The sequence below is a fragment of the Lepisma saccharinum genome, chromosome 13, assembly GCF_977018435.1.
Source record: "Lepisma saccharinum chromosome 13, izLepSacc3.1, whole genome shotgun sequence".
In the NCBI taxonomy this organism is placed as follows: domain Eukaryota; kingdom Metazoa; phylum Arthropoda; class Insecta; order Zygentoma; family Lepismatidae; genus Lepisma; species Lepisma saccharinum.
In genome coordinates, this window is record NC_139241.1 from 75,914,329 (window position 1) to 75,986,417 (window position 72,089).

The 72,089-nt window shown below is 38.6% G+C and overlaps 2 protein-coding genes and 2 long non-coding RNA genes across 5 annotated transcripts; all 4 read right to left on the reverse strand.

The window, feature by feature from the left end:
• Positions 1 to 13,620: 13,620 nt before the first annotated feature.
• LOC145997055 (uncharacterized) lies at positions 13,621 to 19,667 on the reverse strand. 2 transcript variants are annotated; one of them, XM_083133678.1, is made up of 3 exons: positions 19,628 to 19,667; positions 17,265 to 17,502; positions 13,621 to 13,858 (listed from the first exon to the last, which is right to left on the reverse strand). In XM_083133678.1, exons 1-3 carry the CDS (start codon positions 19,637 to 19,639, stop codon positions 13,749 to 13,751), a joined length of 360 nt encoding a protein of 119 aa, XP_082989804.1. In that variant the 5' UTR covers positions 19,640 to 19,667; the 3' UTR covers positions 13,621 to 13,748. The 2 variants fall into 2 exon arrangements, with proteins under 2 accessions (XP_082989804.1, XP_082989803.1); XM_083133677.1 differs by having other exon boundaries at positions 17,244 to 17,502.
• Positions 19,668 to 46,436: 26,769 nt separating this feature from the next.
• On the reverse strand, positions 46,437 to 50,560 carry LOC145997432 (uncharacterized). The gene is made up of 3 exons (XR_014442895.1): positions 50,421 to 50,560; positions 49,119 to 49,263; positions 46,437 to 48,522 (listed from the first exon to the last, which is right to left on the reverse strand). It is a non-coding gene; the product is annotated as an uncharacterized LOC145997432 (long non-coding RNA).
• Positions 50,561 to 54,941: 4,381 nt separating this feature from the next.
• On the reverse strand, positions 54,942 to 57,901 carry LOC145997056 (uncharacterized). The gene is made up of 3 exons (XR_014442858.1): positions 57,795 to 57,901; positions 56,354 to 56,489; positions 54,942 to 55,047 (listed from the first exon to the last, which is right to left on the reverse strand). It is a non-coding gene; the product is annotated as an uncharacterized LOC145997056 (long non-coding RNA).
• Positions 57,902 to 63,051: 5,150 nt separating this feature from the next.
• Positions 63,052 to 69,526, reverse strand: LOC145996826 (uncharacterized). The gene is made up of 3 exons (XM_083133358.1): positions 69,482 to 69,526; positions 64,715 to 65,258; positions 63,052 to 63,268 (listed from the first exon to the last, which is right to left on the reverse strand). The coding sequence occupies exons 1-3, from the start codon at positions 69,491 to 69,493 to the stop codon at positions 63,171 to 63,173; spliced, it is 654 nt and encodes a 217-aa protein (XP_082989484.1). The 5' UTR covers positions 69,494 to 69,526; the 3' UTR covers positions 63,052 to 63,170.
• Positions 69,527 to 72,089: the final 2,563 nt, after the last annotated feature.

Genomic DNA, 72,089 nt, shown 5'->3' on the forward strand with positions numbered 1-72,089 from the left:
ACCGTTCTCCCACAAGAACACAAGAAGAGAGCAAAATCCTAGGAGATCAACATACATATCGATATAACGGATATCGACTGAAATGAGCTATCTATGGTTACATGATAGAATCACTATCGAAGAGAATCTACTTTCTTTCAGAAATCTCTCACTACTACTAAGAAAAATCACAGCATCAATCAACAACATATCGAAATAAAATCATCGTTTCTTTCAAAACAAAAACAATTGGAACAAAAAAAACTTGCTCCGTAATAGCCTCAAATACTATCACCCGTTCTTGGATTCAAGTTGCCCCAAAGGAGAACAGTATAACTTTCATACATAGGGCACCAGGCATTTAATACATAAACTTAGAAATTACGAAAACCTAATATCAAGATATCCTAAATTTCTAAAGTTATAAAAGAAAAATAATAGTTTTATTATTTCCCACCTCATCCCACCATATATATGAGTGTGTATGCAAGAAGACTACAAAAGGAGCCATTTTAAATTTAAATGCAGTAATACAATACGTGTATAAATAGCACCAAACGTTCTAAAAAAAATATTTTCTAAACTTGTACCTGATCACTTAAGAAGGAAAATAATTAAAGTGCGTATCTTCGATTTGAAGCACATGCATTAATTTTAAATTTTCATTGAAAAACTTAGTATTCTTGTACGGTATGTATTCATGGATACATTTAGCTTCTTATCTCGTATTCAATGGCAGTCATCTGGTTGTTGCTGAAGGTAGTGAAAACTTTTTCTTTTGGACTATAACTATTATTTTGTTTCACATATATAAGCAACCACACAATTTTGTTCCTCTAGAGCCCTATAAATGTTAAACAGTGCACAAAACCTGCCCAAGAAATTTGATTTCAATGTCCTCCATGAAATTCCTAATACACAATAGATATAAGTTATTTATATGTACACTTTGCTGCCTACATTTGTAAATATAAACAGTGTCTAAGTTTTAATAGAGTATAATCTTATATTACGTAATTGTTTAAATATGCTATGGTACTATAAATAATGAGTCCTACATATCTTGTTAAGGATTTAAGCTGATTCTCAAGAATTCGACTGGATTTGTAGTTTTTCGAGGGTTCGTAGCTTCGAGAGGAGGCATCAAGGAGAAAAACGTTTCCAAGATAAGCTCTGAAACTTTGTCGGCGGCTTACGGCGACACACGATGATAGAATTGTTATATAACGATTCAATCAACGAATAATTTATATTCAGTATTTAGTAATATTTAAATTATTACTACATAATGTAATTTAAAAATATATACATGCAATTTTATGTAGAAATGTTCCATTTATCCATCCTCAAACCCACCCTTCATCAATGAAACAAGACATCTAAGGAGTTATTCTGACTATGGAATTAGTGAACCGTTCTGCCTGCATAAATGTTCCCCAGAAGAATCACACAGGAAGAGAGCAAAACCCTAAGTGATCACTGTATATATCGATATCAATTGTATCGATTGTGTACATATTATGCGTATGTAAAAAGATTCTATCCAGAGAATCGGTTGTACATAAACGTCTGTCGTACAGATCCAAAGAAACTACTCGTCTCAATTGTCTACCGCATAAGTTCTGAACGATTGAACCCATCTGAGATATCTTTCGCATAGATGCTCTTTAATAGATACCTACCTCATAGATTCCGAGTATATGCTCCATATCAGATAGCTACCTCATATATCTACCGCACAGTTTCGGAGCAAATATCTTCGACATAGATTGGAAGAATTTTCGCTCTTTCAAGAATCTATCGCATTGATCCGGAGAATCAAATCTCTATCATTAATATATCATCTAGAGCTAGTATCTCTACTGTCATTCAAAAATCAACCATATAAGTATGGAATATCTACTCAATCAATAATCTCTCATATTGACACTATCAAAAAAGTATAGTATCAGTAACATATCAAAATTATTTTTTTGTATTTTTCAAAACAAAAAAAACAACCCCCAAAAAAACATGCTCAGTAACAGCCTTATCAACTGTCACCCGTTCCTGGTGTTCAAGTTGCCCCAAAGGGGAAGAGTATAACCTTAATATGGGGCATCAGGGATCTAATACACAAGCTTACAGTTTACTAAAACCTACTATCAAAATGTCCGTTATAAAAATATAATAATTCGTATTACTTCCCTCCTCATCCCACCAAATATATTAGTGCATAAACACTACAAAAGGCGCCATTTCTATATTTTAAATGCAGAGTTACAAATTGTACAAAAACATCTAAAAGGAATACATTTAGGAATATCTTACCAAGTCTAGCGAGAGCTTCTAAACTTGTACATGTCCATTATAGGGCAAAATAATTCAAGTGCATATCTTCGGTTCGAAACACGTGGCTTAATTTTAATTGAAAATTAATATATATATATTGTTCTACTGTATGTATTCCCGAATTCATTACACCTCTTTTCTCACATTCAATGATGCACATCTGATTCTTGCTGAAGCAAGTGAATAGAGCAGAAAACGTTCCCAAGGAATTTGATTTCAATATCCTTCTTTATATTTCCAGTACATAATCCATATAAGTATATAATGTACACGTAGCCATCCTATATTGTATAAATCTATGCATTAACAGAGTAAAATATCTTTTCTATGTTTCAACATTGAACAAATATATATTACACTACACTTTAGGATTTAGACCATAAGAGTAATGAAATACATACCTGATTGAGGGTTTAAGCTGATTCTCAAGAGTTCGACTGGATGTCTAGCGTCTCTGGTTGGCTGTTCCATAATCCAATGGTGAGAGCGGATCATACAGGTTTCCAATGACGTATATCGCTTTCACAACGGTGAAGTCATCTCCTGTTCTCCTGGCGGTGCTATACGCTCTTGATTAGCTCGCTAGCTAAATTATGTTCTGTGAATATTGTCACTCATTTAAGCTCACTTCAGTAAAACAAACTTAGTAAGTATTGATATAGCTGGACGCTAATTTGTTCGTACTTTTTTATATGCGTGGTTGAAACGCTGTGTGCATTTGTCTCAGAAATGTTCTTATATGAACAAATATTATCATAGTAACTTTCTAGTACTGTTGTCAACAATTGTTGCTCTGTTGCAACACATTAACATTGTTGTTTTTACATCCAAGTAAGCTCTAAATAGAAATTTCCAACAATTAAAAACGAATTCCTTGAAAGAAATGTACAAGACATAATATATGCAACATACATCTTCCATAAATGAATTCAAAATGTAGAAAAGATGTATGCAACCTAGATGCTCTAATATATATGAACATATATTGCAAAATAAATCTTTTAAATACCTTGTCCCAATTGTGAATGGAGATAACACATTGATGCAAAATTTTAGAGAGGGTCATACTGGTTCATTCATTCATTCATTCCTTGTTTTCTGGCCAGGGGCAGGTCTTCCCTTTCAACTTCCATGCTGTTCGATCTTTAGCCCTTCGCTTTGTAGCAGCGTAGGAGCCATATGTTTTGATGTCGTCAATCATTTGGATTTTTCTTCTCCCCGGATTTTCTTTCCCTTGACCATTCCTTCAACAGCATCCCATAGCATCCATTTCTCACTTTTCCTGTCCATTTCACCCATTCCATTCGTCTCCATAATCGCATTTCTAGAGCTTCCAGTCGTTTTATCCCACTTGTTCTCCGTGTCCATGTTTTAGCTTAATATAGAGCTACAATCCATACAAAGCATTTCATTAGTCTTTTCCTCAGTTCAATGTTCACAGATCGACAGAAAATATTTTTTCTTTTTATTGAAGGCATCCTTCGCCATTGCTATTTTTACTTTTTTTGGGCTAAAGTCAATGGTTTGTGGGGCTAACGTCAATGGTTTGTGGGGCTAACGTCAATGGTTTGTGGGGCTAACGTCAATGGTTTGCGAGGTATTAGCATAATTTCAAATCCGGGCACGAAAGTAGGTATTTTCCGGTGAACGAGGTTGCAGCACTACATAAATGGACCAAACAGTCACACAACGCGCCCTGAACCAGTAAGCTATCGCCCGCCATAATGTGTTACAGAATCGAAATAACAAGTATTATTAAGTACTCGATATGTCGACTGAACTGAAAAAAATGTTCCTTTCGAAAGTTCCCTTCCTCGCTCATTATTTCTTGACTACATTTCATAACATTACTTATGATGCATCCAAGATATCGATTCTCTTACCTCTGATACTCACATTTGCCTTCATCTGTTTTCTTCCGAAAACCTTCGCTTTCGTCTCTTTGCATTTATTTTCATCCCGTACTGTAATTCCATAATGAAGTCTGTAGGTGGATGTAAGGAGCGACCGCCCTTCCGTTACGGCGCCGAAAGACCACCTCACTTCGACTTCATCCAGGCAACCTCAATCTTGCAGGCCAACGAGGCTGTGGAGCCTGGACTTCCGACATCAGTGGAGCTGATGTTTTCTTCTGTTTTGTCCATGTGTGTACTGACTGTCTCTTTACAGCCTCAGATGTTAATAGGAAATTGTATTTTAGTCCTATAGTATGGTTTTAGCTTGTGTACAGCAAGAAATGAATGAATTGATTTGAAGATTTGAATAATGAAGTTTTTAAAGAGAATTATTTTTTCCTTGTTGGCAGTGTAGGAAAGTTATTTATCTTCATGACATCCACTCACTAAGAGGTTTTGTCTGTTGTAGGGTAGCACGCTGTATGTGTATATACATGACAAACCCATCACTGATCGATGTTTGATAACTCTTGAATTGTTAATCTATAATTTTCTCTTAATTTATGTGCAATTTTATTCAAAAATTTTCGATTTTCCCATCCGCAAACCCACCCTTCAATAAAACATGGCATCTGACAATGTAACCTGACTACATAATCGATAATTTATTTTTGCCTGCTCAACCGTTCTCCCACAAGAACACACGAAGAGAACAAAACCCTAGGAGATAAACATACATATCGATATAACGGATATCGACTGAAATGGGCCATCTATGGTTACATGATAGAATCACTATCGAAGAGAATCTACTTTCTTTCAGAAATCTCTCACTACTACTATGAAAAATCACAGCATCAATCAACAACATATCGAAAAAAAATCATCGTTTCTTTCAAAACACGAAAACAATTACAACAAAAAAACTTGCTCCGTAACAGCCTCAAATACTATTACCCGTTCTTGCATTCAAGTTGCCCCAATGGAGAACAGTATATCTTTCATACAGAGGGCACCAGGCATTTAATACATACTTAGAAGTTTCGAAAACCTATCCTAAATTTCTAAAGTTATAAAAAAAAATAATAGTTTTATTATTTCCCTCCTCATCCCACCATATATATGAGTGTTTATGCAAGAAGACTACAAAAGGCGCCATTTTAAATTTAAATGCAGTGATACAAGTCGTGTATAAATAGCACCAAAAGGTCTAAAAATAGAAACAGAAGGGTTTCTAAACTTGTACCTGACCACTTTAGAAGGAAAAGAATTAAAGTGTGTATCTTCGATTTGAAGCACGTGCATTAACTTTAAATTTTCATTTAAGATTTGTTAATATTCTTCTGCGGTATGTATTCATGGATACATTAAGCTTCTTATCTCGTATTCAATGCAAGTCATCTAGTTGTTGCTGAAGGTAGTGAAAGCTTTTCTTGTGGGACTATAACCATTATTTTGTTTCACATAATAGCCTATATAAGCAACCACAGAATTTTGTTCCTCTAGAGCTCTATGAATGCTAAACAGTGTACAAAACCTGCCCAAGGAATTTGATTTCACTGTCCTCCTCGATATTCCTAATATATAACACATACACTTTGCTGCCTACATTTGTAAATATAAACAGTCTATGTATTAATAGAGTATAATCTTATGTTACATCATAGTTTAAATATGGTATTGTACTCAAAATAATGAGTCTCACATACCTTGTTAAGGATTTAAGCTGATTCTCAAGAGTTCGACTGGATTTCTAGCGTTTCTGGTTGTTTCACAGTTCCAAGTGTGGGAGCGAGTCATGCCTGCCCAAGATCTCCAATCACATAGCTCGTTTTCCGATGCTGACGTTATCTCAAGCCCTCGCCTATTGCTTCCACTCCAGGTGGTGCTAAACACGTTTGTAAGCTCGCTAGCTAAATTATATTCTGTGAATATTGTCGCATTCTAAGCTCAGTTTATCGTAACTAAACTACTTACCACTTGTGTTGATGGTAAACCAATCTGTCCTTGGGTTTTGACTTGCGTGGAAGAAGCTATCACCAGTTTGTCCGGTATTGTGAAATGTAAATGCTTATATATTAGCTTCCACCAACAAATACTATATTAGTAACCTTTGAGCATTGTTGTCAATTGTTGTTATGCTGTATTGTAAACAAACCTTTGAATATAATCAATATTAGGTTCTAGCAACACGTTATCCTAGTAACGTTTCCGCATTGTTGTCAATAGTGTAATATGATTAGCATTGTTGTTACTAGATCCAAGAGAAGTATGTCTAGAAATTTCCAACAATTAAAGAACCAACCCATAGAACTCTAGCTGTGACATGTGTACAAAAACAAAAGAAGGCCTATATGCTCAACACAGGCATTTCAGCTGCAAATGCAAGAAGTCCAGTCAAGTCATCTTTAATAGTTCCTGTGTTATTAAAGTTCAAAGAGTGTAAACATTATTTAGGGACACTCTGTATGTAACCTAGAGGATCTCGTAGTAAATACAGAGTAAACTGAATCTGTAAATACGTTGATTCAATTGGAGATAACACGATTGATGATAATGTTAGGGAGTAATTCTGTGTAACAAGGAATATTATACTAATATACAAGGTGAGTCAGGAGTCCCTGACCGCCCCTTATAAAATAAAGTTTTCATAAATCTGACTTCACCACTGAATTCCTGGTGAAATTCTAGCCCAAAACCATACTCCACATGTCCCCCTTCCCATTTAAAGAAATTAATTTGTTTCCAAGATGGCGGACTTTCTCATGACATGCACCAAAAAGTTCCCCCTAGACCTAACATATTACTACCATGACCAAGTGCTTCAATCTATACTCCCTTTCATTTTATAAGGAGTGGTCAGGGATGTGACACCCTAAAAGTTGAAAAGAAAAATTAATGAACGAACTAAAAATTGAAAAGATAAGGACTATTTCAACAACATTCCTCCACCATTCTGTTCTATCCTAAATACACTCTGTTTACTTGTTAATTTTCATTTGTTTCATGTCCTTTAACGTAACTCTGATGAATAAGCAATTTCTTCGGCACAAATGTAAGTCTTGTATTACTCGTAAAGTATAATTTGCTTTGCAGTTATTGATTTTAAAGGTAATTATATGTTAATTTGTAATCTGTCTATTTTATGAAAGAAATTCATTTTTAAGTTTATTGATGTTTGTATGCTTGTTGGTAGTCTCTTAATGTTATTTGTAGATTTTATTGAAAGTGACGAGGCAAACCACCTGCAAACTGAGGTTTGCAAAGCATATTATTTAAGTTGTTTAATAATAATAATAATAACAAATATAATAATAATAATAATAATAATAATAATGTCTATATTGAGAGGGCGTGTTTCGGCCTTGCGGGCCGTTCTTACAACAAACCCTTAAAAAACTAACTAACTAACTCTGTAGCCCTCTTAAACCTAAGGTTCATGGCTGCAGCAACACAGGCCTTCCATCTTTCCCTATCTTGAGCAAGATCTATATACTAAGAAAAAAAACATGTTACATGTTGACAATGGAGTAAGTTCACTTCCCATAAATTTACTGATAATGGGAAGTTCTTATTTGATTACATGCATTAATAAAACTAACTTATTTGCTCGTTGACTATTGTGAGGACCTGGATTGAATGAGTAATGTTGAATTGGTGTTTCATGTCCACCTTATGCACAGTAAAGACAAATTGGAAAAACAGATTTACTTCGCTTGTAATCTTTACATTTTTAAAAATTATTGCTTTCCTTCATTCTCCGTAAACTCCTATTTTGCCTCAGTAACAAATTCTGATGCTCATATTTTGAAATAATTATCTTGTTTCTATTGCTCGACAGTTACCTTTGACTAATTTTCTACATGTCTCTCTATGTACGAACCGAAACAACTAATCTTTGAGACTGAAAAAAGTATATGTATATTCTTGTCTTTGTTTATTTTGCATAACTCCATATTTCTTCGAATCTTCCATGTGCTCAACTTTGATGTGTCATTCATCACTCATCCTCATCGGAAATAGCCAAAACTGGCAGAAAACCAAATAAAATGAACCAAAGAAATCAATTGCATTTGATCGCAGATACGTATTAAAAAATTATTTTCATATACCTTTATGAATGATATAAGTGCACATGCATATGTAGTAACAGGTTTTATAATTGAGTTACTAAGGATCAGTTTTGCACTTTTGGATGTAAATTTGCATTTCAAAACATCTACAGGGTGTACCTTAGTTTCCACAACTTACTTTTGAAGTTGTTTTCCCACCTTTCCTCGTATTGTTGATTTTCTGTACTTCCAATTGGCTTGCTGGACGTGTTACTCGCTACGTTTTACAACACATATGTGGTTGGTTTTATGTCATTTTTCACAAAATATGTGTGTTCCTGGCAACACTGGTATCCTCCCTTTTTACGACACGTCACAGATGCGATGAGTAGTTGTGGGTTGCAGGCGTGCAGGCGGCCAAACGGGCTTCTTGAATGTTTATAGCGCCGAAATAACACAATAACAACAAAAATGTTACTGAGAATAGTTTTTGGTTTTGATGCCCTCTGGACGTTTATCTTGTCCATGGGCATTTTTTTATATTATATGATATGTGTGTGTGTGTGTCTGTGTTTGTGTGTATATACATGTATTTTAAAATCCTTACATTATTATATATCTATAATTAGACAGAAAATGAAGCATCAGTGATTACCATGAATCTGGCAAGGTTGCATCTGTACTGAAGCTAAAAATTAACTTTTTCCAAGGGCTCGTAGCGTCGAAACGGGGCGTCAACGAGCGAAACGTCCCGAAGGAAGGTTGTTCGTCTTCATGCCCTCTACGCGCTGTGATTATTGTCGGTGTTGTATGTTTGATAATTCTTCAATTTTTTATGAATAATTTATTTAAAACTTTATGTGCAATTTTATATTTAAAAAAATCGATTCAACCATCCTCAAACCCACCCAGCTTCAATATAATATGGCATCTGACAAACTAACCTAACCGTTCCCAACAAGAATCACACAGGAAGGAAGCAAAATCCGAGGAGGTCATAATAAATGTCTATATAAAGGATATCGACTACAAAAAGTCTATCTACGGCTATATGAAAGGATCGTTATGAACGATAATAAAAGAATAGCATCAATCAATCATCTTTCACAACACGAAAAGAAGAAAACAAAAATTGCTCCGTAACAGCCCCGATATACTGTTACCCGTTCCTGGTGTTCCCACTAAAAGTACAAAAAACCATGGTATATGCCCCTGTGCGTACCAGCCCATGAAGGGCATTGGCGTACCAACCGACTGCCGGTCTCCCTCCCACGCTTCCCTTCATCACCTCTACATGTAGATCTGCAACCAGGATTGGAATAGTCGGGGGGTCAGCCCCAGCCGTTGTAAGTTTACGCGAACACATTACGCCCACCCGGGATCGAACCCATGCCTTCCCGCAGCCGCCGTCCAAAGCAAGGTGCCTTAGACCGCACAGCCACGGAGGAAGGTCCTGGTATATACACAAGCTTAGAATTTACGACAACTTAATCAGAACATCCGAACTTTTTAATGATCACTTCAGCTTATGATCAATCATCCCACCTCATCCCACCACGTAATTTAATCATTTATGTTTCCCTCCTCGCCCACCGTGTACACTCACCGACAATAAAAAATGGACATCCATAAATATTGGATTCCCTGCAATGCGTGTTGCCCAGTTCTACTGCGATCGGCCGACTTCAGTAGCAAATTTTTAATAGGATGTTCAGCTTTCGCCGTAGAGTTAGGCAACACACAACACATTATTATTGCTGATGACTGTACATTAGTCTGTATTTAAGAAGACTAAAAAAAATATGCCATTGTTATAATTTAAAATGCAGTGTTACAAATCGTGTATAAATTGCACAAGAACATTAAAAAATCTAAGTATAAAAGTACTTACCAAATATCAGGTACATATCTACGGTGGGAGTACAGGGTGCTGAAGCCCCCACGGAAATTCTACAAATATCTGATAGTGTAGTGGTAATTTTACTCCATTAGCAGGATAATGTGCAAGTTATAATATGCTGAGAAATTCGTCTTCAGGATTTCCAACTCCCAACTTTTTTGTCCTTGGGTGGTGGCTGCTGCTGCTGCTAAACTTACTTACTTTGCTTGATTTAGCTCGGGGAACCAATTTCTCCTTGCGTTCTAACTTGCAGGGTGGAAACTCTGAGTGCTACTGACTCATTGTAAATTCTTAATGCTTATATATTCGCTTCTACCAACAATTATTATCCTGGTAACTTTCCTTCATTGTTGTCAACAATTGTTGCTCTGGTGTAATATACACAAATCTTTGAATCTAAACAATACTACCAACAAATATTATCCTAGTAACTTTCAAGCAGAGTTGGCAACAGTTGTTGATATGATATAATATGCTCACACCTTTGAATTAAATAACACTGGTCTACATATGAAAAAAAGATTTCTGCTGACTTAGATATTTTAACTGATTCTATATAATTTGAGGTCGCTGATTCCAAATATGTGGTCAGAAAAAGTGTATCACGTCACAATTTTTCACAAATCACATTTGAAAATTTTCACAATATTATAATACTGGCCTAAACTCCAACAATTTTCCATATAGATATCTGCACATAATGAAATTATAGGACTATACATAAGGTGGCGGAGCTGATAACAGGTATTAAGTTGCATTGTTTGACAAGTCACATTTCAAAATTTCCAGAAAATTATATCCGGCTACATTCCAACAGCACTTGCAAAGAGAATGCGACGTAGTTAGATGTCCATGCAGAGTATCACGTCACGTTGTTTAACAAACGTACGTTTCTATTTTCTCAATAGGGAGTTCTTAATGGACAAAAAGTTTAGGTAATTCCGGCAAATTGATCAATTTGTTTCACGAGCACATACAGTCAACACCTGATGCCTGTACTTATGCTAAACTTAACATACACCACAGAATAGCACAACATGCATACCTACTTAGGCAAAATTTTTCGTTTCTTTGATTTTCTGGAGTACGTGGCCTCAGGAACGTCACGCTGCAAGCACCAGCAATAGTCGGCCATAATGTTTTGGTTCCATCTCCTCTGATATCGGTGCTGCATGGTTTTTATGTCTTGGTGGAAGCGTTCGCCCTGTTCTTCACTTACGGCACCAAGATTGGACGGAAATACATCTAAGTGGCTGTGCAGCAAGTGAAGCTTGACACTTATATTTACTCCTTTTGAAACGTCACCAACAAATTTTCAACTAGAACCTCGTAGTTGTGCGCCCTGAAGTTTCCAAGAAAGTTTGTATTGTCATCAGAAAAGGCACACCATGCATCTTTCTCTGTGCGGTTCATTGTTTGTAAGAATTCTTCATCTTTCATTAGCATCCTTATCTGAGGACCATCAAAAATACCTGTTTTTACTTTCTCAGGCGTCAATGCAGGAAATTTTGAGCAAATGTATTTAAAGCAAGCCCCATTCTTATCCACAACTTTTACATACTGCTTCATTAATTCCAATTTAATGTGCAGTGGAGGAAGTAACACTTCCTTAGGATCAACAAGCGGCTTGTTCAGGATGTTTTTCGCCCCGACTTCAAAGCTTTTCCTGGCAGGCCACAGTCTTCGTACCTAATGTTCGTTCCTTGCTCGACTGTCCCATAAATACAAAAAGCATGGATATTTCGTAAAACCTGCTTGTTGACCAAGTAACATTGAAATGACCTTGAGATCTCGGCACACAAGTCAACTGTCATTTGCATACTTTTTTTTCTTTGGAAGCAGTTCTTTCATTGTTTCGTAGCTTTTCTTCAAATGTACGGAGTGGCCAACAGGAATGGATGCTAACTTATTGCCATTATGCATCAACACACACTTCAAACTCCTCTTGCTATATAAAAAAAAGCCTCCATTCTTCTGCATTATACGTACATCCCATAGCTTCAATTAGTCCCTTCACATCTGTACAATAGACATATTCTTCGTCACTTTGAAAATATCTTAATAGATGCCTATCTCTGTCCAGATACATGAAAGTTGTTCCAGACGCTAACATATTTATTTCCGTCTTTTCTACACAGGTCCTGCATACTTTATGAGGTGCCCAGGATTTATCTTGGTCACCCAATTTAATTCCGAAATATGCACTATATGCTTTCCTTACAAAGTTAGTAATATTTGTTCTTTGTTTTGAGGTTAACAATGTTCGAATAACTGATTTAAATAATAATCATTATAATATTCCATGTGCTGCCATCTTCTGACCTCTTTACGGACTACGTTGTTTCATTGCTCTAAATATACATCCCTAATATTAGATAACTTTCTATTTTCCTCCGAAACCTGACGTGATAGGAAAAAACGGATTTCGGTTTTGGATTTACCACCCTCGAAGTACTAAAGAACAACCATCAGCCTCCAGTCAGCAAAATGGACGTAGACCAGTGTAATCATAGGTGTTGCTAGATCGAAGAAATCCATGGGTAAATGTCTGTTATATCGGAGACACATTTCTTCATTTTTACAGAAGAAACTATTTACGGAAATGAGTTTCTGTAGCATTTTGAAAGTTCGTGGAGGTATTTTCTCACCGTAGAATGCTGCACAACTAGAAATAAGCACTTTTGATATAATAAACTTGCATTTTGTGCAAAGCGACATTATGCCGTTGTTTCCATTATGTACTGCAGATGGCGTGAGCGTCGAAAGTCACGCGGTCAAAACCTGCCTTTTTTTTACGAGATTTTTTTCAAACTATGCTTACCTAACCTAACCTAATCTTGCCGGAAATGGTTCGTGGGGCTATCGTGAATGGTTTTTGGGGCTATCCGTCAATGGTTCGTGGGGCTATCATGAATGGTTTTTTTGGGGCTATCGTGAATGGTTTTTGGGGCTATCCGTCAATGGTTTGTGATGACATAATGAACACGAAAGTAGGTATTTTTCGGTTAAGAAGGTTGAAACACTGCATACCCACTCCAAATCGACAAAACACAAGCACGACGCGCGATGATCCACAGCTGTGCACTCCATATTGTATGTTCCGCAATGGAAGAAAGGAACCAAAAGAATTACTCGTAATGTGAAAAATCGATGTTATTTTCGTGTAAAAAGCATAATGGCACCTTGAACTATGTTCCGCAATACATAATTGATAAGTACGAACCATCCGAAACACAAAATATCCGATTTTAATGTGTCTCCGATATAACAGACATTTACCAATCCATGAGTAGTACTTTCCAACAATTTAAGAACAAATCCATAAACCTAGGACTTGTAATAAATGCACAAAGAAACAAAGTAATTAAAATGTACAACTGATGTAGGTAACGTAAAGGATTTGGTAGTAAATGACGAACCACAAAATTTTAGGGAAATTACAAACGAAACTAATTTATACTGCTACTAAGAATCGCTTTATTCATAAAAAAAAACACTGTAAAAAATTTGGAAATGACCAAGATGACGGAAAATGTTTGGAAATGCAAACAAGAGTTGTCGAAGTTTCTCTATTAATCACTGGAAACGAGTCTATCCATAATATCCGTAAGGGTTCCCATAGCCATAGGCGCTGTTAGCACCGTATCCGCCATAGCCGCTGTTAGCACCGTATCCGCCATATCCGCCATGGTATGGATAACCTGTAAATTGAGAATTAAATCAAATTTAAACTTTACATAAATATACCATTATGAAAATGTACAGCAAGACATCAGAATTAATGGTACTAACATGTAGAAAAAATGCTTTAGAGGGGAATTTTGATTATGCATTATAGCAACAAATTAAAATTAAAATTTACAAGATGAAATCAAAATTGAACTTTATAAGAAGAAATCAGAATTAAAGTTTATAAGAAGAAATCAGAATTAAATTTTATAAGAAATAATCAGAATTAAATTTTATAAGAAGAAATCAGAGTTAAACTTTATAAGAAGAAATCAGAATTAAACTTTATCAGAAGAAATCAGAATTAAATTTTATAAGAAGTAATCAGAATTAAATTTTGTAAGAAGTAATCAGAATTAAATTTTATAAGAAGAAATCAGAATTAAATTTTATAAGAAGTAATCAGAATTAAATTTTATAAAAAGAAATCAGAATTAAAGTTGATAAGAAAAAATCAGAATTAAATTTTATAATAAGTAATGAGAATTAAATTTTATAAGAAGAAATCAGAATTAAAGTTTATAAGAAGAAATCAGAATTACATTTTATAAGAAGTAATCACAATTAAATTTTATAAGAAGAAATCAGAATTAAACTTTATAAGAAGAAATCAGAATTAAACTTTATAAGAAGAAATCAGAATTAAACTTTATAAGAAGAAATCAAAATTAAACTTTATAAGAAGAATTCAGAATTAAACTTTATGAGAAGAAATCAGAATTAAACTTTATGAGAAGAAATCAGAATTAAATTTTATAAGGAGTTATCAGAATTAAACTTTCTTAGGAGAAATCAGAACTAACACTCATAACTAGAAATCAAAATTAACCTTTAGAGAAGAAAAAAATGGAACTCCTTAACAACATTCTCAATAATCCTGTGTAGAAAGAAATCTGTACAAAAATTATACCAAGAAATAAGAATTAAACTTTATATCTATTCCTGTTTAGGTTATTATACGACGCTTTTCTACCTTTTATGTTAATCGCGACAATGAAGATGAATGATGGCCTGATTAAATGGAAGATGGAACAGACACAATGGCATCTATGTCCTTTAGCTTCGTAAAGTTTAGGTCAAAAAATCTAATTTAACATTATAACAAGAATCCATAATTATACTTTACGTTAATAAATCAGAATTATATATATCAAGAAATAAGCAGGAAGCCAGAGTTGAAATTTGTTTCTAATCGGTGTATCCTCAACTTTACTGATGCAAACAAATCTTGTAAGCTAACTTTTGGAACATCCCTCGTATATCGTTCTTTTCCTACGCTTATTGAAGATTTATTTTGCGCGTCAAAGGAGGGGCTGCTATGTAAATACTGAAACTCAAGTGGAGTATAGAGACTATGATAGTTAGAGCACATTGTCTAATTATAGCATTCGTTAATTGTTGGGAAGTGATTACGGTATGGTTACAAAGCGTGTAGCATAACGGACGACCTTGCAAAGCATCTTTAATTCAAGCTACCAAGAACTTGTATTATTAGCGACTTTAATGGATTTAAAGACGCTGATATTATCTGCACACATAACCCTGATATAAAAACAAAAGAAGTTTGAAACAAAGAGACATTTAACGTCACAATATATACAAATACAGACAAATATATACAGGGACTCCAGACTAACGTATACAAGAAACCCCTGTTCGATTCCCTTGGCGGCTAGGTTGTAGTAGGTATATTCTTATGTTAAACTAAGTTTTATTTAAGCTGACTTAATGCTCAGATAGGCGAATCTTGACCGGACCTACAGTTTAAAGTGTTATCCGGACAGAAGAGGAGTTCAGTGAGAGACTGCCGGAAATTAGAATTAAACTTTTCATCAGGAAATTAGAACTGAACTTTTTATCAAGAAATCGGAATTAAATTTTTTAGCAAGAAATCAGAATTAAACTTTATGTCAATAAATCAGAATTAAACTTTTTGTCAAGAAATCAGAACTAAACTTTTTGTAAAGAAATCAGAATTAAACTTTTTAGCAAGAAATCAGAATTAAACTTTTTAGCAAGAAATCAGAATTAAACTTTTTATCAATAAATCAGAATTAAACTTTTTATCAAGAAGCCAGAATTGAACTTTTTATCAAGAAATCAGAATTAAACTTTTTATCAAGAAGTCAGAATTGAACTTTTTATCAAGAAATCAGAATTAAACTTTTTAGCAAGAAATCAGAATTAAACTTTTTGCCAAGAAATCAGAATTAACCTTTTTAGCAAGAAATCAGAATTAAACTTTTTATCAAGAAATCAGAACTAAACTTTGTACAAAGAAATCAGAATTAGTAAACTTCTTGTCAAGAAATCAGAATTAAACTTTTTTACAAGAAATGAGAATTAAACTTTTTTTTATCAAGAAATCAGAATCAAACCTTTTTTTTTATCAAGAACTAAAGATCAACCTTTTTATCAAGAAATCAGGATTGTACTTTTTATCAAACTGCTCTAGCCCACCGCGAAATAGTACGTCCAAACCCCAAGAAATAGAGAATGAAAGATGAAAAGGAATTTGAAGATACAGGAAGAGCGAGAGATGAACCGAAAACTGGAGAAACCGAAGGAGAATGAGAGATGATGGGAGAGGAAGGACGACAAAGGGGAAGAAGAAACAAAGAACGCGGTAAGAAAAAGAGAGAGAACAGAATAATGATAAAATGAAGGAGAGAAAGAGAATAGCGAAAGGAAGAGAGATAGAAGGATAGATAGATAGAAAAAGAGATAGAAAGCAGAAGAGGAAAAGTAGGACAGACAGAGAAAATGGATAGAGAGAGAGAGAGAGTTGGATGAAGAGAGAAATAAGAAAATAGAGAATTATAAAACCATGATAACTACCAGAACGAAACTGGGTGCACTCCGTCGTCGCATCGTGAATACCACAACACACAAATAAGCAGGTCCAGGAATTTTAAATAAATTCCATTCCGGTCCAGGAGAGAAAATCAGCAAGCGTAAAAGGGTTCTGGACCGTAAAGTACCTTTTTATCCGTAAAGTATTTCAATTCGGTCCAGGAACAATTTTTCCAGATCAATTCAAATACTGTCCAGGAACTTAAACTTTTTTCCGGCTCAATTTAAATTCGGTCCGGAAACATTTTTTTCCCGAATCAATTTAAATACGGTCCAGGAACGTTTTCTCATTATACGCCAATTGGACCGAATTTAAATTGTGCGAGAAAGAAGCTTCTGGTCCTTCAGTGGAACCCAATACAACCCATTACAATTTTTTTCGGTCCTGGACCTTCATCAACCCTGCAAATAAGTCAAAGGGCCCGGGTTCGAATCTTGTATAAGCCACGGCTGTGCCACATGTCTAAAAACTTGCAAAAACTGGAAGTGTGTGTTCATCTTTACCGTAACGATCTGCAGTGTTACCTCCATAGCTTCCGCTTCCATAGTTGTTCTGAGGATACCCCTGATAGCCTTGGTATCCGTGGTATCCAGAATACCCGTGGTATCCAGGATAGCTGCCATAGCCGTAGCCAGGGTATCCATACCCTCTGTTGTAATAAGCTCCAGGAGAGGAATAGCCCAGGCCTGTCTGGGCAGCTGGTTCCAAAGTTTCTTCTTTAGCTGCGAGTGTAGCAGTGGCTACAACCAACAGAAGAAATAACTGAAAGTAGAGAATTTTTTGGTTGAGTCTAAAACTTATTCCCTAGCATTTATTAACCAGAAAGTTTATAAAAATTAAACACATTGACGCAACGCTTAGCTTAAGCGGGACTATACCGCAATTTAAGCAAGAAAGGATCGAAGAGGACTCAAACCCATATCTCTAACATATCGTACCATTACTTAGTTTCGGGATCTCCAAATCCCGGGATTCCCGGATATTAGGGATTATGTGCATTACTAATTACGGGTTCTAAGGGGTGATCCTTTCCGAAGACATCCAAACATCAACCTGTTTTCCACGTAGCACATCCTACACTACATATTGCAGACTAACGAAGCTCTGGCGTCTGGCCTCTGTGAAGTTTGTGTTCTGTAGTCCATGTTTATGATTTGTCCCTTCATTCATCTAATTATATCCTCATCTTCGCGATTAGCCAGAAGTGGGCAAGAGCGACGTAAAAAATCAAATCAACCAACCTAACCAATATGTGCCTCTACTGGGTGTCGAACCCAGGCCATCTTGATTACAAAGCGATGATGTTGTTAGTGATAGTTAAGAACAGAACCGGCCCTAATGTCCTCAATTTTAGTTAAGTCGCTTGCGTGTAGGGCGAAAATATGTGCTGATGTGGTCCTACTATAATACTAAATAAATCAATTTAGATCGATACAAGATCGAGATACAACGACGTCGACTTGTAATCTAGGGGTCACAGATTCGATACCTGGTTAAGGCACATAGATCGTCGGATCCCACTTTAAACTGCAGGTCTCGAATAGCCCATTGATTGCTCGATTTGCTCTATTTTACTTCGCTTTTTGAGCCACTTTTGGCTAATTTGCGAAGATGGGGATGAGTGATATGATAACATTGATGAAAGCACACTCGCAAATATCCATGCCCAGGCCGGGATTCGAACCCGGGACCCCAATCTGTGCATAAACTGGACTGGAAACAACTCCACGAAAATGTAGATACTGTTAAGTTTCTTCTTGTGTCGTCGTCGCCTTGTAATCAAAGAGTCCCGGGTTCCATACCCGGTGGAGGCCTATAGTGGTTGGGATCCCACTTCAAACTGTATGTCTAGTCCCGATTTGCTTATCTGTACATAAAGTGGACTTCAAGAAACAACAACTTGAAATTATCTTGAAATCTAGGGGAGACCGTGGTTAGTTACCCATAGGGGCAAGTTGACAAAGTCCATTTTATTCCCACCAGTCAAGAGTTGGCAACGTTGCAGGTTACTGTGCATATGTGTCATCTCTAGAACCAACTCACAACTAAGAAGTTGAGTGTCTTGTTCACAAAGTTTCTAGTGCATGACAAATAACATCAATTCTTACTTGCGATGTAAATTTTCTCAACTCTATATTCTTTCTCATGAGTTTTCAAAGTAAGCAAGCACATAGTTTATGGTCAGGCTATCCAGAAGACTATGGTCAATTGTACCGATACTACATTCGAATACTTTGTTAAACTGCAATGTTTAGCAGCGGCATGAGCAGAAAGTCCAATATGGCGATCGGGGTGAGTTGGCAATACTGTAGGCCTTCAATTAATTGTTTCATCAGAAACATCTTAGCATATACACACATTGTTTGTAATAATATATATTAGATTAGGATTATAGGACAGTATATTACATTTATATTTGTGATCTAACAATAAAAATAAACACTGGGTAAAAAATTCAGTAAACACTTTTGTAAACTTTTTTTTTTAGAGTTTGGAACATTTATGTCTCATGTTATACTGTTCATTTGAAAACATTTTTGTAATCTGTAATTTTTAAGTCAGTATATTGTTTAAAATAAGATATTCCAAACCATGCATGGGGTAGAATTACGCATATTGTCAACTGACCCCGCACGTATAGTCAACTCACCCCATATACTGGGTGAATTGACAATACTGACACGCTTCGGAAAAACAAGCAATAACTTCACAAGTTTTAGCATTATGGTGTAATAAGCAGAATTCTGAGTAGTCAAGGAAACTACAGGTACTGCTCGTAGCATTTCATCAATAGTAAACATGCTCAACTCACCCTACAGCAAGATTCATGCACATCATGTGACACTCGAGAAAATTCAAAAACATTACGAGCTAAAGTTTGTCTTACCTTCAGAGACATGTCGGCAGTTGCAATTTTCAGAGTACAATTCTGACAAAAGACTGTCTCGTACACACTCTGCCCCAGCCTTATATAGCGACAAGGAGTTGCATTGTTCATTGCAACAGGTTAACCAGAGCATTTCGTAAAAAAGAAGCAGACTGGGCGTCGAAGATTCACGAATTTTCTCAAGGACTCCAACCCGTATGCGGATGACCTGAAGATACAGGTAATTGTTTTATGGCGGGTTTTGGCTTTTGACGAGATGAAATATTTAGGAGTCACTGCCCACGCACGGAAGATGCTAATGGTGTCATGTTACATGCGATGCAATCGTGGTTCTCTTGTTAAAAGTTGGAAGCTTTTTTTGAGAGCAGAATGGTTGGATTGGTCCACGTGAACTAAATTAAATAAGCAACGCTTGTGTTCTCGTCGGACAGAATCCGTTACTGGTGAACAGTTCCTGTTTTGGTGGGTCTCTGTTACTGTAAGAGTTCATGACGTTTTAAGGGAGGCATGGGTGCCCACAGGGGGGTGGGGGGATTATGGCGCAGACTGCGGCATCGAGATTATTTTTGGGGGAATATTCCCACTTCAAATAATGTAAAATTCAACATTTATATATTTTTCCAATATATATGTAAAACATTTACACCTTAAATGCACCATATTTAATCCATTAGATGAGGAATATAAAGTATTTATGGGAATCCAAGGGAATTGTAAGGGGTAATATGTATTATTGGGGGGGATATCAGTGTTAAGTATTAGATTATTGCGGGTATTCTAGTTAGGGGGGGATTGAGCATTACATTCATTATCCAATTCTTGTGTATTACCACAGATATGTTAACTATCGTCTTAGACTGTTGCGTGTGGGGCTGAAAATTATTTGTTTTGGAGGAGACAATATCCACTCTTTAATAAATAGTTAAACTAAAATTCTCATGGAAAATTTGGTGGAAGGATTGAGTATTAATTTGATGGGGGAGATATGAAGCTCTTGATAAAGTGTTAAATGTTAAATTGTCAAGGGATTTCTGTAGTTGGGGGAGAGAGTTCGAATATTATATTTTGGGGACACTATTATACACTACATATTATAGCGATATGATATCGACACGTTTCTGGAGTGAACGTGCGAAAAGAGAACCTGGAAAATAGTAAACATTACGGGATCCTAAGAAAGTATTGACACCTCGCTAAATTAATATTCTTGAAAGCTTGCAAAGAAATGGATGGAAAAAATATTCTTGCTCGCAATGATGCAGTATGAAGATGAGTGTTTGGCGTTTTACTGAGGTGAGTGTGAAGTTATATACTGTAGCTGCATTACAAGACATGGACCATATTCTCGATATTTATTAATAACATCACTTTTTTAAAAAATATAACGCTTAGTGTTGGTATACTGCTTAATTCAGGTGCATCATTTGGGTGATGTACTTCTATTAGCAATATTATGGTATTATTTATTTTCTGTGTGTTGACTTTCAGTTATTTCGAAAATTAAAAAAAATGTGGTATGTTTAACGTGGTACTATATTCAAATAAACATAAATTGTTACAAGAGCAATTGCAGCTTTCCTGACGACGTGATTCGGACACGTAATTAAATACTTTATTGGGATTATGACATGATTTGGGGGGGATGAGCCATTGGCCTTGGGGGGCGATAGGCATCCCTGAAAGGAGGTGTCCTAGGGGGTGGAGCGTAGAGTGCCCCCCCTTGGCCCCGTCCTGGAATATAGAAAAATTGTCTATTTGTATCTATATTAGGTTTTTTTTCGTATATTTTTTCTACAGCCGAGATAGCTTGGAGTGAGCAACTTTGAACATCTCTTATAATACAGGTTAGTACTTGTTATTCAATATAAATATAATTGTCTACATGCTAAAAGTATGTGCGTAAATAATAGAGACGTTACGGGACGAAAATGCCGGCATCTGCGCCATGTCACACGCTATCTCGGCCCAGAGCCCCCTCTTGCCACCCCGTGCGCACGCCTATGATTGCTGTAAATGATACTCGGAAAACAGTATTATTTGTAATAAAATATAGGTACAATCTCACCATTCGAATTCCACTAACTTTTTCCAGATATCTCTCCCCCCCCCCATTCCCCTTCAGTGTGCTCAGACGTGCTTTGAAGAAACGAACAAGCGTGTCGAAAGAGAAGTTCTTGACTCCCGAGTCATTAGAGTCAAGAACGATGACTTTGTGTCTCGTGACGAACTCTCCCACCTTCCAACAGGACATTGGTTCCTCATCAATAAAACAACCTGCACTACAGCTTGATCCCAATAGCCCTGACATTTGTTTATTTTTACAACCCCACGTTCACTCACTTCGCGTCCCCCTGGCGGCAAAAACTGAAAGTTGTAAAATTCTATGCTTCCGTTTCTCATGCTCGCCAGATCCGGCTTCGAGACAGTGTTGCCAATAATGAAACTAAAGTTCTACCAACAGATGGCGCTGTTTTTTCTGATTAATTTAATACTAGGAGAACCAGGGATGAAAATAAAATTGAGGGAGAAATGAACAACAGATAATTTGCACAATACTTTTTTTACTTTAACGAAATTAAACATAGTTATTTGCGTATGAAAAACTATAAGATATAGATGATAAACAATACACCTTTGTATATAATGTAATACGTTTATAATATACTAAAATGAAGAAACATAACAACAGACACGATATTCTTTTTTTAATGTATGGAGCTGTTATTACGTGAAATTACGAAGAGTTGGTTTTGCTTGAAGAAAAGAGTAAGCAGAATAAATGAATGTTGTATAAACGTGTTATGTAGTGCGAAAAGAAGACTTTAGCACAAGATTTTTACATTGTACAGATAAATATAGCGCGTGTTAAGAAGAGAAATGCAGATACTAAAATTCCTTAAAATTAGAATACCTTTGTACAGTAAGGGTAGAACTTTTTATACTTTTGAGTGGCACCTTGTGTATGATATGGAGTGTAATGTTCATATTTTCTTGTGTTTGGAGGGGGGTGCTGTAATAATTGTAACTCAACGTTATAATCAGATAGGCAAATCGGGAGAGGACCTATAGTTTAACGTAAGATTAGAATCAATGTGAAATGTGCCTTCACCGGGTATTGAACCCGTGACCCCTTGTTTACAAACCGTGTTGTAACGGACTAGAACAATCAAGGCTCAAAGTTAACTTAAAATGGAATTTTGACAGTTTCAAGCAATTTATTATAAATAATGCTGGCAGAGGATCTCTTGCCCCCAAAACATCACGTTTTCCTCCTTATTTACAAATTATTGATAAATGGCTTAGCCATTCTTCCACTTTTGACTAAACGCGAAAATGAGGATGAGTGATATGATAATATTTATGACGTGGCACTCACAAAGAACATCCATTCTCAGGCCGGGATTCGAACTCGGGACCCCTAACGTCGTAGCGCGCTGTGCTAACCACTCCACCACGGAGGCAGGCATATATTTACATTTCCCAACACTTTATTCGTCCAGAAAATTGGCCCAAAATTTCGTGAAAAATGTAAGTACCCAAGATTGGAGAGAAGTCGCGCAGTTGGCAACGCTGCTTAGCGAAGGGGGAGTTGCTCCCGTACGAGAAGAGGGGGGAAGCAGTATTTGCGCATTAACGAAAGACGAAACTGTCTAAGATCGTGGAGTCTGTGTCTCAGAATTTGTTTAACACGTTTTATTGAACTGCCAAGAGTACGCATGCTTCGTGATCTAACAATGCCTGTTCAGAGACTGATAACACTGGTCTACATATGAAAAAAATATTTCTGCTGACTTAGATATTTTAACTGATTCTATATAATTTGAGGTCGCTGATTCCAAATATGTAGTCAGAAAATGTGTATCACGTCACAATTTTTCACAAATCACATTTGAAAATTTTCACAATATTATAATACTGGGCTAAACTCCAACAATTTTTCATATAGATATCTGCACATAATGAAATTTCTTTTTCTGTTGACTTAGATATTTTAACTGATTCTATATAATTTGATGTCGCTGATTCCAAATATGTAGTCAGAAAATGTGTATCACGTCACAATTTTTCACAAATCACATTTGAAAATTTTCACAATATTATAATACTGGGCTAAACTCCAACAATTTTCCATATAGATATCTGCACATAATGAAATTTCTTTTTCTGCTGACTTACATATTATAACTGATTCTATATAATTTGAGGTCGCTGATTCCAAATATGTAGTCAGAAAAAGTGTATCACGTCACAATTTTTCACAAATCACATTTGAAAATTTTCACAATATTATAATACTGGGCTAAACTCCAACAATTTTCCATATAGATATCTGCACATAATGAAATTTCTTTTTCTGCTGACTTACATATTATAACTGATTCTATATAATTTGAGGTCGCTGATTCCAAATATGTAGTCAGAAAAAGTGTATCACGTCACAATTTTTCACAAATCACATTTGAAAATTTTCACAATATTATAATACTGGGCTAAACTCCAACAATTTTCCATATAGATATCTGCACATAATGAAATTATAGGACTATACATAAGGTGGCGGAGCTGATAACAGGTATTAAGTTGCATTGTTTGACAAGTCACATTTCAAAATTTTCAGAAAATTATATCCGGCTACATTCCAACAGCACTTGCAAAGAGAATGCGACGTAGTCAGATGTTCAATCAGAGTATCACGTCACGTTGTTTAACACACATACGTTTCTATTTTCTCAATAGGGAGTTCTTAATGAACAAAAAGTTTAGGTAATTCCGGCAAATTGATCAATTTGTTTCACGAGCACATACAGTCAGCACCTGATGCCTGTACTTATGCTAAACTTAACATACACCACAGAATAGCACAACATGCATACCTAACTTTTGAAACGTCACCAACAAATTTTCAACTAGAACCTCGTAGTTGTGCGCCCTGAAGTTTCCAAGAAAGTTTGTATTGACATCAGAAAATGCACAGCATACATCTTTCTTTGTGTGGTTAATTGTTTGTAAGAATTCTTCATCTTCCATTAGCATCCTTATCTGAGGACCATCAAAATACCTGCTTTTACTTTCTCATGCGTCAATGCAGGACATTTTGAGCAAATGTATTTAAAGCAAGCCCCATTCTTATCCAGAGCTTTTACATACTGCTTCATTAATTCCAACTTAATGTGCAGTGGAGCAAGTAACACTTCCTTAGGATCAACAAGCGGCTTGTTCTGGATGTTTTTCGCCCCGACTTCAAAGCTTTTCCTGGCAGGCCACAGTCTTCGTACCCGATGTTCGTTCCTTGCTCGACTGTCCCATAAATACAAAAAGCATGGATATTTCGTGAAACCTGCTTGTTGACCAAGTAACATTGAAATGACCTTGAGATCTTCACACACAAGCCAACTGTCATTTGCATACTTTTTTCTTTCGAAGCAGTTCTTTCATTGTTTCGTAGCTTTCCTTCAAATGTACGGAGTGGCCAACAGGAATGGATGCTAACTTATTGCCATTATGTATCAACACACACTTCAAACTCCTCTTGCTATCAATAAAAAGCCTCCATTCTTCTGCATTATACGTACATCCCATAGCTTCAATTAGTCCCTTCACATCTGTACAATACACATATTCTTCGTCCCTTTGAAAATATCTTAATACATGCCTATCTCTGTCCAGATACATGAAGGTTGTTCCAGACGCTAACATATTTCTTTCCTTCTTTTCTACACAGGTCCTGCATACTTTATGAGGTGCCCAGGATTTATCTTGGTCACCCAATTTAATCCCGAAATATGCACTATACGCTTTCCTTACTAAGTTAGTAATATTTGTCCTTTGTTTTGAGGTTAACAATGTTCGAATAACTGATTTAAATAATAATCACTATAATGTTCCATGTGCTGCCATCTTGTGACCTCTTTACGGACTACGTTGTTTCATTGCTCTAAATATACATCCCTAATATTAGATAATTTTCTATTTTCCTCCGAAACCTGACGTGATAGAAAAAAACGGATTTCGGTTTTGGATTTACCACCCTCGAATTACTAAAGAACAACCATCAGACTCCAGTCAGCAAAATGGACGTAGACCAGTGTAACCTTTCGTTTTCTGAATTGCACGTGTACACGGTTCCGTTTTCTGTTTATTATGACTAGAGAAAGAGGTTTAGGTTCAAAATTATGGCCGGAAAAGGGGAGAAAAGGTTCTGAAATTTTTTCTGAAAAATGCAAAAAAAAAAAGGTGTTGATAAAATGCCCTTATTCAATAGTAGATAGTAAATGTACCTTTGACTGCAATTCTGATTTCTTGACCAAACGACCGCCAAAACCTCAAAAACTCACTTTCTCTCCACGTTCCGCGCCTCATTTATTGCGCTGACGATGTTTCACGGCGCAAAAAAGCCGTGATGAGTGAAAGATGAGCTCTCATCCTCTCATCCTCTTATCCTCTCATCCTCTCATCCTCTCATCCTTGAAGGACCAAATGTTTGTAGATCGTGACCTTTGTAAACCTCTTTCTCGGGAACGATGTGGCACACACATACACACGCGCGCGCGTGTATCATTTTCACTCCACGTTCCGCGCCTCATTTATTGCGCTGACGATGTTTCACGGGCGCAGAAAAGCCGTGATGAGTGAAAGATGAACTCTCATCCTCTCACCCTTGAAGGATGAATGCACCTTATTGTAATTTTCCAAATCCCGGTCAAATGTTTGTATATCGTGACCTTTGTAAACCTCTCTCTCAGGAACGATGTGCCACACACACACACACACACACACACACACACACATACACACGCGCGCGCGTGTATTGTGACGCAAACAAACAAACAAAATAATAATTGTTGTTTTTTAGGATACCTGGCCCCTATAACCTCGCCAGGGTGCGTGGTGCCCAGCCAAAAAAGTAAAAGTTTTCTAATGGCTGCGGTTATCTACAACCGCACCTCTGTAGAGTTTCACGTGTTTTTTTTTTTCTCAAACCTCCATGAAACTCTACAGAGGACCTCCGTAATGCATGCAACGTGTACTAACGACTCTAGTGTTATTTGATGTTGTGATATTTTTGGATATAGAGTTTTATTGTGAGATATAGATAAAAATAATTATGTTTATTATAATATTTTCTTGGTGAAGATGGAGAATATGTGTGTGTTACAAATAAAGTTGCATGCTTTTTTTTTCTAGTGTGTGTATGTGTTTTTGATGTTTCGACAGCATCTGAAACGATAAAAAAAGAAAGAATTTTATTGTTAATTTTCACGTGTAAAAACAACAACAAATTTTGTGCAAATTCTGATTGTCTCGTGCTATAGTGCAAAAAAATATATTGTAACTGATAACTAATAAAATTGACATTTGTAACTGATCTGAACTAGTGAAATTCGTATTGTGCCATTGTAACTGATTGTGCTAGTACAAAAATTTCTTATTGTGCAAGAAAAGATGTTAAAAACTTGTTAAAACTGCTCTGTGACCCTCTCGTTCTTCACGTCGTAGGCGAAGGACTTCTCTGCAATCAGGATGACACTGCATAGGGTATCCTCGGGCAAGGCATCGTGGAACTCGCAGACGACCTTGATGTTGGTTCGATCGTTGACCACAACCTTCTTTCTCTTAGATGTGTTGATGACGGTCATAGGTCTCCGTGCTTTGAATTCGCTGGGCGTGTAGTACATGTCCACGCTTCCCTCGGTCACGCGTTTGTAAGCCGAGAACGCTTCGTAAAGTTTGAGGTAATCGTTTTTTGTCATGTCGAGGTTGTAATTCTCGCGCGGGAACACTTCGTTGCGTCCATTCTTGAGATAAATGTTCTTGATCTTGCAGTCGTCGAACTTGCTGGAATCTTTTTCCTGATTCTTGTCCCTCCCGGTCTGAAAGAGCACTACGACGAAATCTGGCATATCGAACTGTATGTTGTTGAACTGCGTCGTCACGTCGAATTCCATGTGACTTCCCGATGCCACCTTCTGTACGCACTGGTAACCGTGAAAGTGAATCGGCACCTGCGGACTTTTCAAGATCTCCGCTTTGTACTTGAGGGCGTAATTCGTTTCGTATTCCACCACCGGCATTCTCAATTCCATGCTCCGGATGACGCATTTTGCTGCTTCGGGTAAAGTGTTGGCTATCGGCGTGGTGCCGTCCGGACCCAAAGTAGCGTATCGCATCAGTGCGTTGTTGTCGTTGGCCGCTCTTCGAAACGTGATCCTCAGTCCTCCCTTCCACATGATCTCCTTGTAGTCCGAGAAGAAACCAGGCAGTAGACGCATGGGAAAGAGCACCGTGTGACTTCTCGTCGATATTTTGGTCCCGGCTTCGAATCCCCCGGCCTGGTAGTACGCTGCGTCTGTTTTGGATAATTTCAACGTTCCCACTGCCGTCGACGTGATGCCTGGATAATCTATTCTGTCGATGACGGTGTTGTGTTTCCTCACCTCCACCTGCGAGAACAGGTGAGGCACGAAGTTGTCCACGAGTATCAAGTTTGCTGCTGCGGGAAACGCGTCTCCGCTTTCCTTCTTCACCACGTCGAATTGAAGGTAGAGGTCCGCTCTGTGAGGATGAATGAACCCGTCGCCTACGTCCACGTCGTATTCGATCTCCCTGTTCGCTTCGTTCAGATTGGCGAACGTGCGACGGTTGGGAGGGAAAGATTGCAATTCGTAACTTTCGATTTGCTCCATTTTACATGTATGGTTATTTATTATATGTTGATCTCCACGATGGCCGTCGTAGTGGCACCTGCGAAATCCACCACCTCTCCTTTCTCGTTCGTCACCACCAACTCTATGTCGTCTATGCGGTTGCGACATACTGGAAAATAGATCGGCGAAGAGGGCGTGTACATGATCGGTTCCATGAACTCGGAACTTGGTTTGAAAGTGGCTATGATTCCCGTCTGCTTGTGACTTCCTAACAATCCGTCCGAAGATTTCGTGATCATACCTTCGGCCACGTTGCAGTGTATGTTCAGAGTCTCTATAGCCAAGAATTTAGGAATGTTGGTTGCTACGTGCTTGATGCCAGCTTCGAGTTTGGTGTCGTTCTCGAAACCTAAAAGTTCTCCCATGGTGCCCAGGTCCACGGTCTCCGTCGCGGATAGGATTTCCACTCTGTGAGTGACCGAATTTTGAGAAAGGTACGTGCCTTTGGGTAACTGAGCTTGCAAAGTGGAAAGATTGTATTGGCCTGGCGTGACGACGATGTGTTCGCTTCCGACGCTAATTTTGTTGTTGTGATGCGTAACATTAGGTATGAGGTACATGCTGTAGAATGCACGCAGAGCCACGGATTTAGGATAGACGATGTCGTCGTGCAGCGTGAGTTTCAAGATCGATGATTCGCTCGTGTGATGGAACACGCCCATCCTAGTGATGCTGTTTGAGGTTCCACAATGCTTTCTGGAAATCCTCGATCGTAGGGTTATTTATTTTAGAGAGAAACGCGAGCACGGAGAGGCAGAGATGACCACAGTTCACGTCTCCGAAATTTTGAATGCGTTCGTCGTTGTAGTATATAGAGGTTTTGCTCGTTTTCAGATAATGAATTAAATTTGTAGGCGGAACACCTCCGAAAGAATCGAAAACGAATGCTTTATCATCATTTTTGTGGTAACATATCCAATGCGTGCCTGGATTTTCTTGACCGTCCAAGTTGACTACTCCGCATTCTCTTCTTTTAACGCTTGAAGGTAACGAGTCGGACATGAAAACTCCTCTGAAGTGTTTGATTTGTAACGGTCCGATCAGAGATTCAATGTCTCGGTTGGTAAGTGCTGTTGTTTCTTTTTTTTAAACTTTTTCATCATGCCCTTGCCCCCTTTCTTCTCCATGGCCAGGTTGTGACGTTTCTGTTCTTCCAATTCCGCTTTGTTCTTCTTCGAGTCGATGACGGTTTTCGCGATGGCGGCACTTCCGCCGGCCAAACTTCCAACGGCCCCAAATGCTGCTAGGATGGCCGGGATGCTGAATATGAAACCTCCGATCTTTTGCTGTTTCCGCGAACGCTGCAATCTTTTCAATTGAGGTGTGCTGAGCAGCAATTTCATTCCGTGTCCTTTGCTCAAGCAAGAACGTTTCTTCTCGCGTTGTGTCTTGGTAAGTAACCCATCGAGGGCACCTAGATTTTTAAGATTGGAGTATGGTATCTGGTACACGACACCCTTGGGTTTCATGTTGATGCTCTATGTGTTATTTTTTCACGGTATGTTATTTATATATAAATGTTCTGAGATTTTTTTTCAATAGATGTTATTTTATATATACTCCGCGTAGCCCCGTTACACAAATTCTATTACATGCTTTGTTTTCTTACCAAGAAGTTCCTTTGTCCTCTTGTACACGATTCGAGTTTTGTTCTCGATTAAGATAGCTAGCTTCTCGTCGGATAACATGATAGCATATCGATCTGGTAAAAATAGACTGTATTGTCCGTTGAGCAACAGACACACCTTGGGACCATACTGGGTAGAAACGATTGAACCGGAAGTTATCGTGTAAGGTTTGTCGACTTCCAATTCCTGAATTTTTACATACTCGACTGACAAATTTAGCATTTGTTTTAATGCTTGGAGGTCACTTATTTTTTCAGTTGTCATATCGAAGAAGAGAAATTTTCAGTGTGTGTGTTAGAGAAATTTAATTTTTTTTCACGATGTGTGTTATTTATATATACCGAAGATTATTTTTTTTTTCACGATGTGTGTTATTTATATATATTTTTTTTCACGATTTGTATCGAAGATTTTTTTAACAGAGGAAGAAAGTTCGTGCTTCGGAGAACGCGATGATGTGCGTGATGATTTCTTCAGTTTCCTGTTTGGACTTACGCCAATCATCAGTATATCGTCTTCTTCCCTGCCTCGCCTCGTGCAATTCATCTAACCTATCGTTTAATTTTTCCCCTGCAGCCAAAAGCAGAATGTTGAGATCACCGCACCTCAGGCCGCTGATCTCCCGAAGATGGTCCTTGAGAACTATTTCGCATCCCATGCGAAATGCCGGCGTCGTTCTAGCTATGATCACAAGTTTATTAACATCTCCGTTAACTACCTTTTTTGAATATTTTAGATAGTAGTTCGTGCGGCAAATCAGTTATGCAAGCCATGTTGTTTTTTTTACTGTATGTTATTTATATACCCCACCCCAATTTTTGTTTTGTGTTCATGGCGATGGTGGTACCCAGTGCGGCGACCCGTTCACCCAACGATGCGTCTCTGCTCACGAACCTTTCGAAAGCCGCATGTTCCAATTTCTTGTCTGCTTCGTGACGTGCATCCAGATCCGTCTGCGTGGTGTTGTAGGCAATGTCGTGATCTTTGCATGCCGCGTCCAACGGATTCACACCCTTGTCTCCTCTCTCCAATCTTTTCTCGAGTTTGGTACCCGGTCCGCAGTACTGGTAGCCAGGTAAATGCATCTCAAAAGGTAACTTGTTGATGATGTCGTTCACGAGTCCCTTTCCTTCGGCAACGTTCCAAAATTTCGGAGGCAGCGTGTTGATGATTTTGATCAGGTAACCTATGCCCTTGTCGTCGTTCACGATGAAGTTGGAAAGTTTCGTGCTGATCATGTCCACGATGCCAACCTTCTCGTTGTAGAAATTACGGTTGCCTGCATTCTCTTCGCCGGCTATCACCAACAATCGGTCCACGAGCTTCCTCACGTCGTCCACCCAAACGAATTCTTTGGGTAACGTGTTGTAGCGTTTGACGCCGCTGCCTGTTTTGACCTGGTTCCAAATCGGTTTGATGAGATTCCTGTACTTCTCGCCGCTGCTCGATTTCACCCTATTCTGCGAGGCGTCGTTGTTCTGGTACAAGGCATCCGTCATGATCAGAATTTCCTTGTAACTTTGGTAATCTTCGTCGGTGTAATCTTTCGGCTGCTTTTTGGCGACGAGTTCCCACAGTCCCACCGTACCCGGATACCTGTTCCAACTATCCTTGTCGCCTAAATTGACTTTAATGTCGTTGCCTTCGAAGGTCACCTTCGATTTCCCAATCTTCCACACCACACCACCGCCTTCGTTGGTTTCCATGCTAGGATACAATCCGAACACTTCATCCTTGTCGAATTTCCCCGTACTCAGGTAGTCTCGTGCCAAAGGCCCCAACTCGATTTTATCCGAAGATGTGCTACCAATGGCTCGACGTCGTGCCGGTGCATCCTTCAGTTCGAACGGCGTCGAAGGAATGCTCGAAATGGGCGTGGGTACGGCGTAACTTTTAGCTGCGAGCGGTACGAGTTCGTTGATCAAATTTTTATTTTGTTCCGTGACACTTTTAATTTCTTTACCTAGACCGCTGATGGCATCGGTCACAGGTTGATCCTGACGTTTCTTCTCTTCGTAGAATCCACGATTCTCGGATTTCCAACCTTTGAAGCGTTTCGCGAGGTAATCGCGAAGCTTGAGATTTTCGTCTTCGATTTTTCGTTTCGTCATGACGTTATTTATACACGTCGTTTCTCACAACGTTGCAACGTTTAGAAAGTCGTTGATTTTGTTTCTGTATTTTCCGTCGTTGGGTTTCCTCGTCATGTCGATCGTCGCGAATCCGAAATCGTCACCGTTCCAGCAAGTAGAGCAGCAGCCTTCCGAAAATTGATTGTAGTTCATGTCTCCGCCTACGTAGTCATCGTACGCGTGCTTGAGGTTGGTGTGATCTTGACGAAACAAACATATGAAATTAGCGTTGTCGCGCACTAACTGTTTTGGAATTTTGGAAAACGTTTGAGCTAGGTAAAAACAATCCATTCCTTTGTGACGACCTTGCGTGAAAAAGTTGCGAATTTCATTTTGATTTTCCAGGATGGCGTCGTCGAACACAACAACTGAATTTTCACGACAATCGTCGAGTGGTTTTATTTCCGAGGCGAACGTTGCAATGTCCAGACCATCGTACAGTTTCATCAGTTGCTGGTATTTGGTTTGCTCCAAACTTTTCGAGAACACGTACAGGTGCCTGTTCTTCCAATCTAACCAATTCGGTGCGAGGAGAAAATTGTCCACGAGCAGTGTCGTTTTCCCACACCCCGAAGGACCTACGATCAGACAGCGGATGCTGTCGGGAAGCAACTCTCCGTTCTTTTTTTTTCTTGTTTGACTTTCCGGATCCGGTAGACGCTTCACCACGTTCCACGTACTCACAAGATCACTTCGTCCGCGTCGATCCAACTCTTTTCCGGAAGTCCCAGCCATTTGACAAACAGTTTGTCACCTTTCCTACGCAATACTTTCTCGATGAGGTACGTGTCGGGGTGTTTCGTTTTAGAGAGTTCCTCTTCGTAAAATCTTCCTTTCAAAATCTCGCCGCTACTATCTTTTATTATATACGTGTGTCGGTTTCCGGGTAAAACTCGAACCACCGTAAAAAGTTCCGTGCTCCAATTTTTTGTGAATCCCTTCTCGAAGGTGCGTTTGAATTTGCTGATCCTCACCCGGTCTCCAATTTTGTATTTAGTTTTTTTTGTCGTGGGTGTGTACTTTGGACAGTAAACTGTAGAAATTAAACGCTGCTCGTCAGATTTCGTAACGTCAGCTGGCTTCATGCCTATCGTTCTGTGTACCGTATCATTATAGGTGTCGACGAGTTCCGGCAGGATGTCGACCCATTTGTAATTTCCCCGAAGCGTGAATCGTTTCCACATGTGTGTTTTCAAGGTTCGATTGAATCTTTCCACGATGCTGGCTTTGATGTGACTGAAGGTCGAATAATGTTGAATCTTGTGTTTTTGAATAAACTTTTGGAATACGGCGTTGTAAAATTCCTTCCCCTTGTCTGTTTGCAGAAACCGTGGTCGTCTGCCGCCGCTTTCGCGAAAAATTAATTTGAATGCTTCCGTGACGCATGTTCCCGTTTTGGCTTTCAAAGGTAGAGCCCATGCGAATTTCGAAAACGTGTCTATGACGGTGAGAAGGTACTTGTTGCCCTTGTTCAATTTATGTACGTTTTTCAAATTGCCGCTACTCATCTCCACGAGGTCACTTTGCCAGAGGTCGTCGATGCCCTTGGTTACCACAGCCAAACGTTCGTAGTTACGGCGTGCAGGTTTATGCAATTCTTCGACGATGGCTTGCCTAGACATTTTTTTTAGAGATTACGTTTCAAGAGAAGCACAAGCGTGATGGGATTCAAAGAGGGTGGCACTTCGCTCGTGTTTTGAATGATCAGCTTATCGCCGGCACTCACGTCGAAAACGGTAAGATCTTCGTCTTCGTGTATTTCATATATGTTGCGCGTTTCGTTCCAACGTGCCAGAGGAATGTTTCCTGCTTTCTGGACACCACGATTCGATATCAAGGTCATGGTGGGAACGCTAGCTTTTCTACCGTGAGACCAGTACGAAAATTCGTTTATCTGAATCGTGCCATCGAGGAGAAACTTGTAGTACGGATGATAAGGATGCAACATGTACAGTTTGTTACCTTCGACGAACGTGGAGATTCTCTGTTGATTGGGTACGCTGTTGATTTCGATGGCTTGCAGAGAATGCAGTTTAGCGAATTTAGTGTCGACGCCGAGCAGATTACTGTGAACTTGTCCGAGTTTATTTTCGATGGGCAGCAAATGCTCGACTATGGTATCTGTTACGGCAGAAAACGACGGTTTGATTTTCACTTCCACGTTCAACTGCTTGTAGTTTTCGTTGAGTTCTTGCAACTTGGCACCGAAAGAAGTCAGTGTCGATTCCTGCGTGGATTCCAGCACTCCGACGTGATCTCTGATGTTGACGACGATGTTCTGAAGGTTCTCGACTTGATTCAATTTCGAGCTCTTCTCGGTAAGATCGTTCACGATGATTCGCATCTCTGTAAACTGCGTGTGAAGATCGGCGACGCTCTGCGAAGTGGGCAGCGTCGACACCCGCGAACTGATTTCGTCTCGAATCTGTTCCACGTTCGCCGTTTCCGTTTCCAGTCGTTTCAGCATTCGAGATATGTTCCTTTTCAAAGCGTGCAATTCTTTGGAGGTGGGGAGATTGGCCACCCTACTCTCGAGATCGCTCAATGAACTTTTGATGTCGCTCGATTCGGATAGTGCCGTCACCGCCGTTTTCAATTTTTCCAAATCTTCGCTCGAAGGCACGCTCGTCCGTAACGATTCCAAGTCACCCTGTATGTTGTCCAGTACGTGATGAAAATGAGCAAGATTGGATTCGACGTTTAAATTTTCTAAATATTCGATTTTATGCTGAACCGTGCTCAACGTGTCTTGAATGCTCGTCAACGCTCTCGCTTCAGCGTGAATATTTTTAATTTCTTCGTTGATCAATTCCAAGGACCCCTGAAGCGTAGCGATGGTGGTTTGAATGTGTTCGAAATCTTGATAGGCCTCCAATTGAATTTTTATGTTCGCGACGCTTTTACCGATGACCTGCAGTTCGTCCGACGATGGTAGGTTCGTCATGGTATCTTCCAAAGTCTGTAACTTGGATTTAATTTCTTCCAACGTGCTGGTGAATTCTTCTTGTAATTTGGAAACGACGAGATGCAAGCGTTCTACATCAATATCGTTCACCACGGTTTGAAGTTCGGAGAAATTCTTTTCGATTGCGGAAGTTCGTTCTTCGATTTCGAGTTTCAATTTTTCCAAATCTTCATTTTTCGATTGAAATTGCTGTAATTTGGCCAAATCATTTTGAAGCGAATCCACGCTCAACTGTATATTTTGAACGTTGTCGTAAGAAGGTACGTCGACATAATTTTTTATCAGCGTCTTCAGTTCGGAATCGATTTTCAGAATGGGGTCGAGACATTGCGTTTGGAGCGTAGCGATTTCCGACTCTAAACTTTTGTTTAAGGTTTCCTGCAAAGCGATCAAATCGGTCCTCAACTTCTTAACTCGAATGTCCAACATGAGAATCTCTTCTGCGTGGTCTACACGCTTGGTGTTGCCGAAAATGTCGTTAGGCATTTTTTGGTTAACGGTTATTTATAATAGGATAGACGATTCGTAATTCTACGAAGAGAGGAATAAGTTTGTCGTAATCTCCGAGGAGTTCCATGTAAAGATAATCTCCTGCAGACACATCGTACGTAATGTTAGAAAGCATCTTGTCGTGTTTAATTCGAAAAATGTTCTTGCCGGTAGAAATTTTGATTTCGCCTGCGTTTTCCGGATTCACGGTGATTTGAAGTTTTCCGTCGATCGGAATTTCGTAGAAATGTAAATTGTTATTAAAAACATAAAACATCTTGCCCACATCGTCATTCAGTTTCGTCCAAATGCTGTTGAGGTGAATGATCAACAGACCGTTGAGTTTAGGTAACACGGAAGGTAAGAGGTTATTGGAATTTGGTGGTGCACTTTCCATGTTGATCTGTTTCCGGAAACCAAAGAGATTCATTGTCCTTGTTAGTTATTTAAATTTTCTATATGCTGTGCCCCTTTGTAGATCGAATAAAGAGAAGAGAAGATTTTATCTGCGGCGATGCAATTCAAAGACTCGAACATGAAATTATGTCATTAGATCAGGATGAAGAAGAAAAAAAGTAAGAGTTGAATTTAATAAGCCTCGTTTAGAGCGAGCTTAACGACATAATAACAACTTCCAACTTTTCATCGCCCGAGGGCCCCTCTTTTCCTCCGTATGTTTTTGAAGAATGGCAAAAACACAGCGGACTTCATGGCTATGGGGTTACGGTTAACACACGTCACATTTATCGCTTCTATTGCAGTGGCCCCACTCTCTCGTGTGGATTTGACAATCGAGAACACGTAACTTGTTGTCTCTGGCATCCAATGCGACCTTGGTTACGCGCGTCGTGTACAATTCGTGTAATTTATTCGCAATGCGATGATCGGTGCTGAGTTGTCTTTTACCTTGAAACAGGCATTCTTTGTAGTCTTTCATGCTAAATTTGCTGGTACTTATTTTTCCTACCCCTTTCGCTTTCTTGATCTCTTTTTCTTCTGCAATCTTGACGCAGTACATTTTGGCACGAAGCCCCGCAAATTCGCTGATGTAATTACCAGCCGCTTCATCTTTGAACTTTCCTATGGTTATTTTATTTTCTGTCGAATGCAAGCGATGGCCTGATGGTAAGTTGCTAAAATCAAAAAGATGCTTCATCGAACTCAGATCATGTTCGAGGCTTGGTGTTTGGATTAGAAAAATGAAGCTATCCGTGTCAATGTAACATATTTGGATGTTATCTCCATAAAAGGGTTGAAACTGATCGTAGTACGATTGGTACATGTGCAATTTTGATAGTTCAAGGACGGTGGCACCTATGGCAATCGGCTTGTTGAGCATCACTTGCTTCTTGTTCTTCTCGACGAATACTAGATTCTCGTCGAAAATGGTGAAGTTTTTGAAATAGGGGGACGCGACAATTTTCTCAAATTTCTTTTCGTCCGTGACCAACGTTGCGTCGATGTAATTACGCACGTTCTCCATCGTCTTGCCGTAGATGGCGTTATTGAATAGTTTGTACAGATCCTTGTCTGCAGGCGATGTCGATTGCGCTCTGCGTTGCGTGTTCTCGGCTATGTAGGGTTCGAGCCACCTACTCTGTCGGAACTTCAATCCTCTATGTACTTTCTTCAGCTGCAAGCCGTGACTCACATAGAATTGGAGGAGTCGGTAGTGCAGAACGTAATTCCGCTTGTTCTCCATGCTTAGTATGAGTTTTGGCTCCGATCCTCCAGGTGGCTTCTCTTTGGAGGGGGCCAGGGCCAATCCATGATGTTTCTTGTGAAGTGTTTCGGGATAATCGAGATCCACTTCCAAGAAACAGCCCCATTCGTTATCTTCGCTCCAGTTGAGAAAATCCTCGCAGGAGAGTTCCTCTTCGGTCATCCACGCGTAGTCGCTGATGGGAAGACACTGGGACATGGAGTGGCCATACAGGTTGTTGACATCCCAGTAGACGATGTAGGTGTTGGGCTTCGATGCATCGTAACCAGGCGTATGAGGATTGTTTGCCTGAGCATGGCGTCGAGGACATTGGACGATGCCACCACGTATCGCACTCTCCATGAAGGCATACTGTTCCTTCTCTGCGATGAGACCCAGTTCCACGTTGGTGTATTTCATCATCGATTCCCAAGTCAATCCCGGCGTCGTGAAGAAATACGCAGGATCCAACTTGTAGATCGAGATGCATCTCTTGCGAAACGATTCGAAAATGTCCATCAGAAGTGTCACGTCCAATTTAAGATAGAGATCGTGATAATCACGAAAAGTTTGGCAATTGAAGGCCGTCCACACACTACGAGCGTGTTCGTAGTCCTCTTCGGAACAGACGTCCTCCGTGAGATGAGAATAAAATGCCTCCCGGGGTGGAAGTTCCGTCTCGTCAAATTTGTCGAAATCGTTGACGTACTCGTAGGGGTAGACACCCTTGCGACGCAACAGATTCAAATTCTCATCTCTCCCCGAAAAACACATTTGCTTGGTGGCCACAAGATCTTCGTCGCCAAGTTGAGATGCAAGGGTGGCCAGGCTGGAGGACAGGAAATTGTAAGAGTCCAGGATTCGCACTTCCACGCTTCCTCCTTCTTCGAGAGGGATCCACACTCTCACCACAATATACTTCTCGCTCGTTCTCGGGATGATGCTGATTCGAGTCGTGATGTTGTACAACTCCTTGACGAACAGATGCGTATCGTATTTTTCCGTGTAATGCAGAAACACGGCAACGAAATGCGACTCCTTAATTTTAAGATTGCACGAATTACAGATCGTGTTCAGGAATAATCCATTCTGGTGGTCGTGGTGTACGACCTTGTGATTTTCGGGGGTGAAAGCCTGGTTACACTCCGCGCATTTCGTTGCCGTGTCATGTCTCCGCTGTTGTTCCGTCGTGAGAGCAGGTGGAGAAACGTAAGAGCCTTTCAGGCTGGGTGCAAGTTCTCCCGCGCATTCCGCTATCTTCTTAACAAAATGTTTTGCCGCATCAGGTCCGCAATACAAGATGACATCATTTAATTTTTCTCCGTAGATGGAGAAACTGCAAGGCTCGTGGTGAAAAATTTGGATCGTGCTTGAGGTAGAGGGATCAGGGTCGCAAGACGTCATGGGAACTTGGAAGCTTTCAAAATCGGCATAAAGGACGACAGGATGGTGGAGAAGAGCCTGGTGTTTCTGAAATTTCATCTTGGTTCCGGGTTCCGGCATGACATCTTCGGGTTCTGCATTCACAGAGCCAAAACACTTGTGCTGTTCTTTCATCTTCTTTCCCACGCGAAAAATTCTCAAACACCGATCGCAAATTTCGATCTTATCGTGATGCTTGCTCATCTGTCTTCCTACTAATCGTGAGAAATTCCGTATCAAACTGTAACGACCATCTACAAGCAAGAGTCGAATTACATTATTCTGGCTTCTCGCAGGTCTTAACACACGAATGTTGTCGGAATCGTCAACCCCAAACACAGAAATATCGATATCTTCTCCTTTTTCCTCTCTATAGTTTTTTTCAAATTGATTGATCTCATTCAGAGGCACAGGATAGGAAATTCCTCGCATGATATTCTTGTATTTCCTCTCGTATCGTCTGTAATTGGACAGGCGTTCGGGGTTAACATTTATTAGCTGGGTGTAATGCGGCGATGACAGACCATAAGAAACTCTTCTGATCATTACTTTGTATGTTTAACACTGCATTTTGCTTTTTTTTTTTTGTTTTTGTTTTTTTGAGCACTGCGTAAGGGTTTGAAATTGCACACTCGAAGCTCTAACATGTGGCTGCGACCGCAAAGACTCCATCCACTTCCTCGACCTTCAAACGCTTCTTGTTTTTGTGTCAGATGCTCAAAAAGCCGTGTCACTATCTCGTCAAGATCCTCGTGATTGCCCTCATGTAAGCCTTCACACCCTACGTAAAAGCTGAAAGTGCTTGACTCGGACGAGACAACTTTCTCATACAGCAGGGTCAAGACGAGATGAATTTTAATTGCAACATTAACGAGGCAATCCCCTAGTTGATCAACTACCCGCGATTTCACATTGTCGAGGAAGGTACTCGAGTCACATTTTTCGTCACTTCCAGATTTATACGTCATGATGCGTGCGCTTTTATTCAAAGCACCCCATTCTTCTGCATCAGTGCAAGATTTCTTTGCCGGGGGGCGTCATCATGTTCCGGTAGACGACATTTTTTCAAATGCCTAGCAATATTAGGTTTCGAAATTAATTTTCCACAGTTACGACATGCCACTTTCCCGCAAAGACCGGAGGGACCTGCTTGCGGTTCCATTTTTTTCTCTGTTATTTATATATACAGAGAAATTTTTTGGGGTTGGTGGTGGTAGGGGAAAGCGCACTGAAACAGAAGGAAAAAAAATAGATCAAAAATGCTAGACAGTTTTTTTTCTTTCCACAAGTGCATATATATATATATTAGACGCGATCAGTGTGTGCACTGTTGTAGGAGGTGTGTGTCAATTTTTATGACTCCTCTGAATATGTGTGTGTGTGTCAGACGCAAAACAAAATAAATATATGATGAAAAAAAACACTTGAAAAACAACTTACCTTTCAAGAGAGATAGAGAGAGTTCAAAAAAACTTGTAGCTCACTAAAACTTCCACGATGATATATATGTATACTGCCAGACAAACAAATTAAAGAATACTGAACTGCCACAATTGACGTTCACCTTTCAAGAAAGATAGAGAGACTTCAAAATAAAACTTGTAGCCCACTAAAACTTCCACGATGATATATATGTATACTATCAGACAAACAATTAAGAATACTGAACTGCCACGATTGAGGTTCACTATGATAATGATGTACAAAAAGAGAAACTGGTGCGTTATATAGGAACCCCCCATCCCACGCGACCCCCTTGGTGAAAACACAATGAGCGCTATAGTCAATGTCCTAGCAATAAACCCCGTTGACAGTTCCACCTCATGCGTGTTTATCATGGTATTCGATCATTTTTTCCTCGCATCCTCTTACAGATTCGCTTCGGGCGGAAGCGGATGCGAGATAATTAGGTTCGGGGAGTTTGTTGCCGTTTGTGGTTGCCGAGGGTGGAGTCGTCCACTGCGGAAGCGGATGGCAATGAACCCCGTTGACAGTTCCACCTCATGCGTGTTTATCATGGTATTCGATCATTTTTTCCTCGCATCCTCTTACAGATTCGCTTCGGGCGGAAGCGGATGCGAGATAATTAGGTTCGGGGAGTTTGTTGCCGTTTGTTGCCGTTTGTGGTTGCCGAGGGTGGAGTCGTCCACTGCGGAAGCGAATGGCAATGAACCCCGTTGACAGTTCCACCTCATGCGTGTTTATCATGGTATTCGATCATTTTTTCCTCGCATCCTCTTACAGATTCGCTTCGGGCGGAAGCGGATGCGAGATAATTAGGTTCGGGGAGTTTGTTGCCGTTTGTGGTTGCCGAGGGTGGAGTCGTCCACTGCGGAAGCGGATGGCAATGAACGTGGAGAGAAAATGATACACGCGCGCGCGTGTGTGTGTGTGTGTTTATGTGTGTGTGTGTGTGGCACATCGTTCCTGAGAGAGAGGTTTACAAAGGTCACGATATACAAACATTTGACCGGGATTTGGAAAATTACAATAAGGTGCATTCATCCTTCAAGGGTGAGAGGATGAGAGTTCATCTTTCACTCATCACGGCTTTTCTGCGCCCGTGAAACATCGTCAGCGCAATAAATGAGGCGCGGAACGTGGAGAGAAAATGATACACGCGCGCGCGTGTGTATGTGTGTGCCACATCGTTCCCGAGAAAGAGGTTTACAAAGGTCACGATCTACAAACATTTGGTCCTTCAAGGATGAGAGGATGAGAGGATGAGAGGATGAGAGGATGAGAGGATGAGAGGATGAGAGGATGAGAGGATGAGAGCTCATCTTTCACTCATCACGGCTTTTTTGCGCCGTGAAACATCGTCAGCGCAATAAATGAGGCGCGGAACGTGGAGAGAAAGTGAGTTTTTGAGGTTTTGGCGGTCATTTGGTCAAGAAATCAGAATTGCAGTCAAAGGTACATTTACTATCTACTTTCAATGCTCTCTTTTTCTGCGCCTTCTGTATATAATTCGCGCGGACCGCGTAGAGAACTTTGGTTCTGCCGAATAGATTTTGTTGAAGTTTGTGTTTTCATTCGCGGGTTTTGCTACATTATCTTGGTAACTATTGGGGCTGCAATGATTATATTATACCATTCTATAGCTCCCGTTCTGCTCTACAAAATGAGACTATAGGATTTTTTATGTAGCTGCTCAAGAAGAGTGAAAATAATTTATTTTTCTGTCCGATTTTTTAACAAAATATGAAAGAAAGAAAATTGAAAATGTGCTGAAGCATCAAAGAGGGTGTAAAAAGGGGATAAATGTGCTAATCGCACGAAAAGGTGCAACAAAGTGTGTTCATTTTCTTGATTTCGTGTCCTAAAATACATATCGCAAACTATCTGTATGAAACAGCTATATTTTTGGAAAGATGCTGCACGTTAACTATTCCCTAACTACAGGCACGTATCCAGGTTCCTTTCGGGGGGGAATGAACAAATTTTTTTAAGGGGTATAGATAGAACCTCACAATCATATGTTTAAGATCAGTGGTGGCAATTTGGTTCCAAAACCAGAAGGGGGGGGTGCAAGGAAAGTTTTATTTCTCTTGTTAGACAAGGCTTAGGGTTAAGAGGCCATACTATGGAGGCAAAAAAATGGGGAGCAACTATCCCCTAAATCGTCATCACTGTTTAAGGCTGTGATTTTAATCAGAAAGTGAAATCACAACAGTTTTTACCACTCGACTCCTTAAGTTTCCATTAACCTTGTGTGCCGGAACCATCTTAGTATGTATGCTCGTCCATTTCTTCTCATCAGGTATCAAAACATCTGTGTACCAGGTAACCAAAAGTGTTTTTACGAAGCTGTTACACATGAACGGGATGGACAATCAATCTACTCGACAACACGAGATTCAAACTGGGTGCTGCGAACTGGACGCAGACAGTTCTCGAATATTTCTCTCTGATTCGAGCCACTAATGGGTCTTGTCCTCCCATGTTTGCAGCTCTTTTAAAAGATGAAACCCACCAAATTGTTCATATTCAGGCCTAAGCACTCGCAAGTGTTCAAAATTGTCTGTCACAGCAGGAAGTCTTCTATAGAATACAGATGGATTGTGAAACAATTAATGCACAGTGAAAAGCCTTCCGTTCCCAACACATCTAATGTTTCATCTCCCAATATGATCAAATCCTTACTCATTTAGGTATCTCCAGTGACGTGCCCAAGGGAGGATTGGTGGGGTCATAACCCCATTTGACACAACTCTTAAAAAAAGAACGTCAAAAACAGGAAAATATGGCCAAATGAGGACTGACCACCAAAAATAGTATGCGTAACTCCTCTACCTGCCGAAAATCGTTGGCACGCCACTCTTTATCTCGGACACATTTTTAAAAATTTACTTACCAGAAGTTTTTATAATTTCGTATTAGAGACTGAAGTAAAGCACCTTTAACATGATCAAATAAATCATGAACAAGTCCTTGAATTGAACGCTTAAAAGGAAATGATGTCATAGACAACGCCATTTTTCTCATTGGATCCAAGGTTCGGTCAAAGAATTTCTATTTAGGAATGGTTCTAATTAACGCATATTTATATCCTCAGTATATTCTAGAACGTTGCGCAGACAAACGATTTATAAATATTGCCAGTAGTTCGACTCCACTTATTCAAGAACATTCCCTCTCGCGCCTTCCAGAGGTTAAAAATTACAACGAATCTCTCTACGTGTGGCGATACCTTTGCTGTGCAGCTTCCAAATGCTGACACGTCTCTACATAGTGCTCAAGTTTGCTGCGACAATACTGAAAGCTCAAGAAAAGTTTACATGCAGTATTATCAACAACAGGGTTATAGAACATTCTCCGTCTTGCCATTATTCAAAAAGCAAAAATCCTAATTTTATCTAATGTAAACAGAAATATTTCCTGAAGGTGTGTGTGGGGGGGGGGGTTGGAGCCCCCTGATTCCTACCTTGAATACGCGCTATTAACAATAACAGGGTTATAGAACATTCTCCGTCTTTTCTCGATAATTATTTCGCTCAAATTATCATCACATTATTCAAGAAGCCTAAATCCTAATTTTATGTAGTGTAAACAGAAAAAAATCCTAAAGGGGTGGCTCGAGCCCTCTGATTTCCACCTTTTATGCGCACTATTAACAATAACAAGGATACCGAACATTCTCCGTATTGCCTCGATAATTATTTGTCTCCTTAAATTAGCGTCACATTATCTTATTTCACACCACAAGAAACCAAAAACCTCATTTTATCCAGTGTAAACCGAAAACTTTCGGGGGGGGCTCGAGCCCCCTAAGCCCCCTCCTTGGATACGTGCCTGCCTAACTATGACGATTAACTACGTGAAAACGCACCACAAGAAATAAATGGGAGAGAAACTGAGTATCATTTAGACATTCTCCGTTGAGCAAATGGCATATGTGTTGAAGTTCATGAATAAAAACACCAAAGTTATGATTTTTGTGAGACATTTCGAAAACACGACATATCTGAACCAAACACAACAAAACTCTTTTAGTTTTGGTGCCATTTCCAAGAACCACATGTCTATACCGATCATACTTTATGTGTAATGAGGGCGTCCCACATGTGCGTATCGGCTTGTAATCAAAGGGTCCCGGGTTCTATACCCGGCAGAGGCACATAGTGGTTCGGATCCCACTTTAAACTGTAGGTCCAGTCCGGGGCCTCCGAGATGCGTATACTTCGTATACGGGCCGCAACCTAATGACGTCAAAGGACTGATGACGTTAAAAGATTAGTCGTGTGTTTTGGCGAAATACATGTATTTGAATGAGAGATTTGTGCGATAAAGAGTTCCTGTAAATCTATTCATTTCAGAGTAAGAACAATAATTGATATCGCAAACTAAACATAATTGTCTCCTGATCAGTTACAAGTAAATGTATGCGTTTGTATGTAGTACAACATTCAATTAGATGTTAGTAAAAAAAAGGCTGTGTTCAATCAGTGCGATGTGTACGACATTTAGGAATTTGTAAACATAGCTGAATGGTAATATCAATTACATGAATGCCGACTTTGCAACTATTATATTACTTTATTTGACACGAAAAAATGTTGATTGTTATTTATGTGTCCATTTTATTGCTCATACGTTTTCTGAAATTGTGCAGTTTAAAGTGCAAGAGTCATGTCTTTAACACATTTTCTTTCCAGTCACAGTAAAGGATATTCACTTACTTCTTCATGCTATGTTCCAGTTTACAAGAATTATGTGCTTAAGATACTTGTGTCACCAGCATTTAAGGTATTTGGAAATGTAGACAAGTTGTAGACAAGTTGATAAAGTGAAAATTTACTATGTAAAGAATAACGATTAATACATTTGCATAGTCAGTCATTGTGATTTAATGTAACACATTTGATTGATTTACATTTATGCTCTGTGGAAAAGTAGGAGAGCGAGATATTATCTCAACCTGTTCTAAATATCACAAGCACAAGGAGAAAATATAATTATCAACTTATATGTCAGCGAATATTTGCATGACACGATTTCAGTACATGTCCAGGTACAGTTAGAAGTAAATTGTCGTTATTAGGGATGAATGAAACACGCTGATATATATTAAAACTTACGCCTTATCTTGAAAAATAACTTGGCTAACTTCTCTCTTGGTTTTTACCATTATCTAGCATGCTTACCAAAAAGGAATATAATTATAAGGACTTTAGAATACAATATTCTTTTAACAATAACCTCCTGATAGAGCATGAGGTTTATTGTATGCTCTTGCTTTTTGCTTTGGGCTTCTTAATTAGAGTAAGTTGCTAGCATGTTGCATTAACATTCTCAACGAGTTTCATTTTCCGTGTGATCGAAAATCCCCTTTCATAGGCTTGAATTACTGTTAGGTTATTTAAGATTGGTATTCTTATCATTTAGGCCTTGCGAATAGGTTAGGCTAGACGTTTGTTGCATTACCATTTGCACACTTTCTCTCTTTGCTTGCATGTTAAGATTTTGATGCGAAAAATGATCTTTTAAAAAAATGTAACTTGTGCATCCAAATATTTACCAGATTTCTAGAAAATTAAACATTTATCAAATTAGACACGGGAATTGAGTTTCGAAAGTTGGAAAGCTTATTTAATACGAAATTCTAATCTTACAAGTTCTTTCCTCAACCATCTGTAGGTAAACATTTACAAAATTATCTTGCATACATAACTTGGACAGTAAGTTCTCATTCCACAGCAATTTAATAGCAATTATATACTAACGACGATAATTCTTTAAGAACTTACAGTAAGTTCCAAATGTAGGACGAAATTTTATCTATATCGCCTTTTTTCCACTGGTAATTTGAAAAATAAAGGTACTTTATGCAGAACGATAAAGATTGGATTTTATTTTTATCAATATTATTTACGTATTTTCCAATGTCATATAACATTTGAAACGTTATTCAGGTGAAAGCAACGTTCTGAACGAATGAGAGAGGACTATTCACTCAGAAAACTAAATATTATACTCTTACAATGCACTTTGTTAAATGTTGTAAATGGACTATACTTGACTAATCCTGTGACGTCACGAAAGCTGGTGTGAGGCCCATACATAAGTATAAGTATCTCTCGGAGGCTCCGTCCAGTCCCGATTAGCCTTACTGTGCACAAAGTAGACTTAAAAACATCAACTCAATTAATCAATCAATTATGTGTAGTTGTATGTTTTGAAATCAGGAAAACACTTTATGCTCACCCTGTATTATTCGAAATCTTATAAGTGTTTACTTTGGACGTAAATCAGTACAAAACATGTAATGCTTAATAAACAATTTTATTACAAAAAAGTATGTGTATTACAGATGCATAATTCTTCATAACCACAGCCAGAAACGTACATTTTTATTCAAACATTTTTTTAAAATTAATGAAACGCTAAGAATCTTAAAGTAGCTCTCAGTAATATTAAATATTTGAGAAAATTTCAAGATAATACATGTGTTGAAAAAGTCTTATCGTAAAGAAAAAAAAAACAATTTTTAAGTATGTGCAAGTTTTGCCAAATTCACAAGTACAAAACGTTGTGATATATCCATAACAAAACATGTGCATTACATTAGGTTTATTTTGTGCAAATGTATACTTTTTTCAAACATTTAGCAGGTACTGATGTGAACACAACAATAAATTTCACGATTATAATCTACAATTTACATCTATACAATGATTAATAGTGCAGAAGTGATCAGTATTGTTACTATAGTGCTGACTGTTTTGTACACATTTTTATGTCCTACTTTAGATCTATTTATTATTTGATGTAATGCTTCAGGTCAGTGGTTCTTGTGCAATATATTTTTGGTGCTGTGCATGATATTACTGTACCATTTATATTATAAATATAATACTAGTAATAATCAATGTGCGAACATTATAAAAAGTGATGTAATGAAACTGGCCCTTTAGTAACATGGTGATTGTTAATGCTAAACGATGCAAGAATGTCATTGGAAAGTTAATGCGTCTTTTAATATAAAACGTCTATAACCTTTAGTAAGAACAAGCTTGTGCACGTATTCCACGTTGATCTATAAATAGATATCACATAACAGTGCAAAAATTTACATAAACCCGAAAACCCCAGTGTGATTCAACTGTGAATAAATACAAAATTTAGAAAGACAAGAAATGATAAATATAAACATAACTGACTGCTAGATTTAGGAATTTATGAATTATTTAAAGAAATGACAAAACATCAGACAATCCAAGCTAAAATTTTCAAGGGGAGTTTATATTTGTCAGAATACTAGCTGAATATATTTATTTAACCATTAGAAATGTGTAGCATGAATGATATTATTGTGCTAGAACATTGTGCTGCCATCTATGAGTGAGTTCTAAAGTGCATCGTTGCCGCGTAATACTCTAAAAAACCTCCCACAAGGAAATCAAAACTGCAAAAACAGTTTTCACTGAAAATCAATTCGTAAGCACGAAATTTCATTCCACACAAGAAAAAAACATCAAATTCTTTTTATTTACTAAAACTTCGATTTTGATGCCCAATTAGCTGCTTCCAAACAATTTTAACGTCAATAATCGGACATTTACAGGTAGAAAATCTCATAATATGGCACATGCAGCATTTCCGTTATTACGATTACGTTTCCGTTATTCAAATATACCTTTGCAACTTATTTTGAAATTAAGCGTAATAGATCTGAAGGCCAATATATTTCCCCTTACTTTATATTAGTCCCCGAAATACATTTTCTAATTTTGAAATATGGCACATGTTAAAATTATTTTTCGAACTTTCCACAGTTTTGTTGTGATTCTTAGTTCTAAATTTCATTCTACTGCAATGCATTAATTTGGAGTCAAGTTTGAATATTTTAATCTCAGTGAACATTTTCTTCAAATTAACATGTCAAGACTTGAATACACATGCTAAAACTATCCCTCAAAACAATAACATTGACACTAAAGAGACAAAAAATGTTTAAACTTAGTTTTTATGTGGATTCTATCTTACTTGGTGCGAACAAGCAATATTCTAAAAGTGAAAAAAATGCATGAAAGCAAAGTTATATGTAAAAATGCTTAAAGTGCTCTGTGATAAATAACCACTAACCTTTACACATATTTAAAACTGTATTGTTAATATTTAAATTAATCTTTGTGTTATGGAGTAATGTCTTCAGATCTTATGGTGTGTACTTTTAAAACATTTAATTTTGACATAAAACTACCGTTTCTATTCCCTATTGTCAAATACTAGGAGTTTTGGAAATCGGAATTCATAAGATTGTCGAATCCTGTTTTTTTTATCGTCCATAGAATCCAGGAAAGCCAGGGAAACCAATAGGACTACCATAGCCGAACATTCCCGGATAACCTAGAATAGAAAGGAAAATTTAAGCTCAGTTACTGATTAGTGCTCAAGTGTAAAAAAGTTAATAATTCAGTTACAAATTCAATGACAATACCTTGGAAGATATTAAATATGTAACGTAACAGATGAGGGGTTCGTTTCCCTGCGTTCCCTCCTCTGGATACGCCACATATGGCATTTGTTTTGCCATATTTCGACTCCATTCATGCAGACGAGTAAAACGAGTGGTCACACGATGGGTCTGCGACATGTCGTTTAAAATTTGTCACATGTGACCTTGAAGGTCAACTTTTGACCCGTAAGGCGTAGACCCCTCGAGTTTGTACTCGTTGAAAAGCTCTCGATGCGAGGGTTACAGATATGAAATCGAAAAGCTTATATCTTTACTCTACCGAAAGATATTAAAGATTAAGCACACTATGCTTTTCACCTCTTCCTTTTTTGACGCTTCTGATATGTAAAAATTGCCAAGGTGGGACTAGAAGCTGAAATCTGACGCTTGTATTGAGACAGACAACCTATTTGACAACAAAACTAGTTATATGACAGTCATATTGACTCGAGAAGAAGAAGCAAGTATCACTTTACATCTCACTCACCGATTCCATAGTTGATTGGAGGAAGACCATATCCCAAACCATAGCCGATACCAAATGAATCTGATCCCTTAATCGTCTCCTTCTTTTGCGCTCCTTGCTGCTGGGCAACGACGAGGGATGCGAAGATAACGAGAACAACGATTGTCTGCAACAATGGGAAATGGAAGTAATTGTTACACATGCCAATGCTAACCAAAAATTATATGTACCGCTCACATTCCGATAAATATACAGTTGTTAATATGAGTATTTTGTTTCTTATAATATTTCCACCAGGGGGGGGGGGAGACTACTGGCGTTCATGGCAATATATTGCATACATGAGTGTCATCAGAAATGTTTGTATACTCACGTCACTGATATAATATTAAATAATATGAATAATACAACTCTGAAATACACAAAGTGCCTCAGTATAACACCAGAAGACATGATAATATAACTGTAAGTACAGTTTTGAAATCTAACTCTTGGATGGACAAATTAATAACGCTACTGTGGGTAAATGTCCCAATGTGTAGAAATGAAATTCCACAAAAAATTATGCTAATTTAAGAGCAATTCCCTTTTATCTTTTTATTCCTGTTAATGCCTGGCTTATGTATTGAACATATTATTATAAGCCTCTTTTATGTAGCCAACGTTATCTGGAAAATAGTTTTACGCAGGTATGTAAGTACACGGTGTTGTATAAAGGTGTATATGTGTTCATAACACTTAAATAAATACGTACAATTCAATTTTGAGTTCAATAATAATCAAATTAAGTTGTTTATTACAAATTATCATGTTATTATAATTTAAAATAAGATTTTTTTGCTCAATGCACCGAATGAGCGAATGTAATAGAAATTTTAAAAAAATTATGGTGATTTTCAATTTAGTCACTAGATGGCAGAGCTATCAATATGCATTTATGTGAAGCAATAATAAAGTTTAGGGTTAAAATGTTACCTGACGTTATTTACTTAGTACGGAAAAAAAGTACTTGAATGCAAGCTTCAAAAATATTGAGAATGTTAACAAACGAATCACATTTTGAACAAATGAGCTGCGAATCTCATAGTTTTTTTTAGAATTATACTTTAGTTATTTAACTTTTAATGTATTATGATGTAAGTAAGTATCTTGTATGTCGGGTATTTTCTCTCCTACAATGAGATTAAAATTATCTTCAAGACAAACACCTATGCTTATACATTTATAATAAGTGATGTTCACAATAAGATGCTGTTTCAACACAAAAATATTGTATCTTGCCTATTTCAGTGCTTCCAAATGATAGGATAACGTTAAACTTACCAGACGGTACATCTTGAAGTTTCAGTCAGAACTGTAGGTGGCAGTAGTGTGAATGTGTGACGATACTGATGCAGCTTTGATGTTACGATCCCCTTTTATATCAATCCCGGACCTTGGTTTTCCTTTTGTTATGATCTGAATAATAGTAACAACGCATCATCCAGGAATATCCAGCGTCTTCAAAATAAAAACACCTTGAAATATCTTCTCGCTTCATGCTTAGCTTGTTTGAGAGACTATTAACGGTCAAGCTTGGCGCGTCATATCATACCGTGACCACATTCTACCGGAACTAAGATTATGCTGGTGTTGTCTTTTGGGAAATTACGTCGGTCGAATACATATTTTTCGTTTATGTTTGTTGTTTTTGCGTTTTGATTTGTTCACTGAGTTCACCAGTATCATGAATTTGATTTGGTTTATGTCTCTTTTCAGCCACTTTTGGCTATGGTTCTATAATGATTGAGACTTCTGTTCCTAGGCCAGTGCAACATTTTAGAAATCTTCATATCACAGTTTACCCTCATATGCCACAAGAAAAATCACAATACCTAATTCGGGTTCGAATCCCTGACCGGGCATGAGTGTTTTCTGTGGGTTCCTTTATCAATTTCTTCATAGCATCACCCTCATCGCCGCGATTAGCAAAAGTGGCAGAAAAAGCGACGTTAAATAAGAGCCCTATCAAATCTACATATTTTTCCTTTGAAAAGGATAGCTCCATGCAATGAGGGGGGTGAGATATGTAGCAGTGGTGTGCCCAAGAAGGTGTTGGTGTGGGTCATAAGTCCCCCTTAGGCCCAACAGTCCTAAAGAAGAACGTCAAAGACAGGAAAAGATGGCAAAATTAGGGCTGACTACTATGAAAATTATGCGTACCCCCTTTCGAAAATCCTGGGCACGCTATTGATGTAGAGTATTGTTATCCTGTTTTCTATTATGGCATATGAGAGTAAACTGTGACATGTTATCAGTATTGTAACGTGCGTTTAATGCATACTACAATTTTGGGTGTTGGTTTGGCAGGAAGTAACAGCCAGTCAAAATATATTTAATCTTGCCAGTTACTCAGCACTGGTATTTAAGATTAGAAACCTTCCTCCACGTGTGAAGGCTGGAACTCATAGATGGCAGTGACTTAGCATATCACTCAAAGGCAAGGCCTTGGTTATGATATGACAATGATGTCAATCACCAGCTGTCAATCGTGTAATGTCAATCATATGACATCATCATATGAACAGTTGTCAGTCATCAAGTGTCTATCATCTGATATCAAGTGATATCACCATATGTCAATCATGAAGTGCCAATCATATTATGTCACTGCTCTAGGTGTGACAAACATCCCGTGCAGATGTACCTAGAAGGTTACGCATCTGTGACTGACAAGGCCTTCCTCCTAGAATTAGAATTGTTTGCGAAGATAGCCACCAAAACCGGAAAGAGCATACTTCTGATTGACAGGCTGAGTAATTAGGCAAGGTCGACAATAAATTATAAATACTGAAGATTTGAGAGATGGTTATGTTGTGTGTGTCGAAACGCTGCTCGTGCTGTTACAATGTTGGAAGTTCAATGGTAAGGTCAGTGTTTGCTGGAGACTTAGATGCTCCCTTTTGTTATACAACTCAGCTGATATGATTGGGTTAGAACATAGCTTAGGATTAGGATATTAACAGCGAAATGTTGACGAATTACATGTTAATAAATCAATATTGTTTCGAATTGTGAGTGTCTCTAATGTTACCCTGATCCATTGCCCTCAAGAAATCTCTCTCTCTCTCTAGAAGAGCGGCGTTTCAGTATATTGCTTTAGATTCTATCGAGTATAACTACGGATAATAAGATGGGTAATACAGGGTGTCCCGAAAAATGTATACACACATTAACAAGAGTATGAGTTACATTCCAAGAAGGGTCCATGTTCTCTATGCAGATGATCCGGACAGGAGAGTGAAGTTTTGTCAGTGATACTTGGCAAAATCTGCGGAACATAAAGGGTACATATGAATACGCTCAAATATCCAAATAATTCTTGATGTTTGCGATTCCATTGTTTCGGGTTTTCAGCAGAACGGTCAACAGTTCGAAAATTGGCGTTTGACAAAGATAATTATCCATGTCTGTTGATTATTTCAAAATTTGAAAATGAAATGTATCGTAATGAACACTGATGTTATAATAACTCAAAATATGTGTACATTTTATTGGGACACCCTGTATTGGTTTTGAGACGTGCGTTATTGTTGAACTATGGTTATTATAGAACAATTCACGAGATATAAAACTTCTAGGACTTTCTAACACAAACATTAAAGTTAAATTCACTTTGATGCCTTTAAGTTTTGTGAGGATATTTTGAGGGTAAGACATCTTGAGAATTTTTTGGCGTAGCTTCAATCCGCTGTTAATATACAGACAATGAATCATAGCCATGTGATCAGGTGTCTGAAAATCACATGAGAAACAGAGCCGTGTTTACATATGTCACAATTCCCTCTCTTTGCAAATGTATATATCCTTCCTACACTCTGTCCCAACTATCTTTGGAGTAAGGTAACGAAACCAAGACTAAGCGCAAGAAGTGATGCGAGACGGCTCAACCAATGAGCATGTGAGAGGGGGATGGGATTGCGTGGAGGGTGGAACCATCGATTATTAAAATTTCTTTATACAGTAAAACCATGTTAATCCGGACTAATGGGGGATAAGTTGACCGGCTTAACGAAAGTCTTTAATAATTGAAATAACCTAAAAGAACAGTAGAAAGTGCATTAAAACTCCGTTAATAGCAACGAAACAGGTTTATTATGGTGTATTTAAAGGGCATAGGCCTAAATACACTATACAGTACAAAGTCTGCGGGAAACAGAATTTCATCAGTGGTTGACAGCCTTTTCTTTGGAAAGTTCTCTTGTTGACTTCTAGCCGCATTTAAAACCTTGCATTCTGCTTTTTTTTTTTGCCTATTTTTAATCCTTTTTCTTAAGACCATAACCCTCTTTTCAGAGGTCACGTGAGAATGCCTGAATATAAACAATTGTTCTAACTAACTAACTCTCTAGCCTTCTTAAACCCGAAGGTTCATGGCTGCAGCAACACAGGCCTTACATCTGTCCCTATCTTGAGCAAGATCTATATGCTCTTTTCCATCCCTACCGATTTCCCTTAGGTCCATCTCAACGTTGTCCCTCCATCTTCGTCTTGGCCTTCCTTCAGGTCTCTTACCATCAGTTTCCCAACAAGAATCCTGTGAACTCCTCTTTCCTCTCCCATTCGTGCCACATGATTTAATTATTCTAATAATATCTGGACATGAATACAAATTGTGTAGTTCTAAATTATGTAACCTTCTCCACTCACCTGTCTCCTCATCCCTTTTAGGTCCAAAGATTTTCCTAAGGATCTTATTTTCAAATACTCTCAATTTATGTTCCTCTTTCAATGTAAGGGACCAAGTTTCACATCCATATAATACTACAGGCAAAATTACTGTTTTGTATATTTTAACTTTTAGTTTCTTAGATATTAAACGAGAAGACAAAAGTTTATGAAGAGAGAAGTAACATGCATTTCCTGAATTAAGCCTACTTTTTATTTCCTCTTTAATATAATTTTCATTTGTTAATATTACTCCTAAGTATTTGAATTTGGAAACTGGTTCAAACGAGTTGTTATCAATAATTAGATTTTGATTATTACCTAACAGTTGGTTTCGGCCTTGAAGCATATATTTAGTTTTCTCTTTGTTAACTTCCAAACCTATGTCTTTAGCAGATTTGAAAAATATTTTAGCATTGTTCTTAATTGTATTTATATCATCCCCTAATAAGTCTACATCATCTGCATATGCTAACAACTGAGTCATACCATTAAATTTTAGTCCTTCGTTAGTTTCTTTTACCTTCCTAACAGCATATTCTAAGGCAAAATTAAAGAGCAATGGAGATAATGCATCTCCTTATTTTAACCCATCATGAATTGCAAATTTGTCAGACACATTAATAGCCACACGAATTTTACTTTCTGTTCCACTGGTGCATACTTTTATCATATTAACAAGCTTCTTAGGTATTCCAAACTCTAGCAATATATTATATAATTTATCTCTTTTGACCGAATCATATGCTTTTTTGAAATCATTGAATAGCTGATGGACATTTTGATTATTCATATTGCTGTTTCTTGACAATTGTTCTTCGTAAACATTTTGAATGCCAACAATTGATAGTCAAGTGGAAGGATATTGACGGCTGAAATCAAAATTCTTGTTTCTCAGTTCGCAGCCAGTGTGGCTACCGTAATGTAGTGTCGGTTTCTTTTCGTTTGATGCGTGTTTCCTTATATACGACTTCGGAACACATTTCTTGAAACTTTCTGTCGGGTTCATTGTTAAATGTATTGTTTAGTGATAAATTGGGCGATAGAGGGATTACCAGGGGAGACATGGCAATATTCGCAGGAAAGTTCATTTGGACAAATCAATTTTAATATTAATGTTTACAACAAAAACGCTATTATTATTATTTACATCTTTTATTTATTCAAATGTCAAAATCTATCAATTTACAACTTCCAGTGTAGACCTACCCGTAGAATCCACCGAAGAATGGATATCCATATCCTGAAAAATGAAGCATCAAATTAATAAATGTATTTGTAAGTGAATACAACTAGAAATTGTTGCATTTTAAACGGGAAATATACAAAACAGAATTAATTAAGATATTAGGTTTTGTCACACAGAAGATGAAAGTAGCAAAAGAAACAGACTAGGTAGGGACTCGAATAGGAGTCTCTGGCATACCATGCTAAAAAAAATCCCGATAACGGATATCCGTTTCCGATTCAATGGATAATGCGGATATCCGGATAATCCGAATATCCGAATAGTACTGATATCCGCATAATCCGAATATGCAGATACGTTGGATATCCGGATAGTACAGATTTCAAGAAAGTTTGTACTGTTAAATTCGAACATGATGAACAAAAGAATATGTGAATAGCCCGTAAAACGGATATAGATAAAACTGTCCGGATAATGCACACATTCGGATATCCGACCTCCCCGATGGCGCAGTGGTAGCTTCGTCGCCTTGTAATCAAGGGGTCCAGGGTTCGATTCCCGGTGGAGGCACATAGTGGTTCGGATCCCACTTTAAACTGTAGATCCAGTCCCGATTAGCCTTACTGTGCATAAAGTGGACTTAAAACAACCAATTAATCATTCGGATATCCGGAGATTTCGGATAATCCGAATATCACATTAATCCGGATATCGGATAATTATAATCCGAATACGATAAAATCCGGATATCGGATATTTGGACAATTCGTATAGCCTATCCGGAAAATTCGGATATACGGATATTTGAAATCCGGATAGAAAATTATCCAATATACGGATATAAAATTATCCGATATATGGATATTTGAAATCCGAATAGAAAATTATCCGATATACTGATATTTGAAATCCGAATAGAAAATTATCCGATATACTGATATTTGAAATCCGAATAGAAAATTATCTGATATACGGATATTTGAAATCTGGATAGAAAATTATCCGATGTACGGATATTTGAAATCCGCATAGAATATTATCCGATATACGGACATTTGAAATCCGAATAGAAAATTATCTGACATACGGATATTGAAATCCGGATATAAAATTATCCGATATACGGATATTTGAAATCCGGATATAAAATTATCCGATGTACGAATATTTGAAATCCGCATAGAAAATTATCTGATATACGGATATTTGAAATCCGGATAGAAAATTAATCGATATACGGATATTTGAAATCCGGATAGAAAATTATCCGATATCCGGAATTAGCCATCCTTATCACGATATCGTCAATGGCACAGAGCAATGTATCTTAAGGGTCTGATGATAAGGTGAGGAGTCTTACCAAATCCATAGAAGGGGTATCCGTAAAAGCCGTATCCAAGTCCAAAGGTGTTGGCTGTCTGGAGGTCCTTTATATCCCTCTGGTCCACTGGAAGAGCCAGGACTGCGCAGAAGAGCAGAGCGAATACGAGGAGACCCTAGAAACAGACGATGAAGAAAGAGATGAAACAAGGGAACAATGGATATAACCAAAGAGGAAATGATAACTACTGCTAGATTTCAACTTACTTATTTGCTCGTTACCGTAGTCATCATGAACGGTCAGCGCGGCTAGACAGGCAATGGTCAAATTTGTTTAAAGGGATTGAAAAACAAAGTGACCCTTGAGTGCCCTGTTCGGTACACACACGCATATGGGAGTTATGAGTTTGAGCTATGGATATGTTCGTTGAGTTGTTGATGGTCATAGAATTACACAGATCTAAAGGATATTTGTTTAAATATACTCGAGTTTAAGAACAACAAAGTCCGTATGTGTCCTTGTCGATGCTATGAACTGAACTGGTTGAGAAATGGAGGAGCTCCCAGATGGCGTAGTGATAGCGTCGTCGGCTTAACCAAGAGGTCCAGTGTTCGATACCGTTGGAGTCACTTGGTGGTCCTGATCCCATTTTAAACTGTAGGTCAAGTCCCGATTAGTCTATCTGTACATATAGTGGATTTAAAACAGCAAATGAGATAAGCAAAAATAGGATTAGAAGGGATTTAGAGAAAACCACAATGAATAATTGTAAGTTCATCTGAAACTTTGACACCAACAAAACAAAATAGATTGAGATGCACGTACAGAAAACAGAAAGTGAAAGAGAAAAGGGCAAAAGAGATCGGGGGAAGAATCCAAATGAACAAGAGATTGAAGTAAAGAGAAATATCTAAATGTAACTATTGAAGGAGAAACAGAGAGAGAAAGAGAGAGAGAAAAGGTACAAAAAGAGATAAATTGAGGAAAGAAGAAGAGAATGGAGGAAAAGAGAGTAGAAAATAGGGAGACAAATGCAGAAAATGAAAGAGAGGGTAGAGGAAAATAAAGGCAAAGAAAGAGAGAGAAAAAAGGAGAAATGAAACAAAAAGCAAGAGAGAAAATGCAATATGACAAGAGCGGGAGAAATTAAGAAGAGACACCAAGATAGTGAGGAAGAAAAACCAAGACTAAGAAAGAAGGCACAGTAAAGAAAGAACGAAAGGACACGAATAGAAAGAAATAGAGGAGAGAAACAACTAACGAGAGCTCGTCGAAAGATGTGAATTTCTTATTAACATTACCGTCGCCTGCGTTCGAACCCACGAACTTCCCAACAAGTCAGTCACTTTAACACCCTAATCAAACAAATTCGAAAAATAACAATGAGATTGCGCCTTCAAATCAGAACAAAGACAACAATCAGAACCCTACATAATAAAACAAAAACTGCAATAATTACACCGTAGCTCTAAGCCCTTACCTTGAACATCATTGTGCTTGGTTGACCAAACGGAATTGCCCGCCTCTCTTCAGATTCTTGAGGATATTTCAGTTGCTCCACAAGCAGGCAGGCACCTTTATATACTACACAAATATCCTTGAGGCATTGATCAATTTCACTTCCCCATAAGAAACAACCCCGTATCACGTCTCTCCATCTTAAACAGCAAGAAATCTAGTGCAATGTTGTGTCCCAGTTAAGTTATTTATTTCACTTCATTATTCATGGTTTGTTAGCTTTTGCAGACTCTCAAGATTTGCTGCTTTGAATATATTTTCCTTGATTGTTGTTGTCGCGCCATCTTTATTGCTCTGTGGGAACCATCTGGAAGGATTTTTCTGCAGTTTCGCGTGGAAATTCCTGTGCTAGACCTTGGACAATGGGGTTTTCTTCACCCGTGGTCCCAAGACTTGAAATATTCAGGTCTTTTCCAAGGGCGTAGCCACTGAATGAGCCAGGGTGGGCTAAGTCCATGGTAAAATAGTCAAAGGAAGTTGCTCTAGGGTCTGTACCGAGACAGAGAGGTGTTTTAAAAATCGAGACAAGAATGAGATCTCTGGATGGGCGAGGGGGGGGGGGGCTCTGCTCCACCAAATGCACTTTCTTCCACTTTTGACTAATCGCGACGACGAGGATCAGTGACGATATGTTGAAACTGATGGAAGGACACCCACAAAGAACACCAATACCAAGGTCGGCTATCGAACCCGGGGACCCTGGCGTTATAGCGCGCTATGCTAACCACTTCGCCACGGAAGTCTGCATGCCCTACATGAGGACCACCAAACCAGTTGGATTTCAGGCGAAGTTACAACAAACAAACTGGTTGAAGAATGCCAAGCTAAATCAACAACTGCAAAAGAAGATTGGGCAACGAAACTTCATCACTTCACCAGTCACATAATTACGTCGACCAATACGCACGAGCTAATATAAACGTTAGCCTGCTATATTGGTGGGGGTGGTCGCCAAGTGCTTGGGCTTGTTGATGGCTACTCGGAGAACGAGTCCTGTTCAAAATTTTATAGTTCCAAATACAGTAAGGAAATTCACGTTGCTGCTTAAACATGCGATTGTTTTGGAACAGTAATTTTTTTTAAAAAAACTATATTTATACTATTACACAGAGGTTGATAGAGACTTTACTTCTGGCATGCCTATCGAACTGAATTTTGAAGTGCAGCTGATTTTCTAGGCATTCATTTATTACTTTTATTAATACTATTGAGCAGTGGCGGCGATTAGAGTGGCAAAGGGGGGCACTTGGCCCAACTTTTTGCCACATTTGCCCCCGCACTATGCTAAACCTTACGAGGGAAAGTAAGCTATCTTTGCCCTCTCCAGTTTTGGCACTTTGCCCCCCCCCCGGATTTGGAACCCAATCGCCGCCACTGCTATTGAGAAAACGAAACTGGGTGTGCATCAGAAGGGGTGCTGGCCTGAATACAGGAGCTCGCACTTGTGGCTAGTCGCGATGATGAGTGATGATATGATAAAATTGATGAAAGGACATTCACAAGTGACACCCATGCCCAGGCAGAGATTGATCCCGGAACCCCTGACGCCATAGCATGCTACGCTAACCACTTCGCCACGAAGGTTGGTGAGAGAGAAATAATTCGTTATGATTTATTCCTTCCAGTCGTTATTTTCTACCTTGATTGAAAATTTGACGGGTTAAATTGATCATAACTTGTTTGACCATCAAGTTTATTAAAGTTTAACATTACGGTCATCCTCTTAACGGACTTGTTTCAGTGTGAACAGAATTGTTCCAAAATTGTGGTGTTTTCGAAAAAACTGCATTCTTGTGAACTGAGAATCTGGGCATATTCTTTTTCCTAACCAGAGTAGTTAGTACAATACACTACGCCGCCAGAGGTGCTGGATTTGAATTCCGATCGGGGCATGAGTGTTCCTTCATCAATTCCATCATATCATCCACACCTTCGCGATTTTTCAAAAATGGAAAATAGGCGAAGTAAAATAAGCCGAACCAATTAATCTGCTTCGGTAGTCGTTTTAATACACTCTGTCCCTCATTCTTCCTATATTTGTCTATCTCTATCTTTCTAATTACATTTTCCCTATTTTTCTTCATCTCCCTCCTTCATGTCTCAGATTTAGTTTCATCTTCTTTTCCTTTCCTGTTTCCTCCCCTAATATTTCTCTTCGGTTCGAGGATGTTGCTCAACTGAAATTATTCCGAATTTGGTAATGTGTATCTCAGGTTTACAGAGCAAGAAGCTCTTTCTTGTTATTATAGTAGACGCGATAATACAAGCATAAGTGTAATATTACTGTAAATAATCATAAACAGTTCTTGGATGATACACGTAATGCACTACTCATAGGTGAATTATCACACTGAACGCATTTCTTGATTCCAGACCTCAGCGCCATCTGTACTTCATATCCGCATTTATTTTCGTCCCATTATTGAATGTGCCTCGTATTTTCCATTTATCCCTTAATTTTCTTCTCATTGTTAATTTTTTAGACACACTTCTACGCCACATGGTTCTATTCTCCATCCACTGTAAAAACAAAGTCAATATAAACAAAACCACGTGACTGCCTAGTTCTAGTGTTATTTTGACCATGAATATATTGCTCGTATCTGTACTGCTTATAATGTAAGGTCTCACGACCAGTGGCGTGCTCGAAAGGGGGTAAGTTGGTGGGGATCATAACCCGTCTTTTGCCAAGCATTCCTAGAAAATAACGTACAAAGTAGGAAATGATGGTAAAATGAAGGTTGAGTACCGAAAAAGGTATACGTAACCCCCGTTTCGAAAATCCTGAATACGCCACTGCACACAACATTGTTTACGTTGAATTCGTTCTTACAACAGACGAAGAATAGTTAGCTCAATGGGCGGAGAGCGTAACACGATGTACAAAAGAGAATTATGAAAGGAAGTCTTGTAATAATTTGCATGGAAACCGAGTATCACAGAAGAAATCTTGTAATCGTTTCATCTCTAGCGGTTGCAATTAGAAACACAGAACTAATTGCGGAAGAATACAAACTCGGGATAATGCAGAGATGAAATGCAGAACTATATTCGTTCACGAGTCCGTCTTTGTTAACCGAACCGACGACTTGACTCGCGAGGCGGTTAACATTACACAACGACTTTCACAGCAATGGGGGAAAGTTCTGTGGATGTTACAATTCGTCGTGCTCTGTTGGCAACAAGTTGCGTAAATTCTTACGCAAAAAAATTGCACGCAAAATGCTTCACAGTGCGTGGCGCTGTGATCGTCTTGGCTGAAGAACATGGAGTACATGGGTGCCTGCCGAACCTATTGTACCTTATATATTTTCGTGGTAACTACCCTCTTATCTTGTTTCTGTGGCGGAGTGGTTATCACAGCGCGTTACGACGCCAGGGGTCCCGGGTTTGAATCCTGGACTGGGCATGGGTGCTCTTTGTTATTGTCCCTTTATCTATTTCATCATATCATCACTCATCCTCATCAAAAGTGGTTGAAAAGCGACGCTAAATGACAGCAATGAAAATCGTCACACATCCTCATCGTCGCTATTAGCCGAAAATTGCAGGAAAGCGACGTAAAATAATTCAATCACTCAATCAAGTTTCTTCTTTTTGGTTTTCTATCTTCATTTCTAAGCCTCTTTCTATCTATTTCTTCTTCAGCTCTCTCAGTCTCTTTCTCTCACACACTCTTCCTCTGTGTCCCTTTATTTGCTTGACTTTTCCTCTTTCTGTCTCTCTTCGTCTTCTTCATTTTTCTATTTCTCTTCCACCTTTCGCTTTTCTTCTTCCTTTTCCCTTCTTGTCCCTATCTTCTTTCATTACTTTTATCTCATTTCCTCCTTTCCTCTCACCATGGATCTTAGAAGGGGATCGAATTCTCGAAATGCTATCGAAACTTACAAAATGAAAGCTGCACCTTCTTTGTACAGTGGGATCCATGAGAATTATCGTGCAAATAGTCCATCACCATGTTCGTGCACTTTATTTGACCTAATAAGAGCTTCAAGAATTAAAAGAAAACTCAAAACAAGATGTTGATAACTTCTGCACCATCATACATAACAATGCATCTCTTAAAAACACATAGGATGTAAGAAAAATTTCAATTAAAATAGTCATGGACAATTTGCACGGTAATACTCATGGATCCCACTGCACAAGGTCTGCACAGAGATTCTGCATCAATGCAACGTCATCAGTGGTAGGTCATGGATCACAACATGCTATCCGCATTACAGTCACAAATGTGTGGTAAATAGGAGAAAAATTGTGTTAGTTTAAACGCACATTTTTGCCTGTAATATTCATGTGTTGTGAAAAGTAACCTACCATTGATGACGTTGCTTATAAACACAAAGCCTCTGCGCAGGCCTTCTATGTAAGAAAGTGTTGGTTAACAGAAATAGATTTCCTACCTCCTTCTGTTGAACTTGTGAGACTTTAAATTATGAGCTATGCATCTTGACATATATACAGCCAAGTTAACACAAGCACTAACACATAGGAAATGAACTATTTCACACACATCACGTGATTTTATTTGCATTAATTTCGACTTTACAATGAATGAAGAATAACGCGTCAAAAGTTGAGAAAGGGTGGGGGAGGATGGAATTAATCTTATATTAATTGAGCACCACACCGATCTCGTCGCATAGTAGTCAAGGAGGCTTAGGTTCGATCCCCGTTTTAATCCCATGGCACTGTGATTTGGATCCAGTTTTTACTGCAAATCACGTGCACATTAGTATCTAAGCAGCAAGTTGACTTAAAGTAACTTAAAGTTAATAATCACGCTATTAGCGTAAGATGTCTCTGGTGGGGGAATCGTCCCACGTTCCCCTTTAAAATGAAGGCCTTCAAACTGTTTGCCAGGGAAACAAAAAACTGATATCTCTACATAAAACACCAAAATATCAATATTTGTGCATTTGGTATGTAGAAAGTGTTGATCATAACATACAGATCTGTAATTTTATTCTGATTACATATTTTAAATTTTAAAACAATACGAGATTCTATTTTATTTCTTAAAATCCCAGCAAAAATAATTTGGGCATATTTTAATGTTACGTACATGGGTTTTAAAATTCAAAAGGTATGGGAACTCCTGTATTAATACAGACATGGCTGTATAGAGAAGTGAATTGTGTTAACCAATATCTGTTGTAGTAACAAAATACTGCTGATTTTCATGCTACCATTCAAAAATAAAATATCGAACATTTTGTGCTAAAATAATATTATTTCAGTATAAAAATATTGTTTTTACATTTCACACATACTTCTTGAATGTACTCTGTCGGTGGACTAGTAATGGTGTATTCTGATGATCAGCTTAGTACCTTTTTTAACCACTGTATCCAACTGGCGCCACTGGTAACTTTGGAGTGTAAGCTACGGTGTGTTTGGGAATTGGAGCGTAGGGAATAGCTTGTTTGCCATAGCCTGTAAAATGTAAATAAACTACATTAAAGTAAAAACTACATGCATGTAACACATAAGAACTAAACAAACTTTGCATTTATCTGGCAACTGTGAAAAATTTTGCAGATTTTGTTGGAAAAATTCGGTTCAAATTGTTCTCGGAGTTTGACGTAGTGTAATTACATATAAAATTGAACGCAAATTTATGTTTTTATGCAAATATACGCATATGTTCAGCATATTTGAGAAGAGCCAGTTCTTATTGGGCCACAAGAAAAACAATATTATACTCTGTTCTATGTTCTTATACATTTCTATCTAATCACACGAGATAAAAGATATTATATTATCATGTAAAAATATCTTAATAAGGAATCACATATAATGCAAAATTCCAAGTAATATTATTTAGCGCTTTTAAACGTTAGTTATATTATTTTCACAATATATTTAAATGGTTATACTCCAGAAAGGTTTTATCTTTTGTTGTTTCTTCTTTAGAAGTTCATTACTTTAAGATTTTTCTTTCCCGCTTCTTCTAAAAGCAAGGAGATGCCATTTTTATTTTCTTTGTTATACCTAAAGATACAAACGTTTTAGCTGCATATTAACAAGTGGTGCTAATTGTATACCGCGACATCTATTGAGTACATTCTTAAACTTCCTTGCTTGAAGATGGTTAGACCAGATAATTAGCTCTATCGAACTTATAGAATTTCCTAGAACAGATGAGTTCTGAAGGAGATTTAGAGATTTATTTAGCTAGTCAAACTTTATCTTCTTTAACTTAAGCTACCCTGTTTCAAGATGATGTTAACTTGTTAACTGTCGATATATTCAGAAGAAATTTGAAGAGCGATCGATCTACCGTGACATCTATTGAGAGATTCGTGAACTATCAGTAGCATTCACAAATAGCGATTTTCTATTCTATTCTGTGATATTCATCTGGGCCATAGACATCTAGTGTCAGACAAAGAGGGATTCCTATTTCCTAGTGGAAACTGTGCAACTTAATTGCGCGTTCTTGAGGGTGATACAAATATGGCTGCGATGCGCATCGTTGCTTTCTGCACATTGCCTATATTCCTGTAATTTTCCTTGCATTATTGTATTTTCTCATTTCACGTTTTTATGCCATCACTAAGAATGAAGATATTATAATAGGTACGTTGAGTGGTCTCACAATCTTCATACAAAAGGTTACGGATTCGAGTCCCACCTTGGGCATAGATGTCAATATGCCTTCATTAGCTTCATTCATCATAGTTCATTCTCGTCATAGCGATAAACCTCAAGAGCCAGAAGAGTAGCGAAAAATAAGAGATAATAAGTTTAATAATGTAAATCATAGACTTTGAAGCTCTGATAATGTGTGTCTGTGGTTCGAGCACTATTCTAGTAAACCTAGGTATCAACAGTGTTGCCATAAGCATAGAAATTTGTTAAAATCAGGAAATGACTTACCATAGTTAACACCTGGAAACATAACTGGTCCTGGGTTCTTAAGACCATATCCATGAGGATACGCGTATGGTGCCTGGTACAGCAACGGGTTGTAGTACCCGTGGTACCCAAGCGGGTACCCGTGCCCATACCCGTGCCCATACCCATGCCCATACCCGTACGGGTACCCGTAGGCATTCGGGTACATGTGGCCAAAGGCAAACGGCAAGCCGTATCCGTGAGCATGCCCGTACCCGCCGTACGGGTGAGTTTGGGCGAACTTGTACCCGTAGTGGTTCAGGTGTTTGTACCCGTAGAGATGATGGGGATGGCCGTACGCGTAGAAGGCTGCCCCGTGATGGTGAGCCAGGCCTACCCCATACCCAGGGTATGCGTTGATGAAGCCGTGGGTTCCGGAAGCTTGGAGTTTGTCGCCTTTCTCGTCCTTTTCTTTTGTGTCCTCATCCTTAACGATGTTGTCTTCTTCCTTGCTTGTCTTGTCCTCTTCGCAGGACACTAAGGACGAACAGGATAACAGCAGGAAGAGCAGAAATCGTAGAAAATCCTGAAATGAAACGAGCAAGGATTTTACATTCAGGAAAGTTACACTAGAATATAAATTATCTTGGCAAACTTATGTTGTTAGGATAGGATGAATCCAGCAAGCCTCCAGATGAAACAATCGTGAAGAGGAATATTTCCTGCATTTTCGTTTCTAAATTAAGGCATTATTTTCAATATGCATTACACTGCCACCTTGTAGTCAAGAGGTTGCGGGTTAAGCTTGACGCCCACTGAGCAACCTTTAAGATAACCTGCAGACTTCTGGCATGGAAATTCCGCGCTTCGGTTCCGCACGTTTCCCTATAGTGAGCTTTACACCATTTGATTTCAATGGAAGCAGACAACGGAAGTTCTGTTGCCGCGTCTCAGTGGGCGCTAAGTGGTTCGGATTTAACTTTAAACTGCCTACTTCCGTGGAGAAGTGATTATCACAGCGCGCTACGACGCCAGAGGTCCCAGGTTCGAATCCCAGCCTGGCAATGGATGTGCGCTGTGAGTGTACCTTCACAGGGTGCGAAATAATTGAAGACTGGTGGGGGAGAAAGATCTTAATCTACAATCCCCCCCCACAAACATATTCATAAATTACACGATATACGTATTTATAATAAAAATAAATTACTAAATTAAACATATATTGTTATTAATTACACAGAAATAAATTAATGTGTTACTTTTATATAGCTATATCAGATATCATAAAGTAGCAAAATAATTCCTTTACTCTCTGGGTAAAGACGTTAATAAATTATGAAATAGTTGAAGTGGTTTTATTATTTAGACGTTTTCATTTAGTTATTGCTTTATGTTAATATAAATAAATTAGATTTCATAGTTATTATTGTTTTTGCATTCTTGTTTTTTGGTGGGGGGATTTTTGATGCCAAGATTGTTTGTGGGGGAAATCCCCCCGTTCCCCGCAGGATTTCGCACCCTGTAGCTTCATCAGTTTCATCAGATCATCCATCAGTCATCTTCGCGATTAGCCAGTGTCAGAAAAGTGACACTAAATGACAGAAGTAAAAAAACACAACATTGTGTAACTGCAATGGGTTTTACTTGTGAAGAATAAACTGCACATTTCAACTTCAACTTTACGAAACCAAGGAATGTGAATTTAAAACTTTTATATAAAAAGTAAAGTAAAGTGCTCCTCTGTGCTTTGCACCACGCTATGAAGGCATACCCAGGGTGTTGAGTTATGATTCCACACTTTTTTGATCACGGCCGAAGGTGAAGGTGATGTGACCAGCATCACACCCCTGGCCGCCTTAACCCCTCAGAGTTTCCTCCAAGTACTGGGCTACAAGCTGGGTGGGCCCCCGGCGCCGCTTGAACAGGTGGAAAAAGAGCGGTTCTCCCCCGTCGGGTATCGAACCCGGGTCTCTCGCATGGTAGCCAGACGCAGTAAAGTAATAATAAAAGGCAGAACTTTACAGACTATTTACAGAAATATCAGATCAGCTAAATTACTGATTATTGTACTGAAAAACCAACACACTGTACCATCCTCTGGATCAACATACCGGCTGGTATTGATAGAATACCGACGATTTTAAAATAATAATAATAATAATGAAAAGATGCTACCTTCTCAAAACTGACAGAAAGCGATGTAAAATAAAATAAATTAATCAATCGATCAAATCTTGGTACAAAACGAGTTTAGAACTGTGAATCTTCAGAAAGATTGATTGATTAAGTTTGAGTTTTAAGTCCACTATATGCACAGTAAGCCCAATCGGGACTATCTACAGTTTAAACCCATTAGTGCTCCCCGACAACTAAAGTTGCAAGCAGTGATGTGCCGTACACTATAAGTTTACGTGTACATGCGTTGTCTACACGTAATCTACGCGTAGCTTACATTGGGTTGTAGTTTACATAGACTACGTAGACAATCTCAAGTGCATTAAAATTAATTTTCAAGGCTTTGCTGAAAGGAAAGTGACAGTTTCAACTGTATTGGTTCATAACGAACTGAAAAGATCATATTTACAATAAAAGTTCTCTTCTCTTCTATTATCAACTATGGAAAAACATATAGTATGCAAAAGAAACAACAGATGGCAGTCGTGAAACAAAATTAGTCTTTTTCCCATAAAACACTACAATATTTCCTGTTAGGTTTTCTTCCTAGGTGAGAAATTGTTCGAATTTGGAAGAAAGAGTATGAAATGTTCTCCTCACACATCAGCAACTGATACGCTGTATAATTTTATTTTAATTCCACAGCGCCCTTTGCTAAGTTATCACCTTTCGCCATGTTGTTTACATAGATTACGTACTCTACGTGTATAAAATAGTCTACGTGTAGAATGTAGACTATCGTTATTTACGTGTAGACGCACATCACTGGTTGCCAGGTTATAATCTATTCCCTGGTAGTGTGTGAAAACTGTTGGCAGCACTGAAGTTGGGCTTGATGGTAATAATGGACCTCGTAGAAGCAGACCAGTGAGCGTGATTGTTGATTTAGTTTACATTGTGTTCTGAGTAAACAATTATTCAGTTGTAATACACAAGCGATATTTGCCAGCAGCTACAGAGCTTGAAACATGTAAGTTATTTTCACATACTTTAATAGTTCTACTAAGTTTTATAAGTATTGTATTCTTAAAGAAGGTCCATTCGTGTGATCTAAATGATAATCGGACATTTATGTTGAATATTCTGAAGTACAAAAAGGTTTTTAGAACACTGGCAACTAAAGTTGCCGAGGAGCACTTAGAATATCAAATCCAGAGTGTTATTTGTGTATCAATCTTCAATTAGGAATGAAGGATCATTCATGTTATTCTTACATTGATGTGTGTGTGTGCAACCATGTCTGAGTGTGAGTGCTTGCATGTACATGTTTGTGTGTGTGCGCGCGTGCGTGTGTGTGTGTGTGTGTGAGGGAGAGAGCATGTCTATAGGTGGGATTTTTGCATATATGCCTTTCTGCGTGTGCCTGTGTGACTGAGATCGTGTCTGTCCGTGTATATGGAAGGGTCTACCTGTCTGTATGTGTGTTTGGGAGCATATCTGTTGGTGTGGGTGTTTGCATGTATGTTTTGTGTGTCTCTGCACATTAGATTGTATGCATCATACCTGTAGTATTTGTGAATTCCTGTAAATATTTGTGTTTTATGAAAGGCTGGCGGGCAATAGTGACATAAAATCAGAATCCCTTTACGATACAAAATGTTTTATTTTATATGAATTCCAACAACAATAATAAGCACTACCAATTGTTCTTTTTACATGTCATCAATGGGCTGTAGTGAAAGGGGAGTAAATTTTGACCAAATTCTGGAGGAGCTAGCCAAAGAAGAACATAATTAATTCCCTGGTATTATTGCTGTTTATCCGCCCAAAGAAATCCGGTAGCTGACAGCGACGAGGATTCCGATAAGTCTGATACAGAAGCAACGGGAGACTTGAATCACCTTCCAGCTCGCATTCTAAAGTCTGAGGTGTTACTGACTTACAAGAATGACAATGCCAGTCCATATTCAGAAGAGGAGCCACAACCGAGTACGTCAGCTAGTGTCAGTATTCCACGTATTATTGATGTTATTGGTGTGATGCTCCTTTTCCATGACAAAGGTTGTGATTGTAGTCTACCCCGTTTACGTGGAATACTGACAATAGCTGACGTACTCGGTTGTGGCTCCTCTTCTGAATATGGACTGGCATTGTCATTCTTGTAAGTCAGTAACATTATAGAATATTATATGTGTTATGTGATGTGAGTAAAATATACTAACCCCCTCTGCACCCATGCTTTGCTAATTTATAACCACTACGTAACCCTACCAAAACAACAACAATAATATTACTAAGATTTTCCTAGATGTTATCAAAAAAATAGCGTACATTACTGATTTTGACTCCGTATGTGCTCCTCGACAACTAAAGTTGCCAGTATAAAATTACTACTTTCAAAATTTTTTTTCAAATTTTCAGTTTCAACTTTCCATTAGACCCACAATAATAAAAAAGAAAACATGAAAAAGTTTGCTAAAAAAGGGTTTCCTAGTTAGGAGCACGGGATCTGAACCATTATGTGCCTCCACCGGTTATCGAACCCGGGACCCCTTGATTACAAGGCGACGACGCAACCACTGCGGCACGGGGTGTGGGAAGAGGACACCTCTGTGTAGCCTCTTCAGTTTAATCGCCTTGAACGGGACTCGAACCGAGGTCTTCGCTTTGTAGAGAACTTGCAAACGCCCTTACCTTGATCTCCATTGTATTGCGTGGAAGGTGATAATGGAACAGTATGAGAGATACTGGTGCATTCTCCATCGCTTGCATGGTTTTTATAATCCACGCTGGTCTTCACGGTTTATGGTCCAGAGGAAGGGAGGAACAGGTTCATCCGATTTCTTGACTCGCTGGGTAGAGACAGCCGACGGTTGAGAAACAAGCGGAAATTCCGCTGTCATTGTTGCTTTGTACAAATGAGTTTCCAAAAAGGGCAGGTTGACATCCTTACTGCTAGAATGTCGTACAGGATGACAAAAGTGGCGCTCCGAAATTCTTGTCTTCAAAGACAGGGCACCTAAGCTGGACGGTCTCGTGGAAGAGACCACTTCTCAAAAAGTTGATTTTCGCAAAATTTCGGAGGGGGCTGTAGTCCCATCAGCCCCCATCTGTGTACGCCAGTGACCCCTTACACCCTCGTATTACTCGACTTGCTAATCACCGCCACTGTCATCAGAATCGTATGATCGTATGTATACCATGAAGGTATCACATGTGAACCATAGAAAATATAAGCGTAGTCGCCCAATGGGTCACTGGTGACACATCCTGCTGATTAAAAAGTTCTTGTGCTTTTAGCACCTTCATGCTTGTATGTGAGGTTGTAAACGCTGACAGATGTTGAGATAAAACTTTGAAATGTCACGTGGAAGAAACCCCACCCACCCAGGACCCCCCCTCCCCCCGACTCCAAAGTTACGTATGGAAGCTGGCGGGAATTTTAATTTTGTAGACTTATTTGACAAAAAAAATTATAACTCGTAGACTATCTGACCAATCTACTTCGGGTAACTTTTGTGTTGCAGCTAAAACATCAGGCCATGCAACCGTGTAGGAATCAAAACGCCAAAGGCAATAAGAGGGGTTGGGTGGGCCGCAGCCCCCAACTTTCAATTAAAAAATCATAAGAATGGGGAGTTTGCCCCCTCTTCCCCCGCTATTTTTGGAAGGGGACGCAAACTTTAGCTTTATTTTCAAAGAATGGTCCATTCTCATTTCATGTTCATGGGTGCATTACATTATCGAATATGTGAAAAAACTCACCATTTTTATGATTTTTTCATTGAAAGTTTTAGGACCGCGGCCCACTTAACCCCTCTTATTGACTTGGGCGTTTTTATTTTCCTGCACGGTTGCATGCCCTGATGTTCTAGCTGCAAAACAAAAGTTACCCGAAGTAGATTGCTCAAATAATCTCCGAGATATAACGTTTTTCTGAAATAAGTGTAAAATTTAAAAATCGCGCGCAAAGGCCGCGGCCAGAGAGGGGTTACTTTCGAAAACCCACTCGGCGGTCTAAAGGATATAAGTCAAGACTGTATAAATATTTTCCTGCCACCCACCATGACATGACGAGCGGCACAAGCTTTCCTTCTATTGGTGAAATCCTCAAGCGACATGTCGGTTGTTGCCTGTTGCATCGGTGTGAAATCTCTCTAAGAGCGACACAAAAACCACAAGCGACACGTGCAGCTTCGGCATGAAACGTTGCACTTATTCATTAAGGTTTGTTTCCAATTGACACGTGTTGCTTGCCGCTTCGGTCTGAAGACCGTCCCAGGTAGCTTGCGATAGGATTGCAGCGAAATAGCAAATTTTGTGATTGATATTACTTTTCCTGAGTTGGTGTCCTTTAAGTCCACTTTATGCACAGTAAGGCTAATCGGGACTGGACCTACAGTTTAATATGGGATCCTAACCACTATGTGCTTCCGCAGGGAATCGAAACCGGGACCCCTTGATTACAAGGAAACGACACAACCACTGCGCCATCGGGGAGGCCCTTTTAGTAAATTTCGTAAATTTGGAGATTTTTGGTTGAAGTTTTCAGAGCACGTACATATTTTGAGGAGGCTTTCAGACCGGAGCGACGCGCGACAGGACAGACCGAGGCGACACGCCACTGAAAAAATGCCCTAGTTCGAGCGACACGTGCAGCTTTATGATTTCAACAAACGAACACAGGATTGTGCGGCCTTCCATGTCGCTACGGTGAGAAAGGTTGCTGTTGATTGGCTCGTTCACGAGCAATATATGTCGCGTGTCGCTTCGGTCTGAAATCTCCCTATACGTCTTTCAAGAAAACTGTGGAAAAATACATTTGTTGTGTTGATGGAGGAAAGTGAAAATTTGATTTTAACATGACCATCGTTCACCTAATCCTATTAACACACAAACTTGAATGAATGCCCAGGAGGCTTAATTTGAGGAAACGTAAAACTCTTCTTTGCACAACATTTTGTCCTTTCCTCTCAAATATGCTTCCTCATTCCTTGAGGTTAGCCCATTTTGCTCGAAAGGCATGACGGGAAGGAAAAACAAAAGACGAGCAGACAGCGCATCGGGGCGGAGCTACGTATTGTCCTTGCTTACAGCTTTACATCTGGCCGTTTACGCCCACCATACATTTGATACTCATTTAAGTTAACAAATCCTTTCGCCATTAATTAGATACATAAAGGTTAGTACCTTGTAATAACCAATTTCACAATTGGCGAATCCACGTGTACGTCATAAAGTTATGCAGGGTGCGAAATCATTGAAGACTGGTTGGGGGAAGAATATCTTCATCTACACACAA

What these genes read in the sequence shown, in the direction of transcription:
- LOC145997055 (XM_083133677.1), bottom strand. An exon ending in TAACACTGCAGATCGTTACG is followed by an intron (nt 13,859 to 17,243) that starts GTAAAGATGAAC and finishes CTCAATTTACAG; the next exon opens with GTTATCCATACCATGGCGGA.
- LOC145996826 (XM_083133358.1), bottom strand. An exon ending in GTTTCCAGGTGTTAACTATG is followed by an intron (nt 63,269 to 64,714) that starts GTAAGTCATTTC and finishes TACATTTTACAG; the next exon opens with GCTATGGCAAACAAGCTATT.